Source organism: Macrotis lagotis, chromosome X (assembly GCF_037893015.1).
Source record: "Macrotis lagotis isolate mMagLag1 chromosome X, bilby.v1.9.chrom.fasta, whole genome shotgun sequence".
NCBI lineage: Eukaryota > Metazoa > Chordata > Mammalia > Peramelemorphia > Peramelidae > Macrotis > Macrotis lagotis.
In genome coordinates this window covers 80986645-81058733 of record NC_133666.1, presented here as the reverse complement: position 1 = coordinate 81058733, position 72089 = coordinate 80986645, and the positions used below count along the sequence as shown (strand labels likewise).

At 40.5% G+C, this 72089-nt stretch overlaps 2 protein-coding genes across 3 annotated transcripts; both read left to right on the top strand.

Moving 5' to 3' along the window:
- Positions 1 to 21154: 21154 nt before the first annotated feature.
- On the top strand, positions 21155 to 45582 carry HAUS7 (HAUS augmin like complex subunit 7). 2 transcript variants are annotated; one of them, XM_074199878.1, is made up of 10 exons: positions 21156 to 21370; positions 22459 to 22574; positions 28838 to 28905; positions 31268 to 31329; positions 38272 to 38366; positions 39161 to 39319; positions 41301 to 41388; positions 42162 to 42365; positions 43218 to 43332; positions 44783 to 45582. In XM_074199878.1, exons 1-10 carry the CDS (start codon positions 21218 to 21220, stop codon positions 44866 to 44868), a joined length of 1146 nt encoding a protein of 381 aa, XP_074055979.1. In that variant the 5' UTR covers positions 21156 to 21217; the 3' UTR covers positions 44869 to 45582. The 2 variants fall into 2 exon arrangements, with proteins under 2 accessions (XP_074055980.1, XP_074055979.1); XM_074199879.1 differs by lacking the exon at positions 43218 to 43332 and having other exon boundaries at positions 21155 to 21370; positions 44783 to 44876.
- Positions 45583 to 52023: 6441 nt separating this feature from the next.
- Positions 52024 to 59497, top strand: TREX2 (three prime repair exonuclease 2). Its single transcript, XM_074199880.1, is given in 3 exon segments — positions 52024 to 52776; positions 55863 to 56571; positions 56573 to 59497. Coding segments are annotated over 2 exon segments (1014 nt in total). The 5' UTR covers positions 52024 to 52776; positions 55863 to 55881; the 3' UTR covers positions 56897 to 59497.
- Positions 59498 to 72089: the final 12592 nt, after the last annotated feature.

Below are 72089 nucleotides of genomic sequence, written 5' to 3'. Positions count from 1 at the left end.
AATCAGGCTAAGCTATATAATCTTGCTGGACTGTCACCTCAGGGCAGTTCCTTGATCTTCACTACCTTTGTGAGACTTGGGGGTACCCTTTTCTTGAGGAAAGCCAAAATAAACTTTCCTTTTTGCTCAGAGGAGTCTCTACAATTATTTTTAGGTTTTTGCAAGGCAAATGGGGTTAAGTGGCTTGCCCAAGGCCACACTGCTAGGTAATTATTAAGTGTCTGAGGCCGGATTTGAACCCAGGTACTCCTGACTCCAGGGCCGGTTGCTCTATCCACTATGCCACCTAGCCACCCCTACAATTTTTTTAAGTGGATTTTTATCCCACACAGAAAGAATTATTTCATCCTAGATGACAATAATGAAGCAACATAGCAAAGCCTATAGGATACATGACTGACAGGGAATATCTTACATCTTTAAATGCTTATATGAATAAATTAGAGAAAGAAGAAATCAATGAACTAAATTTGCAACTAAAAAATTATAAAAAGAACAAGGGGTGGCTAGGTGGCTCAGTGGATAGAGCACCGACCCTGGAGTCAGGAGTACCTGGGTTCAATTCCGGCCTCAGACACTTAATAATTACCTAGCTGTGTGGCGTTGGGCAAGCCACTTAACCCCATTTGCCTTGCAAAAACCTTAAAAAAAAGAACAAATTAAAAATCCCCAGTTAAATGCCAAATTAGAAATTCTAAAAATTAAAGGAGAAATTAATAAAATTAAAAGTAAGAATACTATTGAACTAATAAATAAAACCAAGAGCTGTTTTTTTTTTTTAAGGCAATGGGTTTAAGTGGCTTGCCCAAGGCCACATAGCTAGGTAATTATTAAATGTCTGAGGTCGGATTTAAACTCAGGTACTCCTGACTCCAGGGCCGGTGCTCTATCCACTGCACCACCTAGCCGCCCCCAAGAGTTGGTTTTATGAAAAAACCAATAAAATTGATAAACCTCTGGTCAATTTAATTTAAAAAAAAGAAAGAAAAAAACCAAATTGCTAGTATCCTAAATGAAAAAGGTGAACTTACCACTAATGAAGAGGAAATTGAAGTAATAATTCGGAATTATTTTGTGCAACTCTATGCCAATTAAATTTGACAATCTAAGTGAAATAGATGAATATTTTTTTAGGTTTTTGCAAGGCAAATGGTGTTAATTAGCTTGCCCAAGGCCACACAGCTAGGTAGTTATTAAGTATCTGGGACCAGATTTGAACCCAGGTACTCTTGATTCCAAGGCTGGTGCTTTATCCACTATGCCACCTAGCCACCCTTAAATAGATGAATATTTACAAAAATATAAGTTGCCCAGGTTAAATAAAGAGGAAATCAAATACCTAAACAACCCTATCTCTGAAAAAGAAATTCAACAAGCCATCATTGAACTCCCTAAGAAAAAATCTCCAGGGCCTGATGGATTCACACATGAATTCTAACAAACATTTAAGGAACAATTGGTTCCAATTCTATATAAACTCTTTGGAAAAATAGGGCAAGATGGAACTCTGCCTAACTCTTTCTATGAAACCAATATGGTGCTGATACCTAAACCAGGAAGAGTTAAAACAGAGAAAGAAAATTATAGACCTATCTCCCTGATGATTATAGATGCAAAAATGTTAAATAAAATCTTAGCAAAACGATTACAAGTTATCACTGGGATAATACATTATGATCAAGTAGGATTTATCCAAGGAATGAAGGGTTGGTTCAATATTAGGAAAACTGTTAGTATAATTAATTATATCAATAACAAACCTATCAGAAATCATATGATCATATCAATAGATGCTGAAAAAGCTTTTGACAAAATACAGCCCCCATTCCTAATAATACACTAGAGAGTGTAGGAATAAATGGTTTGTTTCTTAGAATAAAAAACAGTATCTATCTGAAAACATCAAGAAGAATTATATGCAATGGGGATAGACTTGAGTCATTCCCAATAAAATCAGGGGTGAAACAAGGAGGCCCATTATCACCACTACTATTCAATATCGTATTAGAAATGTTAGCTTCGGCAATAAGAAGAAAAAGAAATTGAAGAAATAGGAATTGGGAAGGAAGAGACAAAACTCTCACTCTTTGCAGATGACATGATGGTCTACCTAGAGAATCCCAAGAAATCCTCCAAAAAACTACCAGAAACAATTAGCAACTTTAGCAAAGTTGCAGGATATAAAAATAAATGCTTACAAATCCTCAAATTTTCTAAACATGACTAGCAAGATACAGCAGGAATAGCTAGAAAGAGAAATCCCATTCAAAATAAGCTCAGACAATATAAAATACCTGGGAGTCTATTTGCCAAGGCAGACTCAGAAACTTTTTCAAAACAATTATAAAACACTTTTCACACAAATAAACTCAGACTTAAATAACTGGGCAAACACCAGCTGCTCATGGATAGACCAAACTAACATAATAAAAATGACAGTTCTACCCAAACTAAATTACTTGTTTAGTAATCAAAATTCAAAAAAATTACTTTGTTAGAAAAAATTGTAAGTAAATTCATATGGAGAAATAAAAAGTCAAGAATTTCCAGTGATTCAATGAAAAAAAGTGCAAAAGAAGGTGACTTAGCCTCACCTGATCTAAAATTATATTATAAAGCATCAGTCATCAAAACTGTCTGGTATTGGCTAAGAAATAGAGTGGTGGACCAGTGGAATAGACTAGGTGGAATAGCAGGAAACAATTATAGTAATCTGCTGTTTGATAAACCCAAAGAGTCCAGCTACTGGGACAAGAACTCTCTCTTCAATAAAAACTGTTGGGAAAATTGGAATTTAGTATGGAAGAAACCTTTTAATAGAAGTCCTATGGACAAAACCCAGAAAGAGAAGCTAGGAAAACAATACTTACTTCAAGGTCTGTCTTCAGGATTGGGGGTATGGTGAGTGAAGAATGTGAACAACAACTGGATAAAGGCAAGAGAGCAGGACTAATAATCTAAGATCAGTCTGGGGCGGGGGGGGGGGGGGGCTTTTGCTGTGGGAATCATCTCATTGTGGGAACCACATAGCTGTGGGAACTACTTCGCTCTGAGAAACAACCAAAGTGTGAAGGTGTGGCCATGGGTGTGACAGTCTGGGACTTACAGAAAGGGCTGGAGGGTAGGTTACAGCCTCTATCACCCCCTGTTGGTGGGGAGGAGATATATCCAGGGAGAAAAGCCTCCACCCCCCGACTGGCCAGAAGGAGATACTACACTCAGTGAGTAAAGCCTCTAGGGATCTCAATACCAAACTTCTGTGAACCAGCCCCTCCCCAACACAAGATCTTAGGAAAATGAAGAAAGGCCATTGGAATGGGGGGGGCACAGAAAAATTCCTAGAAGGAAAAGACCCTAATTCAGAGAGATGCAGAACCCCTGAGGAGAATGTGATTTGGTCTCCAACACAGAAAGACTTCCTTGAAGAAATCAAGAAGGAGTTTAAAAATCAACTGGAAAATTTCAGAAAAGAAACCTAAGAGAAAAGTAACACCTTCCAACAAGAAAACAAATCCTTGGAAAATACAAACGCAAAACTGCAAAAAAGAAAATAATTCTCTCAGAACCTCAAATGAACAAAGGGAAAACTCTTACAAAAATAGAATTGATCAATTGGAAAAGGAGTTGCAAAAGGTAAATGAAGAAAATTCTTCCCTAAAAAAAGAATGGAGTCTATGGAAACCAATGACTTCATGAGACAACAAGAATTGGTTAAGCAAAACCAAAAAACTGAAAAAAATAGAAGAAAATGTTAAATACCTCATCAGCAAAACTACTGACCTCGAGAATAGTTTGAGGAAAGATAACCTAAAAATTATTGGTCTTCCTGTGAAAACATTGAAGAGAAAAAAACCTGGACTTAATATTACAGGATTTAGTGATGAAAAACTGCCCAGAGAATGAAAATTATAGACCTATCTCCCTGATGAATATAGATGCAAAAATCATAAATAAAATCTTAGCAAAATGACAACAACAAGTTATCACTAGGTTAACACATTATGACCAAATGGGATTTATCACAGGAATGCAGGGTTGGTTCAATATCAGGAAAACTGTTAGTATAATTAATTATATCAATAACAAGCCTATCAGAAATCATATGATTATATCAAAAATAGATGCTGAAAAAGCTTTTGATAAAATACAGCACCCATTCCTATTAAAAACACTAGAGAGTGTAGGAATAAATGGACTGTTCCTTAGGATATTAAGCAATATCTATCTGAAACCATCAATTAGCACTATATTCAATGGGGAGAGGCTAGAGTCATTCCTAGTAAGATCAGGAGTGAAACATGGATGCCCACTATCACCACTACTATTCAATATCATAGTAGAAATGTTACCTTCTGCAAGAAGAGAAGAAAAAGAAATCAAAGGAATTAGAATAGGGAAGGAGGAGACAAAACTTTCACTCTTTGCAGATGACATGATGGTATACCTAGAGAATCCCAAAAAGTCATGTAAAAAACTACTAGCAACTTTAGAAAAGACACAGGATATAAAATAAACTCCCATAAATCCTCAACATTTCTATATATGACCAGCAAGATGCAGTAGAAAGAGATAGAAAAAAATCCTATTCACAGTAACCTTAGACAATATAAAATACCTGGGAGTCTACCTGTCAAAGCAGACTCAAAAACTTTTGGAAAACAATTACAAAATACTTTTCACACAAATAAAATCAGACTTAAATACCTGGGAAAATATCATCTGCTCATGGATAGACCAAGCTAATATAATAAAAATGACAATTCTTCCAAAATTAAACTATTTGTTTAGTGCCCTACCAATCAAAATTCCAAAAAATTATTTTAATGAGTTAGAAAAGGTGGTAAGCAAATTCATATGGAGAAATAAAAAGTCAAGAATCTCCAGGGATGTAATGAAAAAAATACAAAAGAAGGTGGCTTAGCTTACAAGATCTAAAATTATATTATAAAGCATAAGTCATCGAAACTGTCTGGTATTGGCTAAGAAATAGAGTGGTGGATCAGTGGAAAAGACTAGGAGCAATAGCAAGAAATTATTATAGTAATCTGCTGTTTGATAAACCCAAAGAGTCCAGCTACTGGGATAAAAACTCTCTCTTTGATAAAAACTGCTGGGAAAATTGTAAGTTATTATGGAAGAAGGTTAGATTAGACCAACACCCCATACCCTATACCAAAATAAGGTCAAAATGGATACAGGATCTAGACATAAAATACAATTTTATAAGCCAACTGGAAGATCAAGGAATAGTTTACCTGTCAGATGTATGGAAAGGGAAGCAATTTATGACCAAGGAAGACATGGAGAACATCACCAAAAATAAACTAGATGATTTTGATTACATTAAATTAAAAAGCTTTTTTTTAGTTTTTTTTTGCAAGGCAAACAGGGTTAAGTGGCTTGCCCAAGGCCACACAGCTAGGCAATTATTATTAAGTGTCTGAGGCTGGGTTTGCACTCAGGTACTCCTGACTACAGCCCAGTGCTCTATCCACTGTGCAACCTATCCTCCCCTAATTAAAAAGCTTTTGCTCAGACAAAACCACTGTAACCAAGGTCAAAAATGTAGAAAATGGGGGAACAATTTTTATGACTAGTGTTTCTGACAAAGGACTCATCTCTTAAATATATGAAGAACTGAGTCAAATTTAAAAAAAAGACAAGCCATTCCCCAATTGACAAATGGTCAAAGGATATGCAAAGGCAATTTACAGATGAGGAAATCAAAGCAATCCATAGTCATATGAAAAATTGCTCTAAATCACTAATATTATTAGAGAAATGCAAATTAAAACATCTCTGAAGTACCACCTCACACCTCCCAGACTGGCCAATATGACCAGAAAGGATAATGATCATTGTTGGAAGGGTTGTGAGAAATCTGGGACACTAATACATTGTTGGTGGAGCTGTGAATTCATCCAACCTTTCTGGAGAGCAGTTTGGAACTAGGCCCAAAGAGCAACAAAAATGTGCATACCCTTTGATCCAGCAATAATACTACTGGGCCTACACCCTGAAGAGATGATGAAAAAGCGTAAAAACATCACTTGTACAAAAATATTCATAGAAGACCTGTTTGTGGTGGCAAAGAATTGGAAATCAATAAATGTCCTTCAATTGGGGAATGGCTTAGCAAACTATGGTATATGTATATCATGGAATACTATTTTTCTTTTAGAAACCCCAGGAGGGATGGGAATTCAGGGAAGCCTGGAAGGATTTGCATGAACTGATGCTGAGCAAGATGAGCAGAACCAGAAAAACATTGTACACCCTCACAGCAACATGGGAGTGATGATCAACCTTAATGGACTTGCTCATACCAACATGGCAACAATCAGGTAGAATTTGGGGATGTTGGTGATTGAGAGTGCCATCTATATCCTGAGAAATAATTGTGGAGTTTGAACAAAGACAAAAGACTTTCTATGTACCTTTAATTTAATTTTTTAAAAATTGTGTTATTATGTAATTTTGCTATATCTCATGTTTCTTCCTTAAGGATGTGATTTCTCTCTCATCACATTCAACTTAGATCAATGCATACTATGGGAATTATATAAAGACTAACAAACTGCCTTTTATGGGGGGGTGGGGGGAGGGAAGCAAGATTGGGATAAAAATTATAAAATTGAAAATTAATAAAACCTTTCTAAAATTTAAAAAATAAAAATAAAAATAGATAGCAAATGCCATAATGAAAGAGAAGATAATGAGGAGTTGACAATCAATCCCTAGGTTAGGACCCTAGGGAACTAGGTGGTAGTTTAGACACATTTGAAAGGGGAGGAAAAGTTTTAGGGAAAAGATAATGAATTCAGTTTTAAAGTCCATGGAGATCCCCTCTCGTCCATCCTCTTCTTGCTCTTCTCTCTGTATTTGGGAATAACTGGGAATAGAGACTAAACATCAGATAAGATGGGTAAGAAAGGAACAGTGAATTTTGCACTCACCCAGAGTAAGGGGGTGACCTGAAGCTTATATGTCCAAGCCTGACTGCCCATAATTCCTTCTCTCCCCAGAGTTTTATCATCAGATATTGCTGATATATTTTCCTACAAAGAGGTAGGAGAATGGATGAAATGACCTGACAGGGGGAGATGGAGAATGTGTGAAATGACCTCCAGAGGTGCCCTTCACCCCGCAAGGACCCAAATGATTCCTTAATCTCATCCCAAAGGTTGTTTAAGGTATGTGAAGGGGAGGGGAAGGAGGAGGCACTGGTTCAGGGTTGAGGGAATATTCCTCTGGCTCTATTGGACTGGGTGGAGTGGGGTGATTTTCTTCCAGAGCACACAAGGTCTAGTTTCTTCCTGGAAAGGCAATCTCAGGAGCAGAGGTTTAGGGGTGGGAGAGGCAGGAGAGGAGGGAGGTGTGAGGCTGTCATGTCTTGGTGGCTTCTCTCACCAAATTCTCCAACCCTTGGAAAGGTCCACAGAGAAACCCACAAGAACTTGGAAACCTCAGAAGGCTTGTGCTTGAAATAAAAAATTTTTTAAATAAAAACAGCGACCCAAAGCCCTTGGCAGCCTTCAGTTTCCATTAGGAACTGAGCCAGAGGCACATTGTCCAACCCCCAGTGGAAGGAAGTTTTTAGGAAAGAAATCATTACTAGTTTTAAAGCTAGCAAGACTAGAGGAGGATCTAAGGGGGCCAAAACATGTCTAAAATAATCCTGGATCTATGGGTCTGGAGTTGGGGTTGAGGAGAGAGAGGGTAGGGCATATTGAAACTTTGAGGTGTACCCCCACACCAATTTCACAAAAGCATTGCCCTAGGAATGACCAAAGTCCTGGGATCCAGGTCTCCCTCTAACACTAACTTGCTCTGTGACCTTGGACTAGTCAATGAACCTCCCTAGGCTTCAATTGTTTTATGTTTTAAATGAAGCTAGTTGGACCTTGCCAATTCCAGGGCTAGGGGCTGAGAACGCAATGCCTAGTTCTTTCCAAGTACTCAAAGGTAATGCCTAAATGCTTGTGGAAATGTTTGTGTAATTGGTTTGGGGGCCTGCACAGGTAAGCAATTCCAGGCCAAATGAGGGGTCAGTCCTAGAGGAGCTCCCCCTCCCACCTTCATCTTCTCTACACTGGGACCCAGAGGACAGGAATTGAATGGGAAGAGGCTGCTATCACCTTGTCTGGCACTGCCAGAGCAGGCTCTGGGGACACCCCTCAGGGGTCTAGAATGACTTCTCTAATCCCAGGAAGCTTACTCTTCTCAAGGGGATTTCTGGGAGAAGAGCCCTGGACATAGCAGCTCTAGGTGGAAAAAGTGAAGAGCTTGACCTTTGACTTCAGAGACTCCTTCCTCACAGCCCTGAGAGGTTCAGGGACTTCTGATCTGGGTGGGGTGAGAGGGGGGCAAGGCCAGGACCCTGCCTCCTTTAGACCTTGCTTGTCTGGCCTATCTCAACAGGTCTTCCTCAAAGGATAGCTGTCTAGGTAGTCGGGAGACCTGTGGTCACAAGGTGACTCTACTACTATTACAACATGTGACCTTGGTCAAGTTCCTTTTCCTTTCTGGTCCTCAGTCTCATGGGCAGCTCAGACACCTGATCTTTGAGGGGCCTCCCAGCTCCAAGAATAGATGGAAAAAGTTAAGACCATTTTGAGGAGGAAAGAGGATGGGGTTCCTAACAAAAATTGGAGGAGAGTGGGAACAAGAGGGAGAGGCTGCTGATATGAGATTTCATAGACCATGGAACAATGAGTGTCATAGCAAATAATTTTCCTTTGAGTGGAAACAAGAGGGAGAGGCTGCTGATATGAGATTTCATAGACCAGGGAAGAATGAGTGTCATAGCAAATAATTTTCCTTTGAACAAGCTCATAACACTTTTTTTCTGGGGGGGGGGGTGCAAAGTAATCTGGGACCTGAGGTGGCAAGGAGGGGGTGCCCTTCTCCCAAAGGCTCTCAGCTCAGGAGTCAGGTAGCAAGGGTGCTTGTGGATCAAGAGATCTGGGGGATGAATAATGTGTCCCCTCCTTGCTTGTTCCTAGTGGTCTGGTGGTGGTATGAAGTTGTTCCAAGAAAGTCAGAGCTAGAGAGCTAGGAAGGAAGGCAGGAGATGTGTTCCAGAGGGAGAGAAGGAGTCAGAGAGCTAGAAGAAGCAGAGGGACACCAAGGGTCCCCTGAATTTGTCAAATGCTCCAATCTCACCCAGGACACTCTCTTAACTTTTCATCTGGGGAGTGCTGAGGTGAAGGGTCAGATCAAGCAACCAAGGTCTTGAGGCACCTGTTCTCAGTGGGGGGAACACCAGGAGGTCCAGATCCTAGATTTTCAGCCAGCAGCCTCTCCCCATCCCCTCCCCTCCCCTTCCCCCATGATTGCCTTGGTTGATACTGAGAAGGATGCTGGAATGAGGAGGAAGAGAAAAAGGAGGAGGAGGAAGAGAGAGCAGAAGGAGAACAAGCACATGGATAAGGAGGGGAAAGAGGGGGACCAGGACCCCATCAAACAAGATTCAGCTTTAATCAACCTACAAGTTCTTATAAAGGGCCTACTGTGTGACCAGCAGTGAGCTGGCCCTAAGAGTCCTAGATAGTTTTCTAGTCAATATGGCTAGTTATCCATGGCTTTGAAGTCCTGTACTTTTAGAATTGTTTTTGGGAACATAAGCAGGAGACATCAGTGATGGAAGAAAATCCTGTTTCCCCTGGAATATGAAGGATCCAAAGCTTCCCCTCTGCTCCCAACATGCCTCTCCCAAGATGTTTGCATTGAAGCACTGGCTAATTACTTTAGCCTTTAATTCCTTCTTATTGAGTCATTCTCTCTTGAATCATCTTCCAGCTCCTTCCTCTTTGGCCAGCTCTACCAGTCTAGGAGGAGTACTGAGTTTGGAAACAGGAAGAAGATTTTAGTTCAAACCCAGCTTCAGATACATTGCACATGTGACCCTGGGCAAGTCATTTAAACTCTGCCACATTTTCCTCAATTGTAAAATGGGGATAATAACTAAAGGATCTAATGAGTTCATATTTGTAAAGGGCTTAGCATAGTATGCTTAATAAATATTTTCTTCCTTCCTCTGACTTTGACTTTCATGCCCTTCCCTGCCCTCACTTAGCTGAGACCTGTCCTTGGGTAGGGCTCTTCAAGGCTCAGTTCAGGTTTCACCTGCTTCCTTGCCTATCTTTACCTCTGAGTAAAGGCTTCCTGGTCTGTGCTGATGACTGGGTCCTTAGTATACAGGGCCTGGCAGTACCTGATGTCTTTCCCTATGGAATGTCATATATCTGTAAACAACATTCCATCTCCAACCCACATGCCTTTCCTTCAAGCTTAGCATGTTCTCCCTGCTCAACTCCACCTCTTGGAAATCCTAGCTCTCTTCAGGCCACCATCTACAACAGGTCTTTCTTGAATCTCTAAATTGCTAGCCCATCCCCCAATTATTTTGCATTTATTGTACTTACTTTGTATAAAACCTGTCTACACACACACACACACACACACACACACAAACACACACACACACACACACACACACACACACACACACCATTGAATGTAAGCTCTGTGATGACTTGAGGTTGCTTTACTTCTTTCTTTCTTCATATTTCATGCAGATGCATTTCAAATAGAATTGAAGTGTAGTTTCCCCAGTCACTCTAGAGAGACCCAAAGTAGGGAAAGAAAGAGAGAAAAAGCAAGGAAGAAAGGGAGAGAGAGAGATAGAGAGAGAGAGAGAGAGAGAGAGAGAGAGAGAGAGAGAGAGAGAGAAAGCCTTATTTATGTATCCATACCCTGTAGGTACTCAATGAAGAGAAGCAGGTGATGTCCCAAGGTCATCTCAAACTCTCCCATTCCCAAGTAGAACTTATTCTCTTTCTCCTCAAAACTAGCCCTCTTCTTCACTCCCCTGCGTCACCTGCTTCCAGTCATCACTGACTCTGCACTGTCTTAGCCCACAAGGCCACCTACTCAAATGCCAAGTCTTGTCTTTTTTCCCCTCTGTGCCATCCCTGGCTTCTATCCCCTCACCTCTCCTGACAGTCAGCCTCCAGCTAGGTTCATGTTCCCATTCCCTCTGGTCTCCTCCTGGTCTCCTCTCCCCTCTTCAGTTCATCATCCACATAGCTGTCAAGGTGATATGCCCAAAAAGCAGAGTTGTCTCTGCTTTCCTGCTCAGAGAGTTTCAGGGTATCCTTATTGTCCCTAGAATCAATAGCAATCTCCCCCTTGCTTGGCACTTAAAGACCTTACCCACCCTTTTCCAGTCTTATTTCTTATTACTCTCCTCCAACCACATTGGTTTTCTCACTGTTCATTCCACACAGAACTCCATCTCCCATCTTGTTCCTTGGCTCTGCTGTCCTCTGGGCCAGGAATAATCTCCTTCCTCATTTCTATCTCCCAGAATCTTTAGTTCAAACACTACCTTTGGCATGCGCCCTTTCCTGATGTCCCCAGCTGCTAGTGCCTCCTCGGTCAAGCCTCCTCCCCACCTTACTGTCTACTTGGTGTAGACACAGTGTATGACTAAACTATAAACTACTTGAAGGCAGGATCTCTTTGCCCTTTTGGCTCTGAAGCTGTAGGACCATTATGTCCCTATGAGCCAACATGATGACTGGTGTCCGTGTTAGCTGCCCAAAGAGGTAAGATGATATTAGGTGGTGTGGCGATAGGTTTGGAAGGAGGCAGGTCCTGCTCTGGCCCCACAGATCAAGTTCTGGGCACCAGGATAAGCAGAACAGCATTAATCCATTGGAGGAAGTCCAGGAGAGAGCAATCAAGATGATGAAGGAATGAGAGACTATGCCACATAGGGCTGGCTTAAAAGGAACATGGAGGCTATTAAGCCTGGAGAGGAGGAGACTAATTAACAGAATCAAGATAATTGTCTCTGAGTTTTCGAAAGCTGCCTTGTGGAAGGATTTGACTTGTTTTGTTTGGTCCCAGGGGCCAGAATCATGAGGAATTCTCCTACTGGCTGTGGATGTGGCAGGAAGGCCAATTTGGGTTCAGTTTCAAGACAGATTCCTAAACAGAAGGACTTCCTTCAGGTGCAAGGGCAGCCTCTGGGGTTGGTGGTTTCCCTCCTCTGAAGGCCTTCAGGCAGACACAGACTATGTGAACTGATGAAGGCACAGGCTATGAGTCTGAAACTGGATTTTCCTCTGTATCTGCTTCTGTACTATCATCTGGCCTAAAAAGACTCCCTGTTTAGAGCAAAGGAGTCCAAAGGAATGTGCTTGAACCACTTCTGAGGACCTCAGAGTTCTGCTTTATTCTTTGGTTGCCAAGTGATCTCTTGTCCATAGTACAGTTTGTGGGAAAAGCCCAAGTGTTTGAGTCAAGAAGGCCCAAGGTAAAATTCTACCTCTGTAACCCTGGGCAAGTTCCTTCCCCTCCTTGGGCCTTGGTTTCCTCCTTCGTAACACTAATTGGTCTTTGAGAGCCCTCTATATCTAGGAACTGATGAACCAATCAGCAATCTCTAATTATGTGTTTTTAGTCCCAAAAAATAGAAAGTATAAATCTAGTACAATCTACTCCCCACTATTGGCTCCATGTTTCTTTGATGTGTCTATGAGCCATATTTTAGAAGAAAGTATCATGAAACCTTCCCCCAAAGTCTGCAAAGAATAGTACAGGAAGAAGGAACCCCTAAGAATGAGATAGAGCAACTGCATCATTTGTTAAGGTAAGTTTTCAGTGGTCTGGGAGTTAGGAGTTCCAGGTTCTTTTCTGGCTAGATCAAGGATTTCCTAACAAAATTAGAGGTGTAAGCAGAAAGTCAGGAAGAGAAATTCTCAGAGATGAGAGGTTGGGAGTTTAAATGTCACTTAGAAGAGAAATAAATAAAGAAAAAAAAGACACAACCTGAAAAGAGGTAAGAGGTATTTGAATCTCCCCTAGAACATGAGTCTAGACCCTTTGAGGAAGAAGCAATTGGCACAGTTCTCCACAGAAGGAGGATGAAGTTTCATGAGCTTCATGAAGTTTGAGGAATCACACCAGTGACCTCAAAATGAAGAGATACAATCTTCTGAGCACATGAAATGGATGGATGGAGATGACCTGGGGAAGGCCTGACCCAACCAAAATTAACTTTCTTAGTCTTCTTGCTTAGCTGTGAGTGATGGATTTCCTCCTGATGGGGAGGCTGAGACTGAGGCTGAGAATCTTGAATATAAGGAAATTCTGACCTATAGTAGGGCTAAAGTCTTTTGAATGTCTGTGTCAGTATTTGGAGCCCTTGTGAGTGGAGGACCACCAGGCTACCTAAGGAGGGATGAACCAGGCCAGAGTGTAAATGGGAGTAAATTAAAGGTCCCATGCAGTTTAGTATTGAGATTGAGTGTGTGAGTGGTAATTGTACTTGAAGCCTGGATGAGATAGGGAGAAGAGGAGAAGAGGGGAGGGGAGCAAAGGACAAGGGAGGAAAAAGGGAAGAGCTGAGGGGAGGAGGGAAATGGAGGGGGGAAAAGCGAAACAAAAGAGGGGATAGAGAATGAGATGAAAGTAAAGGAAATTCATCCAGGATGTGACAGAGAACCTGGTGAAACTTATCAAACTCACAATGTGCCACCCATTTTTAAAAATAATATTTTATTGATTTTTTTCTAACATTTTACTTTTCATATAAAGCCCTCCTTTCATCTGTTCTAGGGAGCCAGCTCTTGTACCATAGAATACAAAAGAAAAACAAATCTAACCATCCTATCCTCCAAGTCATAGTTCTGCTCATTGCTCCACATAGAGAATTCCTTTCTTCCACAAAGAAGAGAAGGTTTCAGTTGTAAGTAAGATGGAGAGGTCCTCTGGTCCTTAAGAGACTATTGTTGCTCATACTTCACATTGGCAAAGTTGATGGTGATGTCTTTTGTTTAATGTCATTTCCACTGATAAAAACATATCAGTTCTTGATGTGGAATCACCTGAAATTGCCAAGAACTCTGATATCAAGAACTTTCTTTTATGAGTATTCAATAAATATGTCTGATGTCCTTGCAGGTTCATTTGCATGGCTGCATCTCCACAGGAATTGCTTCTTGGAATGATAGATGAAGGCACTGGCCTGGAAGCATTATCATTTCAAAGGCTCTTGAGTTTGTGGTCCTGGGCTTTTTTATCAAAGTCCCAGGGGACATAGTCAAAGTGGTGTTCTGACTTGGCTGGCACATACTGCTTCCTGTCCCTTCCTCAGGGGTTGCCATTGCTTCAACAAGGTTGACTTGCCTGTCCTGCTGGTGACAGTTGTTGGGGATAGTTGGCCTCTTTCCACAAAAGTCGCTTTCTTGGATGATGGTTATGAGGTCTAAACTGAAAAAAAAGGAATAGTGGTCTGGGATGAGGGTGGGAGGTTGGTTTTCCCAGAACTCTTTGCTCAATAGTACTACTCATAAAGAAGGTCTCCCCTTCTATAACAATGATGATGAAACACACTTCCTTCATTCTTTAATTTGTCTTTTTGAGAACCTGGAACTTCTTTAAGTCCTTTAAGTTTATTTGTGATGAGAGAATCAGCTTACACATTATTCAGCTTTTCTGGTAGCACATCAACTTGTTGGTCATTAGACAAAGATTGTCCATTAAGAAGTTCTGGCTTGCCATGGCCAAAGAATTCATCAACAAGTGATAGGCCTACTTTATTTTTGAATTTGTGTATATATATATATATATTTTTTTTTCCATTAATACTCTTTTATGTCATCTTCCATCAGCCCTGCCAATAAAAACAAAACAAAAATCCTTGCAACAAATATTTGTAGTCAAGCAAAACAAATTCCCAAATTGGTCACATTCAAATATGAATGTCTCATTCTTTATCTTGAGTCCTTCAGCTCTCTGTCAGGAAATGGTTAGTATGCTTTGCTACTGGTCCTCTCAAATCATAGTTTATCATTTTATTGATGAGTTCTTAAGTATTTAATAGTTATTTGTCTTCATGATATTAGTATAAGTGAATATAAATTATTCTCCTCATTCTATTCACTCTGCATCAGTTCATATAAATCTTCCCAGCTTTCTCTGAAATTATTTCATAATTTCTTTTTTTCGGGTTTTTTACAAGGCAATGGGATTAAGTGACTTCCCCAAGGTCACACAGAGCTAGGTAATTATTAAGTACCTGAAACTGAATTTGAACTCAGGTCCTCCTGATTCCAGGATCAGTGCTCTGTCCACTGTGCCACCTAGATGCCCCTGATTTCATAATTTCTTAAGGGACAATAACATTCCATTACTTTCATATGCCATAATTTGTTCAACTATTCCCCAATTTGTGGGCACTATATTTTCATTTCTTGGTCACTACACAAAGAGCTGCTATAAATACTTTTGTACATATGGGTCTTTTCCCTTTTTCTTTGATCTCTTTGGGTTATAGTAAGTTTATCATTAGGTCAAAGAGTATGCACAGTTTATTGACATTTTAGACATGGTTCCAAATTACTGTCCAGAATGGTTGAAGCAGCTCCCATTAATGTACCTGTTTTTCCAGAGTCCCTCTAACATTTCATTTTCCTTTTTGTTATGTTTCCCATTCTATGTATGAGATGGAAAAACAGAGTTATATCAATTTGCACTGATTTAATTAATAATGATTTGGGGAATTAATCAAAATTGTCCATTTTTTCTTTTGTAATCCTCTCTGTCCTTTGTATTTGTCATAAACTGTCACCCTTCCATAGAACTCAAAGGAATTTTTCCTTACTCTTCTAACTTCTTTGTAATTGTTTATATCCTGCAGAGACAATTTATAGATGAGGAAATCAAAGTGATCTATAGTCATATGAAAAATTGCTCTAAATCATTAATTATTAGAGAAATGCAAATTAAAGCATCTCTGAGGCACCACTCACACCCCTCGGACTGGCCAATATAACCAGAAAAGACAATGATCAATGTTGGAAGGGATGTGGGAAATCTGGGACACTAATGCATTGTTGGTGGAGTTGTGAACTCATTCAACCTTTCTGGAGAGCGATTTGGAATTATACCCAAAGGGCAATAAAAAGGTCATAACCTTTGATCCAGCAATACCCCTACTGGGTCTATACCCTGAAGAGATCATGAAAAAGGGTAAAATCATCACTTAGCAGCCCTGTTGGTGGTGGCAAAGAATTGGAAAATGAGTGAATGCCCGTCAATTGGGGAATGGTTGAACAAATAGTGGTATATGTATGTGATGGAACACTATTGTTCTATAAGAAACCAGGAGGGATGGAATTCAGAGAAGCCTGGAAGATTTGCATGAACTCATACTGAGCAAGATGAGCAGAATCAGAACATTGTACACCATAACAGCAACAAGGGGATGATGATGAAACTTAATAGACTTGCTCATTTAATCAGTGCAACAATCAAGGACAATTTTAGGGAATCTGCAATGGAGAATACCATCTGTATCCAAAGAAAGAATAGTGGAGTTTAAACAAAGACCAAAGACTATTACCTTTAATTTTTTAAAAAAGGTATCATATTATGTAATTTTGATATCTCTTATATTTTATTTTTTCCTTAAGGATATGATTTCTCTCCAAAAACATTCAATTTTGATCAATGAATTTTACAATTTTTCCCCTAAAATTACTTCCCTCCCCCCACCCCCCACAGAAGGCAATTTGCCAGTCTTTACATTGTTTCCATGGTATACATTGATCCAAACTGAATGTGATGAGAGAGAAATCATATCCTTAAGGAAGAAACAAGTAAAAGAGATAGCAAGATCAAACAATAAGATATCAGGTTTTTTTCCCCCTAAATTAAAGGTAATAGTCCTTGGTGTTTGTTCAAACTCCACAGTTCTTTTTCTGGATACAGATGTTATTCTCCATTGCAGACAGCCCCAAATTGTCCCTGATTGATGCACTGATGGATTGAGCAAGTCCATCAAGGTTTATCATCACCTCCATGTTGCTGTTAGGGTATACAGTGTTTTTCTGGTTCTGCTCATCTCACTCAGCATCAGTTCATGAAAATCCCTCCAGGCTTCCCTGAATTCCCATCCCTCCTGGTTTCTAATAGAACAATAGTGTTGCATGACATACATATACCACAGTTTGCTAAGCCATTCCCCAATTGAAGAACATTTACTTGATTTCCTGTTCTTTGCCACCACAAACAGAACTGCCATGACTATTTTTGTACAAGTAATGTTTTTACCATTTTTCATCAGGGTATAGGACCAGTAGTGGTATTGCTGGATCAAAGGGTATGCACATTTTTGTTGCCCTTTGGGCATAGTTCCAGACTGCTCTCCAGAAAGGTTGGATGAGTTCACAGCTCCACCAACAATGTATTAGTGTCCCAGATTTCCCACAACCCTTCCAACAATGATCATTGTCTTTTCTGGTTATATTGGCCAGGCTGAGAGGTGTGAGGTAGTACCTCAGAGATGATTTAATTTGCATTTCTCTAATAAGTAATGATTTAGAGAAATTTCTCATATGACTGTGGATTGCTTTGATCTCTTCTTCTGTAAATTGCCTTTGCACATCCTTTGACCATTTGTCAATTGGAGAATGGCTTTTTTTTGATAGTTTGACTCAGTTCTCTGCATATTTTAGAAATGAGTCCTTTGTCCGAAATACTAGTTGTAAAGATTGTTTCCCAGTTTACTACATTTTTTTTCGATCTTGGCCACATTGGCTTTGTCTGTGTAAAAACTTTTTAATTTAACATAATCAAAAATCATGTACTTTGTTTTTAGTGATGTTCTCCATCTCTTCCTTAGTCATAAACTGCTTCCCTTTCCATAGATCTAACAGGTAGACTACTCCTTGATCTTCTAGTTTGTTTATGACATTGTTTTTTATGTCTAAATCCTGTATCCATTTGGATCTTATCTTGGTAGAGGGTGTGAGGTGTTGGTCTTATCTAAGTTTCTTCCATACTACCTTCCAATTTTCCCAACAGTTTTTATCAAAAAGAGAGTTTTTATCCCAATAGCTGGATTCTTTGGGTTTATCAAAAAGCAGATTATTATAATTGTTACCTGCTATTGTACCTAGCCTATTCCACTGATTTCTTAGCCAATACAAGACAGTTTTGATGACTTATGCTTTATAATATAATTTTAGATCTGGTAGGGCTAAGCCACCTTCTTTTGCATTTTTTTCATTGAATCCCTGGAAATTCTTGATGTTTTATTTCTCCATATGAATTTACTTGCCACCTTTTCTAACTCTTTAAAGTAATTTTTTGGAATTTTGGTCGGTAGGGCACTAAACAGGTAGTTTAGTATTGGTAGAATTGTAATTTTTATTATATTAGCTGGACTTATTCATGAGCAGTTGATGTTTGTTCACTTATTTAAATCTGATTTTATTTGTGTGAGAAGTGTTTTATAATTGTTTTCAAAAAGTTTTTGAGTCTGTCTTAGCAAATAGACTCCCAGGTATTTTATATTGTGTGAGGTTACTTTGAATGGGATTTTTCTTTCTTGCTCTTCCTGCTGTATCTTGCTAGTCAAATATAGAAATGTTGAGGTTTTATGAAGGTTTATTTTATATCCTGCAACTTTGCTAAAATTGCTAATTGTTTCCAGTAGTTTTTTGGATGATTTCTTGGGATTCTCTAGGTAGACCATCATGTCATCTGCAAAGAGTGAGACTTTTGTCTCTTCCTTCCCAATTCTAATTCCTTCAATTTCTTTTTCTTCTCTAATTGCTGAAGCTAACATTTCTAATATGATATTGAATAGAAGTGCCAATAGTGGGCATCGTTGTTTCACCCCTTGTTGTCTCTCCCCATTGAATATATCCTGTGTTGATGGTTTCAGATAGATACTGTGTATTATTGTAAGGAATAGTCCATTCATTCCTAACTACACTCTCTAGTGGCACCTTAAGTTTTGCAAAGCACTTGACAAAGATGATCTTATTTGACCGTTACAACAACCTACTTGGGTTACCTCCATTTTCCAGATGAGAATACTGAGGATTAGAGAGTAAAACTGACTTGCTCTTGGTGTTGTAAATAGCAAGACTAAGATCCTGAGTGTCAGTCCAGGTCTCCCTGATGCCAGTAGAGCACAGTTTCCACTTGACCAGGCTGCCTCTAGAGAAACTTTAAAGTCCTGAATAGGAAACTGAAAGATCTGGGGGGCACTTGTAGTACTTGCATCTTTTCCTGTAGTTGAAGATAATAGCTTTAGAAGAGAAAGTTTTTGGACCATGGCTTAAGATATGAGAAAAACAGGTTCTTGGAAAGAGCCTGGCAAGTTACATTTCATGAGGACTAAATGGAACATGTTTGGCGGGAGGCTTACTGACCTCATTAGGAGAGCCTGAGACTGAAATTTGAGGAGCAAGAAGGCAGATGCCCAGATAGGACTGGAAAATCAAATGTTAGGGAGACCTAGAAAAAAGTAACATGGTGGAGAAGATGCCAAGTAATGCTGAGGAGGAAATAACATGCTAGTTCTACAGTAGTACACAGAGTCTGGGCAACAGACACAAATAGATCTTAGTATTTTGAACAGGAAGATCTTTAATTTCATAGGTATCAATGAGAGGGGAGTCTAATCAGGGACTAGAAAGGTAGTCCCTACTAAACAAATAATTCTGATGGAAATGCAGGAAAAGAAGAACTGGGTGCCTAGAAACGACACACAAGAGTGGGAATCCATATGGGAGGGGGAACAAATGGAGAAAATGGATTGTGCTTTATGAATGTAGATGACAAAGCTAGTACTGCAGCAAGACATAGGAGTGATGGGTAGCTTTGATGAGTCAGGTCTAGTGCCATTCCACAGATGTTTAGTTCTCTCAGGAGGCAGAGGGATTCAGGTGACCAGTTACTCTGAACCTAATTGTGACCAACAATGAGGAGCCAGTTGGTGTTGGGGAAATGAGTGGAAATTTGATGATGCCAGGGGGAATAGAACTAGAAGTAGCCAAGGAAGACTTTTGGACATGGTGAGACATATAGCCTAAACTCTGGGAAAGCAGATTTCAAACAGATATTCTCATCGGTCCAGTGAAACTAAATCCTGGCCATAGGGAATTCTGATGAGTAAGCCATGGGGGAAACATCCCTTGTCTAAATCCCAGCTCTGCTTCTCACTCTGGGGAGAAGAGAGTGATATTGAGGTTCTCTTTTTCTCCTGGAGTGGGTGGAACTAGAGGGCTGCTAAGTTCCCTTCCAGCTCTGACTGAATTCTAAGTTGTAGCTTTTCCTGGACTACTGATGTGACCTCGAACAAGTCCCTTCCCCAAATGTAGGGATTGAACCAAAGACTCTCTTGAGGGTCCCAACAATTTAAATCCTGTCTAAATCCTTCACCAATGGGGCCTTGGTTTCTGTCTGTAAAATGCAGGGTGGGGGTAGGAGAAGCTCATTTCTATGGACCTTTTTTCAGAGCAGCCCAAAATTCTATGAGGGTGCTCCAATGAACAGTAGGAGAGGACTGAGGAGGAGATCGGCCCCAAATGGAGCCCTCTTAATTTCGGGACTGCAACTAGGATCTCTAGCCTGAAAAGCATGGCTTTAACAAAGGGTGCTTCCTCTTCCTCCTGGTGCTACTGCAAAACTTCAGTGGGGCTGCTCGGCTGTAGGTGGCGAAAGGAGAGACAGGCAGGGTAGGAGGCAGCAAGGGGGTCTCGCCCTAGACATGGCAATGGAGGGAGGGCCCTAGGGTGGCAACCTCCAACACATATATCATTATTTAGGGGCATTATTTAGAGACTCTCCCTTTCTCTGGGCCTCTCGGGGTTCCCAAAGTGAGGGGTGGGCTGCACGTGGTGACCCCAAAGTCCCTGCCCTCCCTTCTTGCCCTTAGCTGGGAGACCTTAGCCAAGTCCCTTCACCTCTCTGGGGTCCAGTCTCCCTCACGCTAAAACGATTTGTGCGAATATGCGTGGGGGGTGGGGGAAGTAGTCCTTGAGGGCTCTTCCCTCCTAAAGAGCGCTCGCTCGGGACCCCCGTGGCCCCTCGGCCAAGGGGAGGATGCGCTTCTATAGAGCCATCAAGCATTTTCCAACCTCTCCCTCCTCCAGCACCCCAAGAAGAAAAAAGAGGAAGTGGGCGGAGCCCGCTTCCGGAGCCCCAGCCAATAGAAAGGCGAGAGTGACGGTGAAGGTGGAGATGGGATTAGGGTCAGGGAGGGCGGGGACTGATGTCACGGGTTCAACGAGTGAGGCCGGGCGCGAGCCCTCATGACGTCACTGGCTCTGACCAATGACGAGGCGCAGTGTTCGAGCGCGCGGATATCAGGCCCTGTTGGTTCTAACTCTCCGTAGCGAGAAGGGCCATGGCCGAGCTTTGGACTGGCCCCGGTGACAGTGACAGCGATCAGGAAGCGGCGCAAGCCAGGAAGCGACAGGGGAAGGAGGAGCAGGGGGAAGAGGACGAGGTGGACGCTCGGCTCTCCCAGGAGGCTCTGAGGGTGCTGGCCAGACTAAAGGTGCGGGCGGAAGGCGCGGGACCCAGCCAGGATTAGGGGTCACGCGGAGAATGGAGAAGGATCCAGCTCCTTCAGGGTCTCCTTGGGAGAGGGTCGAGAGGAGCCCGGTGGATGGCGCGCGAGCTGACTTTGAATCGCGTGGCCTCACGGATCTCCGACTCTGGGCCTGCTCCCCCCCCCCCCCCCCCCCCGCGCCCATTTCTCTTTCCTTCTCCTGCAGGGTCTGGCCGCCAGTCCTTTGGCCAAAGCCACTGTCACGGCCTTTGGGGCTGGCCCCAGGATTGCCCCCCCCCCCAGTATGGGGGGACTCATCCAGTCCATTTTTCCTCCACGCCGAGGATAGGGCTCTCTGTACCTTATTTCTTCCATATACCTTCAGCAAGTCATCACACTTCTCAGTAAGCTCCAGGAGCTCCCTAGTGCCTCAAGGATCAAATAGAGAGTAACTTTGAAGCCAGCCTTCAAGACACTGCAGACTGACTGATCACAAAAACACCTCTCCAATCTCATCTCCCCTAGTCCCTTCACATACTCTGTACTCCATGCACTTGGCTACCTCCTTTCCTTTGCTCACACTGTTCTCATCCTCCCTCCCCCAATACCAATTCCCACTTTTATGTGACTGTGGTTTATGAAACTTAGGAACTACCTAAGCATCTAAAGCCTCTGCTCAAGGAAATCGAAAATGGGCTCTCATTCCCCTAAACCTTTTTTAATTTATATAATGCTTATCCTTTTGTTAGAGTCATACATTTTCATACTTCGATTTGTGGTCACAGACTGTTTCTAATTTTATCTTTTTATCCCCTGCCATGCCTAGTGTAATACCTCTCAAGTAATAGTAAATAAATGTTAAATGAAGTAAATTTCAATTAAACATAAGCTTTTTAAACAGCTACTATCAGTGCACCACTGTACATCATTAGATAGTCATCACTGAAAAACTTCATCTTGTAGAACCTGTATGGTTGAATTTTAGAGATGCTATAGATGGATTTATACAGGGATGGAGAAACTGGCCGATATGACCTATTAAGATCTCCTCCAGTCTGTAATATTCTATATCTATCTGATTTTTCCCTCCTTAGGACATAGACTGCCCGTACCTTGAAGGTCTGCATATTACTGGACCAAGGACAATAAAACAGTTCCTGTGTAGCCCCTCAATTTACCGTTTGGATATGCTGGAATGGTTGTTTACAAGGTAATGTCCCTACCTCCTTATCTTCTGTTTTGAGCAGCCTTGTTCCTCCTCCTACACAGAAGGTGCTAATCACATATTAAAGCAGCTGTCATCAATGAGGGCTCTATCCTTTGGGCTCCAAATCATCCAAAAAGCGATCAATTCAAAAAACAATTGGTTAGGGGTGGCTAGGTGGCATAGTGGATAGTAAGGATTCCTTTGTGGTTTGTTTGGATTAACTAGCCTTTCATTTCTCTGCCAACTCTCAACTTCTGGGATACAAGGTGAGAACTGCCCAGCGTGAGGTGGCCTAGTGGCAGGTTTGCCTTGGAGTCAGGAGTACCTGGGTTCAAATCTGGTCTCAGACACTTAATAATTACCTAGCTGTGTGGCCTTGGGCAAGCCACTTAACCCCATTTGCCTTGAAAAAACCTAAAACAAACAAACAAACAAAAAACAATTGGTTCACAGCCAGGCATAAGAGGAATCATTAAATCAACAATTATTTAAGTGCCAAGCATTCTGTTAAGCACTGGAGCTAGAAAGACAAAACTAAACTGGCCCTGTTCACAAGAGGCTAAAATTCCATTAGAGGAGAAAACATCTGTATATATATATATATATATATATATATATATATATATATATATATATATATTTGTATATACATACAAACATACACATCGCTACATATATATATGTACGTATGAATATGCATATACCTAGTTGGGTAGGGAAGCACTAAGAATTGTAGGTCTCAGAAAATGAAAGACTTCATGTAAAATGTGCTTTGAGTTGAGCTTTGAGTTAAATAAAGGGAGATGGAAGTACATTCCAGGCATGAGATATGGAGTGTGAAGGTGTGTAGAGATGGGGATTGCACATGTGGAACCGTAAGAAGACCAGTTAGACTAGACCAGAGAGTATGGGAAGAAGACTGATAAATTTGTCATGAGCCTAGAAAGCTAGGTTGGGTCCAGGGTGCAAAGCCAAACTGAAGTGTTTCAATTTTTTTCTTTGAAACAGTACAGAGGTACTGCAGTTTGAGGAGGGGTATGACCATGACAAGTTTGGAAGCTGTAGGGAGGGTGGATTGGAGAGAGGAGAGACTTGAGAGAAACCAATGTGGAAGCCATTGAGCCAGAACCTCTTTAAGGAATGAGAAAGGGATACAAGTGACAATAACAAATTATATAGACTAATTTCAGGTTTACAATATGGTTTTCTTACAGGCACTTTGCAGAGTAGGTAGTAGAAGTATCATCCCCATTTTACAAATGAGGAACCAAAGGCTCTAAGAAGGGTAATTGACTTATCCATGGTTACTCAGCCAGGTATTTGAGGCAGGATCAAACCTGGGTCTCTTGAAACTGATTACATCTCTTTCTGCCATACCATGCTTTCTTTGAATAAACCCCACACTACCCAAGAAGCATCAAATAGATTTTTTACAGCCTTCTGTTCAGTGATGTCCAGGCTCACACAGAGACACCACTGGAACCTAGCTCTCCAGACTCCCAGTACAGTGTAATTTGGGTAGTCTAGGCAGACCAAGCCCCAAAGGACTTTTCATCCAAGCCATTACTCCTTGAAACAAGATCTAGAGTTGGTATTGCCAGACTCAGTGGCACCATCTTTTAAAAATGGAGCAGCTATTCTGCAGGATAGAAAGAAGGGTAGGAGACTTTCCAGAAGCAAAACCAAACTTGATGGGCTGAAGTGTTTGTCCAGATAGCCTTCCCAAAGAAACCCGGAAGCCTTTCAAATGCAGCAAGCCCCCTGTTAATCTATCCCTTAGCAGTAACTTGCATAGATGTTCTTTTTCCTTGGTTTTTGAATCCTAGAAATAAGTGGTTTAGACACTTAAGGCTTGCAAGGTTCATGTGACCACATTCAGCATAGAGCCAGACTTCCCAGTAAGGATTAGCAGCATTCTAAGGCTCATTAGCTCACTTCTATAGGAGGCACAGAGCTAACAAAGCCAAGGTCCAGGACTTTGCCTTTGTGAGACAATTAACATCCTTGCTTGTACCTCTCCTTGCCTGACTGTCTCATAAATTCCTGCTGTTATTTCCACATGTGTCTGGGCAGGATGTAAGGAGAACAATAGAGAACCCTCCCTACTCACTGTCAACAACACAAAGTAAGCAACACCCCCTTCTCCCATGATGCCTATGTCTGTGTGTCACTGCCTTGTCTGTCCAAAATCTGGAGGACACTCAGTCCCTCACCACTGAAGGAGTTCCTCATAACAACAGGCCTGGTAGATTTGTCAACATGATTGAAATGATAGGGTAAATATTGGTAATTATCTATCAGCATAAAGAACTGACATGAAAACAGCCCCAACCTACTGGATCTCTGAGGAAGTAAAGGTGGAGACTCATTAGGCAGGTGGGAAGGTGGATGTGTTGGGGTTGTAATAAGCTCAAGGGAGAAGAATGCCTTACAGGAAGGAGAGATTAGGGTGGAGACTTGGGGTTTGGTTTGGTTTTTTAGGAAGAGGAACTTCCAGAGAAGAGGACTGGTAGATTTGCCTTGCCCAGGTTGAAAATAGTGTACATAGCAGGAAAAGATGTCTGCTGACCAGAAATCTGAAGCTTTGGCAAAAATTTTAAAACCCCAAACACCTCTTTCCAACCCTGATTTAAAAAGACCACCAACTTTTCCTGTTGTAGGTTATGCTGGTCTCTATTAAGGAAGGACTTTGCTCTATTGGGTGCTCTTTGGAAAGATGCCTGATGGATGACCACTTTTTGGGGTGTTCTAGTAAGGATTCCTTTGTGGTTTGTTTGGATTAACTAGCCTTTCATTTCTCTGCCAACTCTCAACTTCTGGGATACAAGGTGAGAACTGCCCAGCGTGAGGTGGCCTAGTGGCAGGTTTGCCCACAGTGGAGATGGTGTGCCTCTGTCAGAGATTTGAACCAGGCTTTCACCAGCTCCAAATGTAGAAAATGGGATAGAGTCCAGAAACATCTAAGGAAATTTGTTAATACATTTGTTCTGCACAAAACAATACAAAATAAAGTACTATGTGTTGATTAAACTTTACAAAATCTCAGGGTTTTAAAAAACCATTCTCCCTTCCACTTCAGAATTCCCTTGAGATTTTTATTGCCTGCCTATTCCAAATTGCCCAGTGACCTGGGGTCTGCGCAGAATGGGAAGATTTCCTTAATTACACAGGTGCTTGAGTGGGGGAGAGGGGGGTAACCTTCTGGAAGGGCAGTAGGCCTTGTCACAGGGAGCAGAAGCTCCTGGCCAGGAATCCTTGTTTTGACAAGCAAGGGTCTTATGGATTCCTTTCTCTCCTTGAGAGCCTTGCTCCCATTTGGAAGACCTTGGCTATTGTCAATTGATTCTTTTCTTGATTCCTTGCCTACCCAGGAAAGTCAGCTTTGATTAACTAGTTCTCCAAATAAGGTCATTTGGCTTTTGATTTGGGGGTGTTGGAATGATTTGTTTGTTTTTAAAGAACTTTAAAGATAGCAAGTCTATGTGTTTTCTCCATTATGTTTATGCCTTCTAATTGGGAATGTTTCCTTAGCAACCAAGACTAGGCATAAGTGTGCCCAGCTGTTGAACAAAGCAGTGTTCATAATATTGGAAATGACACAAGCTTCCTCCTCCCCCACCCCTCAATTTGTGGATAATGATTGGATTAATAAGAAATACGTTGTACATCTGAGGTGTGGAAAATATACATTTAATTACTAGCCCCAGCCCTCAGGCCCCTTGTGTTCAGGGCCCGGCTTTTTCTGTCTGAGACCCAAAGCAGCTTTAGCACATGTGACTTCAGCTATGAAATCTGGTCACTTTGGCCTTTCCAAGCCTACCTGGCAGTCCTGGGGAAGCACTGGGCTTTCGTTTGGCTTCTGAAGGGATTTGGTTAATTCCCTTTACCTCTCTGAGCCTTAGTTTCCATCTGTTTCAAAAAGAGAGTAGAACACCAGGGAAATTTGGTATTATTCATGCAAAAGGGTTTAAGTGCTGAATAATTACATTTAATCTCTTGTTCTGCCACCTCCATCCCCTTCACTAAAAGACTAAAGCTCTGACTGTGCCGGTGTTCATGTCCAGAAACACAGCTGTGCACAATTGATTGAATCTTGGCATTCTGAGCATTAAGGAGAGCCAAGAAATCAAAGCCTTAAACTGGCTCCTTGGTAATGCTGATGCCTCGTTTTAGGGCTGCCCAGCAATACGATGTCAGTTACACTCAGGGGGGAGTCCATCGATTGCAAATGGAGCACCAAGCCATTGGCCTGGAGGGTGGGTGCCTGATGTGCCCCTTTCTCAAATTGTATAGGCTCGAGCTTGCAAATCTAGATGATCCCCACCTTGAAGATGCTATAGTACAAGAGGGGAAGTGCAGACTGATTATGCACTAACTAGTTTGGTGAGAGATGTTCAGGGCCATTGGCAGGACTATAGCAGGAGTAAATAAATAAGCGGAGATGTGACATAGGCAGGTGATTATCAAACAATATGAAACTAACTGAAAAAAGTAGGGACTGCTTGTGCTTAGGTAATTGATTGTTCCTTTCTGGGTCCTTGGCTCCACTTAGGGTGAACTATCACCAAATAACTCTTCGTGCCTCAATTATATGACCTTAAAATGCACAAAACCAAGCAGATTCTCCAACAGCAGGGGCTGAGAGATGAGGATTAACAGTTTTTTCCCCAGTCATATTCTCATAAATATATAAAACTTTTGATAACTAACATTTATATACACTTCAAGTATTTCTTTCAAGTATACACTTTAAATTCCTTCTCATGTGATCCTCACAGCTACCCCAAGAGACTGAAAGTACTATTGGGTGTGTTCTCATTTGTAAACAAATATAAATAAATATATATAAATAAATGAGGTCTCAGCCAGGGAGGCAGTATTCAAGGTGAGATTGGAACTCCTACTCTCTCCTCACTGTCTTTCGTTCTTACCATCATGTGCCAAAGCATCAAGTTATTATTTACTGTTACAAATAGCATCTTATATAATAATAGATTCTTGAAAGTAATAGCTATTTTGGGGTGGCTAGGTGGCGTAATGGATAAAGCACCGGCCTTGGAGTCAGGAGTATCTGGGTTCAAATCCGGTCTCAGACACTTAATGATTACCTAGCTGTGTGGCCTTGGGCAAGCCACTTAACCCCATTTGCCTTGCAGAAATCTAAAAAAAAGAGAAAGTAATAGCTATTTGGAACAAGATTTCAGTGATGATACCTAAGTCCAGTGAATAAAAATAATTTTATTGTGCATAGCACTTTACAATTTAGAAAACATTTTTATATTTGTTATTCAATTTGTCATTCAATTCTCCCAACAATCCTATGACATAAGTGAGGAAAGGACTGTCTCATTCGAAAGATGAGAAAACTGAATTTCAGAGAGGTTAAAGGGTGATACTAGTAATAAGTGAGAGAGCTTGATCACCAGTTTGCATCCCATGATTTTTAATCTACGATTATTTTCATCATGTCAAAATTTCTTTTGCCAATATTGCAATAATGCCTCTGTGCACAGTAAAGACAGCCTGGCCTCTAGTAGTAGTCTTGTAGTGAGGATTTTGGATTGAAATCTGATCCAGTATCTGAGAGACAGTGGGCTAGGCAGTTTATCTCTTTGAGTCTCAAGCAACCCTCTAGGGTTTATCTCTTATATCATAGATTAGTAGATTGTCATCCTTTAGGGTTAAACCTAACTGGAAAGCTTGGTGGCTCTGCAGTGGACAGAGCACTGAGCTTGGAGTCGGGAAGACTTATCTTCCTGAGTTCCAGTCTGGCCTGAGGCATTTCCTATCTGTATGACCTTGGGCAAGTCATTTCACCCTATTTGCCTCAGTTTTCTCATCTGTCAAATGAGCTGGAGAAGAAGATATCAAACCACTATAGTATCTCTGCTGAGAAAACCCCAAATGGAATCATGAAGACTCAGACATGACTGAAACTACTGCACAACAGCAACTGGTTAAAAAACCCCATAAAATATGAGAAACAAGGGGTAAAATTTTATCCCGATGCCCCAGCCTTTAATGAGGCAAAGGAATTAAATAAACAAGTAGGGTGATTGGGGACCATGTCCCCTCTTTCAGGCCCTAATCTTGCCTTCTGTGGTTCTTTCTCCTGAACTATATTGCTTCTCTTATATTAAAAAGTCTAGAGATTTTCTATATATCTAAGAGATACAAAATGAAGCCAGACCAGAAAGGGACTGTGAACTCATTATTCCTTCTAGGCTAAGGCATCATGTCACTTACAGTTTGTTCTTTCCCTTTAGACTGTGTCCTTCCTTTGGAGATTCATTTACATCTGTGATGGACCCTGGGACTAAAGAGAAAATAACAGGTATCACTTTATTATGTCAGGGGCTTCATTTGATATTTGAGCCTGGAAAACTGTGAACTTAGCCAAAGTCTGCTTAACAAGCAGATTTATTTAATTGTTCCTCTTGGTAGCTATACTTTATTTCCATCGGAGCAGCTCAAAAGTCTGCATATGTTTATACAGCTTCTTAGAATTAGGCCTTGCATGAGAGACTTGGAAAGGAGGACCTGCCAAAACCGAGAATCCAAGAGGTGGACAAAGCTCACCTTGGCTAGGCTGCAGTTAGAGACTTGGGGGACTTTTTTCTTGGTGTGGGTAGGTGAGAGTCAATCATTTGCCTCTTCCTGAGTGCAGTCTGTGTCGGTATATGGCAAATATGTACACTTGAGTCTGCATGCAGATGTTCCACGTGGTGTTGCTGAGTACCAACACTGGAGTCAAGGTCTCACAGAGATTCCTCTATAGCCTCCTGTTTGCATTCAGTTTTGGGCAGAAATTGTTCTTAACCCAGTTATGAACTTTAGGAAAATTTGAGCAAAGTCTCAGCCCCTTAAGACAGTGAATAACTTTTCCATTTCAAAATGGATTGGAGACTGAAGGCTGCATAAGAAACCAGATGGAGTTTAAGAGGGAAAATTATGTGTTGCCCCAAGTTTGGCCCTGGTCAGCGCCATGGCTAATAAAGCAGATTGGGGCACTGACCCAGGCTCCTCAGGTTAACACTGTTCCCAGCCAGGACTGAGACAAAGTTGATAGTTAAAAAGCAGCATTCCTAGCCGAGGAGACCAAAAAGAGGGGGTCACCCATGGTCGACTGTCTTTGTAAAAGTGCCTGTGTGTGTACACATAATTGACTGTAGTCCAAATGATGATTTAAGAGGGGAGGACATGAATTAGTTGTTCTTTTTCACAAAATTCATCCCAATTTGCCCTTTCATTTGTCAATCAAACCACAGAGTGTTAACCAAAAGGACCCTCAAAAATCATCTGGTCCACCTTTCTCCCCCATTAATTTACAGAAGCAGGGGCTGAAGGTCAGAGAGTGGATTTAGGGCCCTGGTTTGGTATCAACACTCCCATACACCCTATAGGTCAGTGAAGCATCAGGTTCGGTCCTTAGCAATCTCTGATTTCCGCTTTCTTTTCTCAAGTACAAGGAGGCTCTTTCCCCCTTCTTTGTTCTATTCTCCATTTTGAAGAACATGTTCAGACCAGTGGGGCCCTTTTCAATGAGTTTTAGTCTGGGACCATAACAGCTGGTCCATCACCTTGCCATCAGGGTCCCTTGTTTACATTGGATCTCTCCTTGTTGGATTTTCAAGAGCTAGAAAGCACTTAGAAAAGCTGGTGATTGTTATTCTGATTTGTATTAGGTAAGCTCCAGTTCTCTCCTGTTCTCTCCCCTCACCCCCCCACAAACCAGTTGCACAGATAAGTATTCTTTGCCATGGTCCTAAATCCCCCAAGGCTGGGCATGGCCTGACTGGTTATTTGTACTGATTCTCTCCAGGGAATAGGATTCAAATCCTGCTTCATGGTTTTTGTCGATTCACCTTGACATTTATGTTTAGGGGATGCCCGTGGGCCCTGACATCTCCATCCCTCTCCCTCCACCCCCCCCACTACCCCCTGGAGAAGGCGAATCCTTCTCCACAGCTTCATTTCTATCAAGATCTTGAACCTGTAAATCTCCTGGATTCCCTTAGATAGGCATCCTGTCTTTACTGAGCACCATCCAATGCTTGTCCCCAAAAGGGATCTTAGTTTTAGGACAGCTGGGAGAGCTCTCAGAAACAGACTGGTCTCATTTTATGCCTGAGGCTCAAAGTGGAGAAGTGAGGAAGTGACTTGCCCAAGGTCCTACAGGTCGTATCAGAGCTCTTTGGATTCAGAATCCTTTCTATGACATCTCCCCGATCAAATAAAATTCTTTGCTTCCACCTAGGAACTTTGAATGGTGGAACCCATAGAGGACCCACAGAAGTTTGAGAGTTAGCTAGGCATGGGGCTAGCATTGGAACCCAGACCTTCCAAGCATCCTCTTCCACATCCCCTGGTTTTACTTTATTCCTCCCTAGGTTTTCCTCTTTGTGACTCAAGCCTAATTTTCTTTTGTTCATGCTTTTCCCTGGAGCTCCCTGAGCAACAACTTGTCTGTCAACTCTGATTCTGCTTCTGAAGACTCCCTCTCCGCCATCAGGAATGCCTTGAATACCACTGAGATTCTGTAGGAAGGAGCAGGTCATGAGGATGGCATCAGGAAAGGGGCTGGGCATCCACTTACTTGGCAAGATGGGGGAGACGGGATATTGTGGGGATGGCACTGAGCTGGCTTCTCTCCCAAGTTCACGTTTGCAATAACCAAGTCCTTTTCGTTTTGACAGATCTGACTAGACTCGGCCATGAACTGATGTTGTGTGGGCCAGATGATCAGGATCTCATTATGGTAAGAGAACATCCTGAGGCTTAACTCCTCCAGCACAGACACATCAATTCTGCCTCTTTCCAACTTGTCCCCATTGCTACCCTACTTCCCTTTTATGGCCAAATGGAACCAATTGAATCCCTCTTGTGATCCCCGAAGATGACAGTAGTTCTCACATAGGCCCCTCATGTACTCCCTGTCCACCATCAGAGTTTTATGGTGCATGGATGTCAGTGTCCAGTGTAGAGGGCACCTTTATTCTTGCCAGTGGTGCCTCTAAATGCAGACCATCTGGGGCTGCTACTTGGCACAGTGTATTGATCCATCACCCTGGAGTCAGGCGGACCTGAGTTCAAATGCAGCTTCAGACACTTAATAATTTCTTAGCTTTGTGATGTTGGCTAAGTCATTTAATCCTATTGTTTTGCAGAAAACCGAAAAAAAGATTCAGTTAAAATCTTATAAAAAATAAATGCAACAGTCATTGTTCATAGTCTTTTTTTAACACTGTAAGGTTTGCAAGGTGCTTTCCATATGTTATCTTATTTGTTCCTCCTAACAACCCTGGGAGGTAGATACCATTATTATTATTCCTATTGTATGTAGATAGGGAAACTGATGCCCAGAGAAATTAAATGACTTGCCCAAGGACACACAGCCAGTATATGTGTCAGGCAGGATTTGTACTTGATTTTTCCTGATTCCAAGCCCCAGCTGCCTTTTCAACCTAATATTATTTGGTTTCAGCTGATTCTTTCATTCTCTGCCAATCCATATATGTCACATTCTAACCACACTAGACTTTGTTGACAGTCATATTTTTCTTCTCATTCATATTGAGCTAGTGGTTCACTGAAATCCCTATATCTTTTTCAAATTGCTGCCTGCCCATGTTCCCTCTATTTTCTACTTGCAAGCTGAAGTTTTTGAGCTTAAGTCTTGTCCATGCGCACAAGCTTTAGTCACTCCCTATGTCCCCATGCCAGCATTGTGACATCTTCACATTTCTATGAGCACACCATCCTTGCCATCGTTTATCCCTGTCAAGCTCAGATGTTAAGTGACTTGCCTAAATTCATGCAACCAGTAACAGAGCCCAAGTCTTCTCATATCAATCTAGTATTCCTACCAATGTAGTTTGCTTCTTTCTCAATCTTTTTTCATAGAACCCAGAAGTAGAATCTGGCCCTGGGGTTCTCCCCCAGTCCCTGAAAAGTTTTCTCAATTTCTCCCAAAATCAATTGCTAGCCTCTTTCACAAGTCAAAACCATCAAAACCTCCCCAGACTGCCTTTTCCTTTTTTTTTTTTTTTTTTTTTTGCAATACAAGGCGATTAATTGACTTGCTCAAGGTCACACAGCTAAGTAAATGTTAAGTGTCTGAGGCCATATTTGAACTCAGGCCCTGTTGACTCCAGGGCCAGTACTTTATCCATTGCATCACCTAGCTGCCTCCAGACTGCCTACTTTTTAATTTTTTTTCCTAATTTGCCATATTTTTAAAAAAATTTAAATTCACCTTTCCTCTGCTCCTTCTCCCATGGCATCCATAAGCCCCACCCCTTCATTTTATAAATCAGAAAACTTGGATCTCAGGAGAGTAGACATTCTGGAGCCAGGATCTAGCATAGAGGTTTGGGTGATGGGCACAGTTACGAGGTTGAAACTTGCTGTCCAGCCTAAGACTCATGAGAGGCCTCTTGCCCAGGCCCAAGCCCATCTGGATGTTGTGGGTAAGTCAGCCTGTCTGGGGCTCTCATTAACCTGGATGCAGTGGGTTTCATCTCACCCCCCACAGCAGATGACATTTGACAAGAAAAATGCTTCTTTTTTTTTCATTTCTCTTTTAGCAAGGATACTTTTTTTTAGATTTTTGCTAGGCAACAGGGTTAAATGGCTTGCCCAAGGCCACACAGCTAGGTAATTATTAAGTGTCTGAGGTCAGATTTGAACTCAGGTCCTCCTGACTCCAGGGCTGGTGCTCTATCCACTATGCCACCTAGCTGCCCCAAGGATACTTTTTTAGTATCTTCTTGAATGGAGCTGGGTTAGAGTGAGGGCCCTTTAGAAGCCTGGAAGCTCATTCATCTGGCCCTTTCCTGGGCTGTGTGGCCTAAGTTTGCTTGGACTTTGAAGGGGTTGATGCCTATAGGGTTAAATGCAATGCACACAAACTCTCCCAGCCTCCTGAGTCCATAAACAGCACTGGAAACGGCCTGAATATTTTCCTCCAGACTATCAGCCCAGGTTCTGGGAAAAGCTCAATTTAGGCACAGACTTAGTAGGAGAAATTGAATCTGAAGCCTGAGAAATTCTCCTCTGCATCACAATATGATGTCCCACTGGGTAGGCAGGGCTGAGATGTCCCAATTCGAGATTTCATTCACTTGGATTAAGTTTTTGCCCTTCTCAGTCTCTCTTATAATTCTTGGGAAATTCAATTCCAATTTTTTTCTTTTGTGAGAGATAGGAAGGGATTCTGACAACCTTGGTACTGGGGAAAGAGTAACTGAAAGGAGATAAAAGAGCTGGAGAGAGGACCATGTCCAGATCTGTCTTCTTTCTTAGATTGTCTTGAAGAGCAATGACACCACCATTTTTCCCTCCTGTAACATGAAAGAGTCGAACTACGTGGCCTCTTAAATACCTTCTAACTAAATATAAATAGCTCAGGACCAAGCACAAGATCCCTGGGACCTTTCACCGGAGGAATTATTCTGACCTGGAACTGTTAATCATGACACTCTAGTTCTGGCTATTCATCTAACAGTATTGTTGTCTAGCCTAAATCTCTTCATGTTGTCTGCAGGAATAGAATTAGAGACTTTGCAAAATGTTCTCAGGTATTTTTAAAGTTTATATTAATATTTTCTTGGTGATTATGAGTAATTATTGCTGCAGTACTTCAAGAATTTATAATTTCATCAATGTTGGTATCTCAACCAGTGCAGTTTTCTGTAATGGATATTGGTAATTGCTGTGTTTGAAAAATTCATTACCCTGCAGCCAACCTCACTCTTAGCCTTTCCTAATGTAGCTAGGCTAGATCTCAAGCAGTGGATGGCCACTCTGTCATCAGACCTCCTTTCCAAGCCAGAGCCTTTCAGAAGCCACATAAATGTCATGAGACATTTCCAGAAGAACTTCTTGGAGCCCTCATGCTAATCAGTTATTGTGGTTCTTTTTATCTTCTTGTATTGTCCAGATGATCAAACTTGATGTAACATAATGAGCCAGAGCCAGGGAATTAGAATCCCACATCTGTTACTACCTCTATGACTTTTCTTCAACAAGTCATGGCATCTGTTTTCTCATCTGTAAAATGGAAGAGAGGACTTTTGAAAGTCCTGTTCCCCACTCCTGCCCCAACTCTGGATTTGTGATCCTATTTCTGTAGTATTCCTGTGAGCTACTAGTATAGTAACCCAGTCAAAGGTTTGGAGGAGTGGAAAGGAAAACATCATTTATGCTAAAAAAACTTACAAAGCAGAGGTATGGATGGACCTTTTATTTTTTATTATCTACCACAGTAAAAAACATTTCTCTAAAATAAAAAATGCTAACTTTATTGTAATTGAGAACATTAGAAATTTCCCAAATACAGGATTAAAGCAACAATTATCTCTTTCCCCATTCTCATTTGATGGAATTCTAAAAGCCTTAGCGTAAGTAATAAACAATAAAAGAATCAAAAGGAATTAAGATAGGCTAAGAGGAGACAAAAGGCAGCTTGTTTTCAGATGACACAATGGTTTGCTTATAAAATCAGAGGGATCATCAAAGAAATTTATTGAGTCAATTGCTTCAGTAAAGTAGTAGGTTACAAAAGAAACCTCCCAAAATCAAGAACCTTCCTCTATAGCAATATCCAGAAGACCATAATAGAAAGGGGAATCCCATTCAAAATCACTTCAAAAAGCACAAAAAAAAAAAATCAGGGAATCAAGTCTACTAAAGCAAGCTCAAATAGAAATGGATACATGGGGGATGTATATTGACCTAGAAAACCATGAATAGATATTATCTATTCTTTATTGTATTATTTTGTTAAACACTTCCCAGTGACATTTGAATCTGGTTCTGGCTGTACGGCCTCTGCACTCCTGTACAAAGCATATTCAGTATCTGTATAGGTTCAATTACTAATCATTGAAGATAATTCAGTGCTCACTTGTGGTGGAGCTGGGCCAAGCTAATAAAAATGAAAATAATGCCAAAATTAGGTGACAAGATTTAGTGCTATACCAATCAAACTGCCAAGAGAATACTTTACAAAGCTGCAAGAAATGATACTAAAATTCATTTGGAAGAATAAAAGCTTTTATGAATCAAATTATGAAGAGGGACACTTGTCACTGAGCTACAATTCATTTGGAAGAATAAAAACTAGAATATGAAAGGAAATAATGAAAAAAATATGAATGAAGAGGGAAATAGTTCTTCACTCTATTATAAAGCTGGCATCATCCAAACTAATTGATCAAATTAATTTGACAAGTATCACGGGGAAAACTGGAAAGCAGACCTGCAGAAATACTATCTGGACTAACTTATTCTAGATAATACAAAAGCCTCGCTGAATATTAAAAATCATGCCACTCAGTAAATTGGAAATGAACTATATGAGATACCTTTCATAACTGTGACTAGGGAACTAAATTCTTAATCAAACGAAGGTAGATGTGACTATAAAAAGTAAAATAGTTACTTTAAATTACTTCAATTTGAAAACCTTTTTCCTGAACAAAATTAATGCACCTGGGATAAGAAGGGAAATAGTTGGTTGGAGAAACAGTCTTTATCAGATATCTGATAAGAGTGTGATGACTAAGAAAATATATTTGTAAGTCACCCCAGTAGATTAGTGCCCAAAGGTTATGAACAAAGTTCTCAAAAGAAAAGTAGCAAACTATCAAGTATGTAAAAGAATGCTCTAAATCACTCATAAGATAATATGCATACCAATACAACTTTTGAAGTTGCATATCACATCCAGGAAATAAGTAAAGATGACAGAAGATGAGAATAATTAATGTTAGAGATATTGTGGAGACACTTAAACATTATTGGTAGAACTGTGAGTTTGTCTAACTGTTCTAGAAAACAATTTGGAATTATGCAAATAGTGTGACTAAAATATCCAAATCCTCTGAACTGAGGATTTCTCTGCTAGGCATGTTCCCAGAGAGGTCATTGATTTTTTTTGTTTGTTTTTTAAGGTTATGGGGTTAAGTGACTTGCCCAAGATCACACAACTAGTAATTATCAAGTGTCTGAGGTCAGAATTGAACTCAGGTCTTCCTGACTCCAGGGCCTGTACTCTATGCACTTCACCACCTAGCTGCCCCCAAGGTCATTGATAAAAACAAAGGCTCCATTTGCAATGAAATATAGCAGCACTTTTTGTGTTAGTAAAGAATTGGAAACAAAGTAGTTGCCCATCAGTTAAATAATGGCTAACTAAAATGTAGTATGTAAAGGTAATGTCATATTTACTGTGTTCTAAGAAACAGTGAATATAATGAATATAGAAAAGCTTGGGAAAAGACTCACATGAAATGATGCAGAGTGATATAAGCAGAATCAAGGAAACAACATATATATATAATGACTAAAACAATATAAATGGAAAGAACAGTAACCTTTAAACATTGGAAAAAGGAGTGTGCAAAATTACAAAGAATAGACTTGGTCTACAAGAAAAAAATGAAAAGATACCCTCTCCCATTCTTTTGCAGAAGTGGAGGGAAGGTCCAGTGTTTGGAATGTAAACTATAATGTCAGTTTTTTTTTTAATATATCAATTGTGCTTGATTTTTCTCTTTCTTTTTTTTCTCTTAAGTCACATATTCATGACCTTTGATCCAGAGGGCTTACTGCTAGACATATACTCCTAAGAGGGTAATGTTAAAAAGAAGAAACCTGTATGCCTTTCCCCCCAATATTTCCAAGAATATTTTTTTACTCTTCAACCAAAAACTGAAAAGAAAGTAGGCATTTGTTGATTAGAGCATGATTTCCTGGGTTGTGGTCCATAAATATAATGGCAATTACTATATTGTGAGAGAGGATGAACACAGAGAAACAATGGGGAAATGTGGATAAAGTGGAGTAAGGAGAAAAATGAGCACAATGTAAATGAAAGACAGCTATAAAGCAATTCAAATTGAATGCTCTGTGCAATTAGAATGACCAAGCAGAACCCCAAAGAAGAGCTAAGAGTTAGTTTGTTTAGCTGTATGTTTTTTAGCTTCTATTTTTTTGTTATAAAGGATGACCCTTCTAATAGGGAAGGGAGGAGAGAGAGAGGATAATATGGGTGATAGGAAAAGAAGAAATGAGCTCAGTTTGGTGGGACTTTTCCTGATTTTTAGGCTCCTTATTTGCCTTTTTAGAAGGTGTTTGTTGACCTTCCTTCACTTTTAGAATTTATCTTTTAAAATTATTTCAAGAACCACACTCAAACTCTTTTGTCTTGATTATAGACTTTACTCTTGGAAGTGCTACCTCAAGAGGTGACTCTTGGAATGTGCTACCTCAAGAGGTGAAGGATTTTCACTCATTAGTCTTTTTGGCAAATGTTGGATGATTTCTTGGGGAATCTCATAAAAGGGATTTTTTTAGCTGGGTATAGTACCTGAATTTCTATTTGCTTGTTTGTGCTTGTAGACATAAACAATATCTTCATTTAGCATTTTGTGATCTCCCTGAACAGCCCTGTAAGTGAGGTAAGGCAGGTATCATTCTCCCTATTTGATAAATGAGCAAACTGAGACTGAAAGAGCTAATATGCCTAAGGTTACACAGAGTTAATGGCAGAGTCAGGCTTAAACCTCACATCTTCTGACTCCCAGTCCAGAATTCTTTGCAGCACACTACAGAGCATGAGACAGTGAGTTTTGAGCATAAGAAGGTGGTGAAATACAGGCTTTTTGTGGTCTTATACTTGGCTTTCTTTTTCCAGGGCTCAACTAGTATGAAGGAACAGCTTCATTTCTTTAATCAGTTATTGGATCTAGTCACAAGTCTGGGTTCTGAATATACCACCAGTTTCTTCAGGTAAAAAGCCAGGAAATGCTTTCTTGGGGGGGGGGGTCCCTTGGTAGAACTGGCAGAAGGGGTGGAGGTGAAGGAGAGCCTTTCTATAACCTTTATTTAGCTTCTGTTCACTCTGATGTATAGAAGCTCTCAGTTGGAAAGGATTGTAGAGGTCCTTCAATAAAATGTCCCACCCAAGGCAGGAATCCAGGCCTGACTTCAGAGGGCAACTCCTCTTCTGTTTTTACATCAGGTCTCATAGATGATCGCAACTACTTGAATGAACAGATAGACACTGAGCAACAATTCTATGCCTATCCTGTGCTATATATTCTGGGGGAGACAAAGAATTTTTTAAGACATGACTCCTGGTTTCAAAGATTGAACAGTCTCATCGTTAGAGACAAAATATGTTCACAAAAAAATTAAGCAACATTATGGGAGAAGAGAAAAAAGGATAGAGTTGAGGAGAAACTAATGCTGGGCAGTCTGGGCCTAATTTTTCCTTAAGTGACCCAGCCAGTGAAGCTCTTGGGGCTTGGAAGAAGGCTCTGTCTCTGAGCCAGAATGGTCAAGATGTTTTGGGGACCAATGGGAACTGAGTTTGAGGAATGTGGACAGGAAGGGGATCACCCCCCACCCATCCACCACTCCACTCTGCTGAGTTGGATTTTGAAGGAAGGCATTTCCTCCAAGAGGCCAAGGATTGTTCCTGATACTCAGATGAGATTGAATCCTGGAATGGGGAAAAGCGTGACCTATAGTTACCCCACCTCTTACTCTGGGGAACTCCCTGTGATTTATGATGTTTGCAGTGTGGATGAAAACTTCCACAGTTTACTGAAGGACAACGAGATGCTGCTGAAGAAGGTCTTCACTTCCAATATCCACAAGGAGATCCTAAATCCCAAGTTGAGTCCCTTACCTCTGGATATAGAGCCCTGCCGTGGGGCAAAGGAAAAGCTGCATAAAATGTATGTACTATAGGACTAAGAAAGGGAGCTCTATGACCAGAGCCAAAGAGTGACCTGCAGGTTCAGACTGCTCTTGGTTGTAGTGGTTTTCTCCACCTCCTTTTTGGCAAAGCCTCATTCCAGGAGGTAAAGCAGAAAAAATGTTAGACCCTTCCCAGTAGATGACTTTTGTATTCCAACTGCCTGAAAATTAAGTCTATCTAAAATGAATTCCCTTCCCTCCCTCCTTATCCATCCTTAATTTCTTCCTGCCTCAATATCACCCAGTCTCTGCATTGTGAAAAATCTTCCAGAAACAGGCTTGCCGTGGGAGAATATATGCCCCTCTATAGAAGGGCAACTAAAGTGGGAAGTCCATTGGGTCAGTTTGGGGCTTTAGGCCACTGATATATTCAGAATCAAGTCCATGGTGTGTTTTGAATCCCTAGAAGTTCCACAAACTAAGATAGGCTAGGCGAATGGCAAAATTGAGCAGGAGTCAGGAGGCTAGTAGAGGGCAGAGCTTTTCCTTCAAGGCTCTTGATAAAAACCTCCCAGCTCTTGGGTGATTTGAGACACCTGGTACCTGCTCACCTCCATTAGTGTGAGCTCCAACCAAAAAGCTAGTGGTAAGCTAAACCTTTGCCAAGTGACTAGGCTTGATTTGCCTCTGAACTGTCTTTGCCATGTAGAAAAGGAGATTCACCATAATGCTGATGACTGGCATGTTTCAAGTATTAGGATTTACAAAGCACACACTCCTTTGGTACCTTGACTTTGGTAGGATATGTGTGATGATTCACACTTTATATATGAGAAAACTGAGGCAGAACTAGGAGAAGGAACCTGTTCAGGATCACACAGTTAATTAAATGGCAGAGCCAGGACTGAATCCCCAGTTCCTATGATTCCAGATGAAACTCTTTTCACTATGCTCCAGATTCGATCCCAGAAACCATCTTTCTGCAGCCACTGCCTGGTGCCCTTTTCATTTAGCCAGCAATGCCATACTTCCAGCGTTTAACATGTGAGAAGCATTTCACACTCATCCTTGTGAAATGGATGAGTGGGCTCCTTTCACAACCTTTGGGAGGCATCTCCCTGGGCCTTGTGCCTTAAGGTGCCCTGCAGTGTAGACAGCTCAGCAGTGACTTTATTTGTTTTTAGGGTTTTTTTGCAAGGCAATGGGGTAAAGTGGCTTGCCCAAGGCCACACGGCTAGGTAATTCTTAAGTGTCTGAGACCAGATTTGAACCCAGGTACTCCTGACTCCAGGGCCAGTGCTTTATCCATTGTACCACCTAGCTGCCCCCTCAGCAATGACTTTAACAGAGCATACATAGTGATTGGGAGAAGTGACAATGTTCCCCCCCCTTTCTAGTGCTCTAAACCATCCCCAACCCCCTGCCTAAGGTTTTCCTGCACACAGAGCATTTCTCAGCCCCTCCAAGCCTCCCACCTTCAGTAGGCAAAGTTCCTCTCTGTAGACTAACCTGAACTCAAGGCTTCACAATGACCTTTTGGAGACTTAGGAAGGAACAGAGTTCTCTTGCTGCTCTTCCTCCCTCATGCTCCCACCTCCAAGCACCAATGGCTTTGGGATCTCTTTCTGTCCCCGCCTTGAGGTTCATTTTAACCTAATTACATTAAGAGAGCAGCATTGGGGGATAGCTTTACCGTAGAATCTGCTCATACTCCCAGGGACCATATTGCATGCACCCAAATACCCAGAGTACCAATGGGAATTCCTTCACCTAAAGTGGAGAGCCCCTCGGAGAAGCAAATCCTTCCAGCCCACTTGGCTAATCATTCTTCCCCAGGACGTATTCTGCTCCTGGGAAGGAGATCTGCTTCCCTTCCCATCCCAAAGAGGTTTCATTCCCACACCCGTGGTCTTGGTACACACCATCAGCCTTACCTGAGACATCTGCCACATCCTCAGTCCCATCTGTTAGGCTGTGTGAGGAGCATCTTAGAAATCTGATGCTTGTTTCTCCTCAAAGGCCACTGGAGGCAAAGAAGATGAAGGTAGAAGAGCTTTCCGAAAAACTGACTAAGCTCACTGAAATGTTGCAGGCTCACAAGGAAGAGGTGAGACAAGCAGGAGGAGAAGGAGACAGCTGGGGTACTGAGTGCTCTGCCAAGGATTCCCCCCACCCTAGGAATGTGGGATGACAGGGCCGAGTTGGGAGAAGATGAGGGACTATAATAGAACTTACACTGCTGGGTCTTAACTTCTCAAGGTCCTTGATCATCAGGACAGAATTGTTGGAATGTTTTGCTGAATCCCTCCGGGTGCCCCATACAGATGAGAAAACTGAGTCAGGGGGAAGCAAAGGAATGGTCCCATAGAAGCCAGTACAGGGTCAAGTCTAGCTCTGACTCCCAGAAGGAAAGATCCCTTTCAGAGCTTGGGAAAGACTTCCATTTTCTAAACATTTCTGATGCCTGGGTCAAGAATTGGGGTCGTGAAGACAAACACAAAGTCAGATCCTACCTTGGAAATAAATGGGGTTCATCCAGCTATTGACCTCTATCAGGAATTGATTTTGTCTTGACCCCTTAACTTGAGTCTAAGACCCTTGAGGTCCATTATTGTCTGATGGTTCTCTTTGTAGCCCCATGCCTTGCACCCAGGGCCCTACCCCAGCATGTCCTTCTGTAGCCCCCACAGTACCCAGGAAATGTTGGTTCCACTGGAGCTGCATGAAAGAGTTCATGCCCATTCAGTATACAAAGGGGAGCCTGATGTACACAATGCAGCCCATTGTGCCAGCCTGCCCCTGGGCAAATGGGAAGCCCCTAGAAAGGTTCTGGGAAGCTCACAGAATGAAAGCTCTGCTCTCTTGCTTTGGATTTTGCAGTGTTCTTCCTACTGTGGGAAAATCTCCAGCCCAGGTAGTGGCACCTTGGGCTTGACTCTCTCGGATTTCTACCAACTGGTGATTGCTTTTATACAAATTTTTGAAGATGAGCTTCAAGAGCACTGTAACCGCCCAGCCCCTAACATCAACCCATGTGGGCCATTGTTTCAGTCTGCCTATGAGACTCTGATCCTCTGTAGTCAGGTAAGCCCTATGCAACCTCCCTGCTGGCCTAGTTTTGCTGAACATTGATCTGTACAGAGACTTGTCAGTTCTTTTAGACAATTACTTCCATGGGATCAGGATGATGTTCCCAGGATCAGCTGGGAATAGAGGCAGCTCTCCTCTCCTCCCCTCCCCTCCCCTTTGTCCAGAGTATCTTAAAGCAGACTTTTTTCACTGGGGCCTGTAGAAGCTTGGCAGGGACTCCATACCTTTTGACAGAGTTGCGTGTTTGTGGGTAATTTGCAGTGGTGTGCTGGTGAGTGTTTAAATTAACTCTTTGAGAAAAAAAATGTATACACAACACACTTCTGTGTTTAGTCTTCTTTATTAACATTTTCTCTGTCGCTTAAGTCTAGACAATCAAGAAAACAAATCAGCCAGGCCCTGATTTGTAGCATTTGTTGATTTCGGAGATGTGTATAAATGCTCATGCTAAAAATTGAACAATCGGCTCTTGTGAGCTAGTTTGAACTGTCTCCAACCTTACAAAAACACAGTATCCAAAACATCATGGAAGCTTAAGGAGAATATAGGAACCCTTGGGGCAAGAGAGAAGGAGTAGAGAGTGGTGGGGATGTTGTGACACATTGCAGATATTTGGAACTTTAGCAGGAATGTGCAATGGGGGAGGGGATGCCCTCCTTTGGGCATTCTGGAAGTGATGTGTGACAGGTTTAGAGTAGAGGAACAAACTTCTATCTGGTGTTAAGTGACTTATCATGGGCGATGACTTCCAATTTTTCCTAGTGAATGTGATGGCAAGCTATGCAGGGTGTTTTCAGGACTGACATTCCCATTATGAAGGCCCTTGTTTCCGTGCTTCCTCCACAGGAGCTGAAAGCTGTCAATGAAATCACGGATACCTCTTTGAAGGTGGAGAATATAGCAGAGCAGGCTCAGAGAGGGAAAGCCTATTTGGGTGAAGGCAATTCCATAGTGACCTTGGGTATGCAATCTCTGCTCCCTAACCCAGTGATAAACTGTGTTACGTCTATTAGCATCCCCTGTTTGGAAAGTGAATTGGGGACTTTTCCATAATGGACCATGGCTTGACAATCCATCTGGCCTACCACCCCTTTCTTAACTGAAACAATAATAAAAAATGATAGTCACTGTCACTTATGTAACACTAAATTTTGCCAAACTGCCAATTTTAGCTCATTTGAAAGAATGTGCTTTGAAAATCTTCCAGGGCTCTATAAATGGGAGGGGCAGTGGTTATTGCCATGTTGAGGGGCACTGCAGTGTGGCCTGTCTTATTCAACAATCATGTGGTGGGTCTTGTGCTAGCAAGCATTTTAAAGGATGCAGATGACCATCAAGGAGATTTTATTTTACTCCAGTGGCTTGGCGGTGGAGGGGTGCTCAACGTGTTCTCAGATACTTGATGTTTTAGGGAGGCAGTCTGACATTAGACTGAAGGGAGAGAAGAATCCTTGCAGCTTTGGGTGGGGTTGCAGTGGCAGATAGAGGGATGGCTGGGAGGGAATGAGGAAAGACTAGACCTAAGATTTGGAACCTGATTTAGATCTTTTTTTTTTTAATTTAAGGCAGTGGAGTTAAGTGACTTGCCCAAGGTCATACAGCTAGGCAATCATTAAGTGTCTGAGGCTGTATTTGAATTCAGGTGCTCCTGACTCCAGGGCCAGTGCTCTATCAACTGTGCCACCTAACTGCCCCCCCCCATTAGATCTTAAAGGGAGAATAAAGAATTTAGAGACAGAGTTAGAGGAGAGATTAGAGGGAAGGAGAAACCCGGTTATGCAGGTTTCAGAGTCACCTGTATAGAGATTAGTGAACCTACAGGAGTGAATGAGCTCACCAAGGGAAAGAATAGAGAGGAAGAAGAGAAGGCCTAGCCCATCCCCAGTTTTAGGGAACACCCCCATTAGAGAGCATGATGAGGACAATGAGTCAATGAAAGCAACTGAGAGTGACCGGGCAGGTAGAACTTGTAGGTGTAAAGTTGTGGAAACCTCAGAAGGGAGAGATTGAGGTGGGGTCAACTCAGTGGCAGATGTTACAGCAGTTGGCAGGAGGAGAAAGACTTGAGAAATACCCTTAAATTTGAAAAAGGAAGAGACCCTCAATGACCTTTAAAAATAGTGGGTTCAGTAGAAAGGTGGCTCTAGAAGCAGTCAATGGGAAATTTTCTCAAATTTAGCAGATTGTAGCTTATTTGGATATCAGGGTCTATGATAAAGCTAGTTTGCTTTATTTGGGGCTTGGTTTCTCAAGGTGGCAAGCTCTGATCATGTTTTTAGGCATATTTTTAGCCTGTCTTGGGGTAATTGGGGGACAGTGATCAATAGTACTTTCTGATGGGAACAGGAGTTTCCTAAGAATCACATACTCATTCAACTTCTTGATTTTCTTCTTTCTTCTCCCCCTCCCAGTTGAAAAAATGAAGGATTTAAAACGGAAATATGAGTTCTTCCAAAACAGGCTTCAGTCACCTGATGAAAGTATGGAAGAAAGCTAAACATCCATTCTCTAGTTCTCAGCTCCTTGGGACTTGGCTGCTGCTAGTGTTTGGGAAATGAGGGGGAAGACTTTGGTTGTGGGGCAAGTTTCTGTTTGTTTTTTTAAAAAATATATTTATTTTTTGTTAATATGAACTTGACAAGCACCAACAGGGAGAAACAGAAAGAAGTTGTACTCTTTGCTTTTTAAGCATATAATAAAATCATTACTTTAGTTTCAAAGTGATCTTGCCTATCTTTGTCTCATTCTGAACTACCTTCTGTCCATGTGCATATTTTTTAAAAGTTGATTCAGTTACCCTTTTTTCTTCTTTTCTACCAGGCAGAGCCCTCTCCCTATTCCCTCCAGTTTAAAAAAAAGGGAAAAAAAAAAACAAACAACCCAAAGTAACACAACAAATCTACACATTGGTTGGTTATGTCCACAAGTTTCAGTCTTGTACTGCACCTGATGATTTCATCACCTTTCTATCAGGAAATGTGTAGCATGTTTTATCACCATCATCTAGAGTTATGGTTGCTCATTGCATTAGTTGGATTTCTTAAATTTTTCTAAGTTGCTTTGCTTTACAGTCTTAATTATAGTATGAATAGTTCTCCTTGTTCTGCTCACTTCACTCTCCATTGGTTCATATTTCTCTTCCTAAGTTTTTCTGAATCTATCACTAATAATTTCGTTTGGTAAAATAACATTCTATTACATTCATATCCCATGATTTGGTCAGCCATTCCTCAATTGATGGGTACCACCATTGTTTCAAGTTCTTTGCTACAATGTAAAGAGCTGCTATAAATATATATTTTATGTATAGGTCTTTCCCCCTCTTTCTTTAATCTCCTTTGGGTACAGGCTTTGTTGTCATATCACTGGATTAAAGGATAGGCATAGTTAATGACTTTTTGGACATAGTTCTAAAATGTTTTCTAAAGTTGCCTGAAAGTCCACTCTTGCATTAATATGGTATTAGTTTGCCCATCCTTTTGCAGATCTTTGAACAATTGTAATTTTCCTTTCCTGTCATCTTTGCCAGTCTGATGGATGAGATATATGCTTATCAATTCACTGTTCCTGGAAGCTCTGGCCTTCTGAATGCAGAATAAAATTGCATTAGCTTTTTTGGTTTCTATGTTGTACTGCTCATGTACGTTATAGTCCTCTAAGCCCCTGACCCTTTCAGAACAATTACTTCCTACCAATGCTTCTCCCATCTTTCTCTTTGTGGTCCTCATTTTTGGTACCCAAGTGTAACATTTAGCTCCATTTTCTTTTATCTTATTAGATTCTGCCTAATGATGTAGCCCTTCCAGATTCCTTTGGATCCTGGTTGTCATCCAGGTTAGCTATTCCTTCCAACTTTGATGTCACTTACAAATTTGGGGCAACTAAGCAGTCCAGTTGAGAGAACTCTGGGCTTGGAGTTAGGAAGATATACAAATGTTAAGCAGTACATGACCAGAGATCCCAGGATATTCCACTAGAAGACTTGCTGCCATATTCACACTGACCCCATTACCAATCTCTCTGAGTTCAGACATTCAACTTGATCTGAAGTGCTCTGATTGTCTTATTGTCTGGTTCACATCTCTCCCTTTTCCACAAGACTAAAATGAGACACTATCAGAAGCTTTACTAAAAAATTTAGGCAAACTATATTCACAGCATTCCTATCATCTCCTAATTTATGAATCCTGTCAAAAAAGGAAATGAAGTTATTCTAGTGTGACTTGTTCTGGATAAGACTATATTGACTCTTCATAGTCACCACTTCTCTTTTTAAAATAAGTTTTTATTGATATTTTGTTTCTTACATCATTGTATTTCAAATATCCTTTCCTTTCCCCCTCCCAGAGTGCCATCCTGTATAAGTAGTGTTTTTATAGAGACCCCACAGATTTTTGTATTTCATCTGAGCTAAGTGATTTGAATTCATCAATAAAGAATCAGAGTGCTTTTTTACTTATGTGGGCTATCAGCTCTCAATTAGGAACAGTTATGGTAATAGCAATATCCTAACCCCTCCCCTCATGCAAGTTAGGCTAATTTTTCCTTAAAAAGCATTAAGCCCACTTTTGTTTTCTCAAAGGAATAAAGGCTCAGACTGTTGATATAATATCCTTGTACAAAGCACATAAGTACCCAGGAGGAACTCTAGGAGCTCTCTGATACTTGGTTGGGGGATCATAATGTACTACTCAAACACTGAAGCTTAGCTCAGCTCAGCTGAATCAAGGTCAGGTGTCCTTTTCACCTGGCTTTAATGAACATCCTGCAATAGGGAAATTTCTTTCTATTAACTGTTGAATGGCCTACGAGTGCTTCATTTTGTTCCATTGTCAAACTTAAACTATCCTAGGGGGTCAGTCACTTTTGTTCTGTCTTAAGTAATTTTACATTTCTTTATCTTGTATTATTCCTCAACTAAATTTTTTGAACCTTCTAAGAAAACAGTGTCTTCTCCTCCTCCTCCTCTTCCACTTTCACTAAATCTACTACTTAATACATAATAGGTTTTCATAATTTAAATGAATTTAGGGTTAGGGTCTTGCCTCCTCTCACCGCCACCCCCCAGCCCTCACCTGCTCAGGGTAGGTTAGTGTAACAGGATGGGGAAACTCTTAACTTTCCACATACTAGGGTACTGTTTGGGGACTGAGTAGATACATTTCTATGAAGATAAAATTGGCAGATGCTGACCACTTCGAGGAGTGAAAGCAAGGAATAACAGGCAATTAGAGTTATGTGAATAGTAGCCAATTAATATGAACCTAAGTCTTCCCAGAGAGTTCTGCCTCTAACTCATCTGACCATTGCCAGCAAGATGGCCTTGGGCTGTTCTCTGAAGTCAGGATCAAAGGTTCTCCTGTGGAAATGATTGTAGTTTCTCCCCTTTGGGATTCTTCTATATAGGAGTGCTGATTCAGATTCTATAGAGAATGGGGAATAAACTTCTGGTACACAAAGATGGTGATGTGAGGGTTATGGACTCAATTATGACTATTACTATGTATGAATGTATATTCTCTAGGAAGTTAGATTAATTCTTTTGTTGCATCCTTCAGAGGGAGGGAGGAGGGCACTTGCAGTTACAAAACTTAAGCAAATTTGCAATGTCTTTGTTTAAAATTAATTTTTATTAAAGATATTGAGTTTTACAATTTACAATCTTACTTCTCTCCCCCCACCCCCCCCCACGGAAAGCAATCTGTCAATCTTTACTTTGTTTCCATGTTGTACCTTGTTCCAAATTGGGTGTGATGAGAGAGAAATCATATCCTTAGAGAAGAAGTAACAAGATCAGACAATAAGATATCTGTTTTTTGCTAAATTAAAGGGCATAGTACTTGAACTTTGTTCAAACTCCACAGCTCCTTATCTGGATACAGATGGCACTCTCCTTTGTAGACAGCCCCAAATTGCTCCCAATTGTTGCACTGATGGAATGAGCGAGTCCTTCAGGTTTGATCATCACTCCCATGTTGCTGTTAGGGTGTACAGTGTTTTTCTGGTTCTGCTCATCTCACTCAGCATCAGTTCATGCAAATCCCTCCAGGCTTCCCTGAAATCCCGTCCCTCCTGGTTTCTAATAGAACAATAGTGTTCCATGACATATACCACAGTTTGCTAAGCCATTCCCCAACTGAGGGACATTGACTTGATTTCCAATTCTTTGCCACCACAAACAGGGCTGCTATAAATATTTTTGTACAAGTAATGTTTTTACCCTTTTTACCCTTTTTCATCATCTCTTCAGGATATAGATCCAGTAGTGGTATTGCTGGGTCAAAGGGTATGCACATTTTTGTTGCCCTTTGGGTGTAGTTCCAAATAGCTCTCCAGAAGGGTTGGATGAGTTCACAGCTCCACCAACAGTGTAATAGTGTCCCAGATTTCCCACAACCCTTCCAACAATGATCATTATCCTTTCTGGTCATATTGGCCAGTCTGAGAGGTGTGAGGTGGTACCTCAGAGAAGCTTTAATTTGCATTTCTCTAATAATTAATGATTTAGAGCATTTTTTCATATGGCTATGAATTGCTTTGATCTCATCTGTAAATTGCCTTTGTATATCCTTTGACCATTTGTCAATTGGGGAAATTTGCAATATCTTGAACACATTCTGAGAAAGGTCATGGCAACCACTGGCACTATGAGATGAATAGCAGTAGCCAGAGTTTGAGTAACCCTTCCCCTTAATCATTCTAGTTACTTGTATCCAGTAGTCTCTCAAATACTTGATTGATGAATCAATGTTACAGTTCCTGAATGAATCATTTGGAAAGTTAGGAATAGTGCTGAGAGAGTACACTTGTTTGTACTGGCAAAGTAGAAGACAAACTATTTTTACCGGCAGTCCTGCCTCATTGATTCCTACTGCTTCTTTCTGCCAGATATCACACAAAGTTGATTTGACCTAATTTCAAAGCCTATCTATGACATTTAACCCAGTGTGTGAGGTTGGGCAAGTGCTGAAACTTAGGTAAGTCAAGACTTAAGCCTAAAGTGTAGATGGGTTGTGACATGCATAGATAGGAGGAGTTCTCATAACATTAAAATTACAGGTGCATCATATTCAGTATCTTGATATCTTGAATCTCCATGGATACTCCCTTTATCAAATCGACGTGTCAGCTTTCTGTGCCTAAGTAGATGATTTCATGAATTAGTGTAGGCAAAAATATTCACCTGATGATGAGGTTTTCAAAAATTCTTGGCTGATGATGGTCTGTTGCTGGGCCTGTCCTTGAAGCCTTGAAGAACCCAAGGCTGAACTATGGCTTTGCAAGAAGAGATAAAAGAATCCTTTCCCCTTTCTGCGTGAGAAATTGGGTCTAGTCAACACAATTTGTTACATTCATTGTCAAAATGATTATTTTGGATTGTTCTTGTTTTTCTTTTTCAAATGTCATTTTTTTCTGGTTTTTTTTTTTTTTAGATTTTTCAAGGCAATGGGGGTTAAGTGGCTTGCCCAAGGCCACACAGCTAGGTGATTATTAAGTGTCTGAGGTCAGATTTGAACTCAGGTACTCCTGACTCCAGGGCCAGTGCTCTATCCATTGCACCACCTAGTCATCCCTCAAATGTCATTTCTTATAGATCTTGCTGGGCAGCTAGGTGGCCCAGTGGACAGAGCACCGGCCTTTGATTCAGGAGGACAGGAGCTCGAATCCAGCCTCAGACCTTGCCACTTACTAGCTGTGTGACCTTGGACAAGTCACATAATCCTGATTGCCTCCCATCCAGGGCCATCTCTAGTCATCCTGATTCCTATCTGGGTCACTAGACCTAGATGACTCCGGAGGAGCAAGTGAGACTGGTGCCATAGCATGACTCCCCCTCACCCAAATCCAATTCATGTGCTTGTCATGGCATCACTTCCCTGATGTCATGGTCGTCTTTGAAAATGAAGGACAAATATTATAGATCTTGTTCTGTACTACTTCTCTCAAACCAGTTCTAAGTCCTTGTTCTACATTAATACTAATTGACAAGAATTTCAGTAATTGGCTAGAGTCTTGAAACCAGAAGTCCAACCTCTGACACACTGTGTGACCCTGGGCAGGTCACTTAACCTCTAACTGCTCAAGGCCAATGATGTCAAACTCAAATAGAAACAGTAATAAGGATCCCTACTGGCTGCATTTTGACTTCTGTTATCTAGATTTACTTGTAATTTTGTTTATTTTCTTAAATGCTTCTCAATTTGATTTTAGTCTGGTCCAGGCATACTCAGGAGTGTTGTTGGGTGCTTGACATCTCAGCTTCAGGCTCCACTTTCTAAGACTCTTAAATTGCAGAGAAGCTGTCAATCTAATTTAGCAGAGAGAGTTCCCTCCTTGAGAAGTCCCAATCCCAATAAAATCAGTCTTAATCCCTCATATGGATTAGGAACATCTTTCTTCCTAAAAGGCTTTCCTTGGTCCTCAGGTTGCTAATCTCCCCGCCCCCCCCTTAAGGTTACCTTGTTGTTTTAGGTATAGTTTTATAGGTGGATAGAGATAAAGGAACTGTAGATCTCATCTCTTCCCTCTGGCTCCAAGAAGCTGTAGCAAGTTTAGTGGACACACCCCCAATAAAACCTCTTGGCAGACAGGCTAAACGAGATTGAGAGTAAAGGATAGGCCTCAAATCCATTGGTGAGTTAGGGGCATGTCTACCCCAAGCATAAGAAGACTTTTCCCAGCAAAATGGGTGGATGAGAACAATTTGTTCCAAGGCCCATGAAGGCAGCTGAAGCAGACACTATGGAATGCTTATAGAAATTACAAAGACACCAAGGTCATCCACTGTATCCCAGACCATAGCTAGTCATCGTGACTTTTGTCCAGCCTCTGAACTTCAGTGTCTCTGGAAGAGTGAGACTGAGGACTTGTGTGCCTCTGCCTCACTTCAATTCAATTCATACACAAATCAAGGTATCATCCCATGATGTCATCAATCCTCTTCAAAGGTGAAGAATTAACACCAATCTGTATCTGTATCTCTATCTGTATGTTGTTTTCCTTCCCTTAAAATGTAAGCTACTTGAAGACAGAGGCTCCAGGGCTTAATACAATGCTTGACCCATAGTGGATGCATAATAAATCCTTGGTTGATTGATTGATTGAGTGACCAATGGGAAATCAAGTCTAAGAAATAATTGACTTTAGATCCATCCAAGGAAAGAAGAAAAATAGCTTAGGTTTGCCTAAATATCTCAGGATAGACAATGTGCTTGGAATAGTCTAATGATTCCTTTTTTACAGATAAGCAAACAAGTTTGTCCAAGGCCAAACAAGTTCTGCTAAGTGACAGAGCTTTGAGCCTCAAACCAGGGTTTTGGGGCTCTAAATCCTATTTCCTTCCCAAGGAACCATTCTGCTCTTTTGACTGAGGTATGACCCCAGTCACATAACTAGGCCCCCTACAGAAAACTGCTTCTTCTCCACCCCCAATCTCTTCTGTCCTTTGATTTCAAAGAAGCATAGTTGATTGAATTGCTTTGGTGATAAACTTCTTGAGTCATATATAACATAGCCTTTTGTTTTTTCCAATCTGACAGGGATCCTTAACTCATTTCAAATGAACATACTGGTGATCATGCCCTCTGAGGACTGTGTGAAGGAACTGGGGATGTTTAGCATGGAGAAGAGAAGACTCAGCGGGCCATGAGAGGAGCCACTAAACATTGTGGAAGAGCTGTTGGAATTTGACTTAGGGTAGTTTGGCTTGGTTCCAAAAGGCAGTGAGCAGTGAGTAGAAGTTATAAGCAGGTAGATTTATGTAGACCCACAGGAAGAACAAATATTCTAACAAGGAGAAATGGACAACTTTAAAGGGGAGTGATTTGCTCATTACTGGAGTTCTATTGAAGACTGGAGAGCCATTGCCTCCTAGAGGAGACTTTAATCCTGATGTGTTGAACTTCATGACCTCAGAAGTCCTTTCTAACTCTGATATTCACTGGTTCCTCCAATCCTTTCATTTGGTAGTTGATCAAACTCAGGCCCAGAGAGCAAAAAAAGGCTTATATATGGTCACACAACCAATCAGTGTCACAGTTAGGCCTCCTTGATAAAAGCTTTAATATTTTATCATTTTTGATATGTAGGGTCACACTTGATTTTTCATCTGAAAACATGACGCATTCCTTTCCAATCCATATTAGCATTGCCAGCATATCCTATTTGGGAGTCAGAGAGATCTTATTTAAATCAAAACAAGGGGGTGGCAGAGCTGTCATTCCTGAAGCACTGGTATTCATAATGTCTTTTAAAGACTATATTTCCCAAGAGATTCTGCTGGTGATGACACAGGAGGTGTGGCCAAGCAGCCAATTGTTATAAAACTTCCCTGAACTTGTCCCTATAAACCAATTCAAAGAATTGCTTTAGAAGGACAGAAAGTCAGCAGAATATTCTTCCACTGGTAAGTCCTCTCTTGTCAAACATGTGGGTGGCTAATTCATCTCTGTCTTAGTTGTTAATGAGCTCCCAGGATTTTTAAATCTCTCTTTCCTCAAGGGAAGCTTTTTAGAGGACTAGGTAGGAGCAGCTTTCAGTGAGAAATAGGTGTTTTCTTCTTAATATTCCTTTAAAACTGAGATGTCATCAGATCATGACTTAGAAGGATGCTCAAGAGACCACCTAGTTCAACCTCTTACATTTTATAGGGGAGGAAACAGTCTCAGAGGGGGAGTTCACATAGGTAGAAAATTACAAATCTGACTTTTGAATCTAGGACTTCTGACTAGAGCTGGAAGGGTAGTAGAGTAGAAAGAACAGAGGATTTGGTGTCAGGAGACCCAGGTTCAAATCCTAGCTCTTTCTCCCTGTGTGATCTTGGCCAAATCATTTTCTGTAGCTGAGCCTTGATTTCCTTAAGTGTGAAATGAAGAAGTAGGACTCAGTGAGATGAAGTTGCTTCTATTCCCAAATTCTGTGATCTTTGATTTCAGATCCAGAGGTTTATCAACCACAGGTTGGGTGGTACTTCTGTAGGTAAGTGTTATATTTGAGGTGAATGTGTGGAGATGTTTTAATGCAAAAAAAATTATTTCCACTTCCCTTAAACCTATCCTCCTGGGATAGTGAAGAGTGTGAATATTCCCTTTTCCACCTGGCTTTCAGTTCATTGATATTTGGGAAGGATTTAATTTATTGTTAGCATGAATCTACATGAAACATTTATGTATTTAATTAAAGTATTTCTTAGACATTTGAGAGCTTTTATTTTGAGCGCCTGGGTAAGTCAATTCCTTTTTCTGTGCCTCAACTTCCTTTCCTGTAAAATGAGGTATTTGGTAGATATGGCTGCTAAAGTCCCTGTCAGGTCTGTGATATTGTGAGGCACTGTCATTCAGATCTTCCAGTAATATTGAGAGATTGGACTAGACTTTTAAGATCCCTTCCAAATCTGTACCTCTGCCAGATTCTTGAACTCTTGTACTAAAAGTAGCTTAAATTAGCAAAACTGGTCTGGGTATTCCAAATGATTATTTTTTGTGGCTTGTCCTGGGCCTCTTACCATCATCCTCTTTCCTCCTGCCTTTCTATCATGTACATTTTCAGAAAGTCAAATTTATCTGTATTCTCAGCTGTTCTAGTTCAGCTAACCAATGGAAGCATTTGAGTTCAGAGGTTCCAATTTTTCTAACAAGCACTCACACAAGCTCTCCTTGATGGTGAGCCCTTGACCAGCTTAGGGACCCTTTTTCCCATGTACCTTTCATCTCTGGAGCCATACCCTCTGTGAGTGAAACTTGGCTGTGTTCCCAGGTGGGCAAACCATTTTATTGCCTAGGGCAGCGCATTGAGTCATCAGTAGAATCTGAAGTTGACTCTTGAGACAGCCCTTTGACATATTAGGCCCTGCTTTCAAGCTTGACTTCTGGGAATACCTGTTCCACCTTCATTGAGGGGAGTAGGATTGATGTACTGCAGTGTATTGTAGTCTTTCATCCTGAGGGAGATGATGGTTGAATGTGCTTGACCAAATAGGAGAATCATCAGGTTGCCATACTTTCATTGGCTCTTTGTTGGTGAATCATATACTCTGTGGTTGCTTTTTTTTTCTTTTTAAGCCTTTGTGGTCTACAAGGAAGTAAGGGGCGGAGGAAGGGAAGCCAAGAAGTAGAGAATTGAAACCCAATTCCACCTGTCCCAGGTGGAATGTCCCACATTTAACACCCACTCAGGAGACAGAGTAAACTCAAGAGCCAACTCAGATCTGGTGGAGCAAGTTTTAAAGACATTCAGTCTGTTTCTCAAGGTCCAAGCCTCAAGTGATAAAGGGTTGAATAGTAGATCTCAGTATGATCCAGGGACCACTGATGGTGTGTGAGTTTCTTCTGCATGGTTTATGTAGTATTAATATGCATGATGCAAAAGTGCCTCTGGCATTAGTTGCTGACTTGGGAACATTTTACTGAGGAAGGCCCACCCTGCTGGGTGCTGTTGGTAACTCCCAGAAACATGTGCAACAGATACTTCTACAGCAGTCTCAGACAAGTTGAGGAAATCAGGACCCCTGGAAAGAGAAGATGAGCTCTTCCCATGACCAATGTAGGCTCTGCCACTTCTTAGGTGTGGGACTTTGAGCAAGTTATCTCCTCTCTGGGGCCCATTTTTTGCGTTGATAGCTATCTTCACAATCAGAGTTATTCTTCTTCTCCACTGTTCCTTTGCATTTATTTGTTTTGTCTACATGCTGTATTTATCTGAAGAACTATTTCATTTCCAAGCTCCAGTAGAAGTGCTGCTGCTTGAGGGCAAGGACTATTTCCCTTGTACATGGATTTCAGCATACATAATAGGTGCTTAATAAATCCTTTTTGCTTCCTTGATCACTGAATTGACTATTATTTTTGAATTCTTAAATGTATACTATGTCTAGTCCATAGGTGTGCCATATGGCTATTGCAAAATTCAAAGAAGCAAACAATAAGCCCTCAGTGTACCCAGCACTGTCCAAAGTTCTGGCCACATCAAGACCAAAATAAACTAGTTCTTGCCCTCAATGAGCTTCTAATTGGACTAGAGAGACCCAACTGTGCTACTTGAAGTAATTTGAGAATTAACTAATAATATACTCTAAGTGCCCTCCCTAGGAGGGCAGAAGAGGTAGCCATGCTTAAAGACTGCAGTAGCTGCTAAAGACCTCCAGGTGAGGGTGTGAGGGTGGAACTGGAGCTGAGTCTTGAGAATAAATAGAATTCTGAGGATTTTGAAAATAAGAGGGGAGAATAAGTACATTCAATGGGGGAATACTGGGGGCAAAAAGACAAAGGCAAAACAGGATTTTTATTTTTTGCAGCTAACCCAACCTCATTTTACTAAGGTGACTCTTGAGACCTAGACAATGGAAGAGACTTACCCAATGTCACACAATAAGCTCAGGTATCAGAATCAGGATTAGAACCCAGGTCTCTTAATTCTTTTATTTAAAAAAAACCTTTTTCTTTTAACAAGGTTGACTGTGATTTTAAAAAAAAAATTTATTTTTACATGCTCTAGCTGTGCTGAATTCCTGCCAATGGCTGAATCATCAAGGTGTGAGACCTTTGTCTTCCTGGACTTGGAGGCCACCGGCCTTCCTAATGCCAATCCTGAAATTGCAGAGATCTCTCTGTTTGCCATCCATCGCTTTTCTCTGGAGCACCCAGAGAGGGATGAGTCAGGCACCCTACAGCTGCCTCGGGTCTTAGATAAGTTGACCCTGTGCATGTGCCCTGAGCGGGACTTCACGCCAAAGGCTTCGGAGATCACAGGCCTGAGTAATCAAAACCTGACCAACAACCACAAACCAGGTTTTGATAGAACTGTGATCAAAACCCTTCAGGAGTTCCTGAAACGGCAGGAATCTCCAATCTGCCTAGTTGCCCATAATGGTTTTGACTATGACTTTCCCCTCCTTCGAACTGAACTGCAACGTTTAGGTGCAGACATGCCAGAGGGTACCATCTGCCTTGACACTCTCCCTACCCTGAGGGGCCTGGATAAAGCCCACCACCACAGCACCAGGGCAAGCCATGGCAAGAAGAGCTACAGCCTCAGCAACCTATACCGCCGGTATTTTAATGATGAACCCAAAGCTGCCCATTCTGCTGAGGGAGATGTTTATACACTAGTCATGGTCTTTCTTCATAGGGCTCCGGAACTCCTTCAGTGTTTTGATGCTGAAGCTCAGAGCTGGGATGAGATAGAACCCATGTATACCCCTACTACCAGGAGATTCAGTGGTAGAGGCCACAATGCCTGAGATGCACTATCCCCACCCCCTTCCTCTGAGGTTTTATAGTCAAGGCTGTGGTTTAGATGCCAAGGTGAGAAGAGGACCAGAATTATTCTGGATACTCAGTAGAGTTGACAGCTCTGAAAGAGAGAGGAAGGAGGAGCTTTCAAAATCTGAGTTGGAAGAGACTTCCGAGGTCACTGAGGCCAACAAAAATCCATATATGACCAAGAATCTCTTCTACAATATCTTTAATAGGTGGCCATCCAACCTTTGCTTGAAGACATATAGAGAGGGGAAACCTACTACTTCATGAAGGAGCCCAATGCATTTTTGTTAGAAATTGAGCTGAAACCTGCCTCCCAGCGACTTCTTCCCCATCAATCCTGGTTCTGCTCTCTGAGGTCAAGTGGAATAATTGAAGCCCTCTTTCCTGTGATTGCCCTTCAGAAAAAAATTGATAGCTCTTATGTGCTTCCTAAGGCTTGTCTAGGCTAATCAGCCCCAATTTTTTCAATTGATTTTGGTATATAGCATGATCTTGAAACTCTTTATCATCTCAATTGTGCTCTTCTGAATACTCTAATACCTGAAAAATGAGGCTACAGATGTCTGACTAGGGTTCAGTGGGGCTATCGCTGCCCACACTGTGGACATTATGTCTCTCAATGGAGTCCTTCAAAATTAACTTTTGGGATTACCATGCCACCCTATTGACTCATATTGAGTTTGTAATGCACTGAGACTCCAGCTCTTTCTCAGATGTATTGCTGGCTACCCATCAATGCTTCTTCCAACTTGTACACATGATGTTGACTTTAACTTAAATAAATATAGCAATTAAATTGTTCCAACATTATAATGTGGTGAGATCTATTCCCTTCTAGTTTTGTATCAACTGCACATATGACAAATACATCATCTACTCCCATTTTCAAGTCACTGATGAAAACTGTTAAGTGGCATAGAGAAGATGAGCACAAATCTGGTTAGACCACTTAACTATATAGTCTAGTACAGGGTATAAATTCTTAGTTACAAGAGGGACTCAACCACAGGTATTTGAAAATACAAATAGTAAATATAGAGGCCACTCACCTAATTTAGTTTACTTAAGTGGTGTGGATTATTGTCTCTAGGCAAATAATTCTTCCCCATGCTCAGTGCTCATCTCTTTCTTGAGCTATACACCTTCATCAGCAAACATCTTTTCCCTCTTTTTATTTATTTAAAAATTATTTAACATTTTATTTTTACCCACTTACATGTAAAAAAAAATTTAATGTTCATTTTTTAAAACTTTTGAGTCCCAAATTCTCTCCTTTGTCCCCACTCCCCACTTCTATTGAGAAAGCAAGCAATTTGGTATAGGTTACAACTGGGTAGTCATGTAAAACATTTCCATAATAGTCATGTTGTGAAGGAAAACATAGCCCTCCCCCTCCCCCCAAAAAGACACCTTAAGAAATATAAAGAAAGTTAAGTATGCTTCAATCTGTATTCTGAAAACCATCAGCTCTTTCTCTGGGGATGAATAGCATTCATAAGTCCTTCAGAGTTGACTTGGGTTACAGTACTGCTAAGAAAAGCTAAGCCATTTACAGCTGATCATCCACCAATATTACTGTTACTGTGTATCCAGTATACTTCACTTTGCAATGGCTCATGAAGTCTCCCCAGGTATTTCTGAGAGCATCCTGTTCATTTCTTATAATAGAAGAGCATTCAAGCCTAATCACACACCACAATTTGTTCAGGCATCCCCCAAGTGATGGTCATCTTCTCAATGTCCAGTTCTTTACCACCACAAAAGAGCTGCCATAAATATCCTTGTACATAGAAGTCCTTTTAATTTTTATTTTTCATTTCTTTTGGAAAACAGATCTAGTAGTGGCATTGCTAGGTCAAAGGGTATGCATGGTTTTAAAGCCCTTTGGGCATAGCTCCAAATTGCTGTACAGAATGGTTGAAACATTTCACAGTGCATTAATGTCTAATTTTCCCTATATTGCCTCCAACATTTGTCATTTTCCTCTTCTGCCCCATTAGCCAATCCAATAGCTATAAAGTAGTATCTCAGAATTGTTCTAATTTTAATTTCTCCAATCAATAGTGATTTAGACCATTTTTTTCATATGGCTATAGATAGCATTAATAACTTCATCTGAAAACTGTTCATATCTATTGGTCATTTATCAATTCATCACCAGTCTGGATATCCTTCTGGAAGCCATCTCTAAAAGAGAACTATTTATCTTTTCCACAAAAGGGACCATTTTTCTGAACTTCTATTATTATCAAGGACATAACCATCCTCCCAGTCATCCGTGTTTGTAACTTCTATTCCACCCTCATTGGGAGCTAACATTTATAAGGTGCTTACATAGTGCCAGAGACTGCCAAGTGCCAGAGACTGTGCCAAGTGCTTTACAAACATTATTTCATTTGATCCTCAAAACAGGTATGGGAGGTAGGTGTTATAATAATCCCCATTTTAAAGATAGGGCAACTGAGGAAAGCAAAAGTGAGGTGACTTGTTCAGCTAGTTAAGTATCTAAAGTGGGTTTTGACCTCAGGTCTTCCTCACTCCAGGCCTAGTTCTCTATCCACTGTACCATTTGGCTGCTCAATTCATTGCTAAGTTGTGTTGCTTCCATCTCTCTAATATTGCTTGGGTATGTCCTCTCCTCTCCACTCATCCATCCACTATTCTAATACAAGCCCTCATCACCTGTTGCCTGGACCATTTTAATAGTATATATTTGTGCTCCCTGCTTCCAACCTCTTCCCACTCCAATCTATTCTTCACCAGGCTGCCAAAGTGATTTTCCTAAAGCAAAGGTCTTACTAACTCACCCTCCTCATCCAATGGTTGCTAATTGCCCTCAATCAAGATCAAGGATAAATTCTTCTGTTTGACATTTAAAGATCCTTATCACCCCTTTCCCTTTTCAGTCTTTTTACATTTTTTATCTCAATTTATTGTCATTTCACCTCACTCTCTGTCCCTTGGCCCCATTATCCTTGTATTATCTACTAGGCCCCTTCTCCATCTTGACCTATTTAGTAAATCAGTTTGAATCTCTTGTTTTCTTATCCTATCAATGATCTTGCCCTGGCAAGCCTCAGCCTTGGATCACTTTCACTATTCACTCATTGTCTTCACTTTTACACATGTACTGCTGAAGGAAACTAGAGAGAATCACAAAACCCCACTAGCTGGGTCCACCTTATGCTACATAAATTTTTGCTCCATAACCTCAGCTGGGTCTTTACCCCTCTCTAATTAATTCACTATCCTATTTGCCACAGTGGCTCTTCCAAATCTTTTCATTCCTTCTTTGAAGTATTAAAATTTTTTTTATTTATGGCAATGGGGTTAATTGACTTGCCCAAGGTCACACAACTAGGCAATTATTAAGTGTCTGAGATGGGATTTGAACTCAGGTCCTCCTGACTCCAGGGTCAGGCTCTAAACATTATGCAACCTAGCTGCCCTTTTCATTCTTTCTTAAACTTCCAGTGGCTGCCACTGTTGCAGGGAAATGATGTAGAGCATTATGAATGTAGCAGAAACAGAATCTCTGATCTTTTCCTTAACAATGCAAACAAAAGTTTTACAAAGTTTGTCTCCAACTAACCTCATCATCCTCGTGGTTATGTTTCTCTGCATCATGACTTTATGCCTTTGAACTGGTTTATCTCTCATGCCTGAGTTGTACCCTTTGGAATCCCTTGTTGTCGTTCAGTCTTTTTTCAGTCCAATTTGAGTTTTCTTGGCAGAAATACTGGAGTGATTTGGCATTTCCTTCTCCAGCTCATTTTACAGATGAGGAAACTGATGCAAATGAGGTGAAGTGACACGTCTGAGGTTGGATATGAACTCAGGAAAATGAGTCTTCATTTCAGACCCCATCCCTGTATTCATATGGCACCCTAATCTGCCCCATCAGAATCCCTAGTTCCCTTGGAAACTCAGATCAAACACTACCTTTTGCACAAAACCTTTCTTGATCCCCTCAGGTGCTCCTGCTCTCAAACTACATTGTATTCATTTTCCATACATTATGTTTATATTTATAAATTCACATTAGATTATAGAGTGCAGAGGTTACTTGGTCTTTGCTTTCTCAGTGAAGTACAGTACTTTGTAAATACTTAATAGTTACATGCTGATTGAGACACATTTAAGGTTTTACATCTGCTGCCCTGTCCAAGGTGTTTGTGGGATACTGAATGAGGAGAAGCAGCGCTCTCTGACCTCAGTCTAATTAAGCAACAACACAAGGTGGCATATAATTAAATAGCAAATGGACACTACACTCAGTGGCATCAGAGGAGAAGGGAGATCAGTGTGGCCTGAGATTGATGCTTCATAGAGGAGGTGGAGCATGGAATTAAGATTTGGATAGAAGAGTAGGGAGGCCATTTCAGGTTGTGACAATGAATTGAACCAAAGACACTGTGAGCAAGTGAGTTTGTCTAGAATGAGTGTTGGGAGAACAAAAAGAAAGAAGAGTAGGGAAGTCAGTCATTCAATAAACAATTATTAATAAACTTTATTAATAAATTGTATTAAATACTTAACTATGTATTAGGGACCGTGCAAAGCACTGGAAATATAAATAAAGGTCAAAGACGGTTTGTGCTCTTGAGGAAGCTGGGTAAGTCTTCTGGTATTCTTAGGAGCTGGGGACCATAACACACCTCCAATGAACCTCTCTCTCTTTTTTAAGGTTTTTGCAAGGTAATGGGGTTAAGTGGCTTGCCCAAGGCCACGTAGCTAGGTAATTAATAAGTGTCTGAGGCAGGATTTGAATTCAGGTACTCCTGACTCCAGGGCTAGCGCTATCCACTGTGCCACCTAGCCAACCTCTCTCTTTTCTTAAAAAAATTTACTGATGCTCTTTTACATTATGTTCCCTTATAACAAAATACAACATCTATTTTATTGGTTCATGTAATAGTCTAAAATCTGATTGATAGGAATCCAGGTAATTCCAAATTTCAGGAGTATAGTTCAGTAGATAAAATCTGGAAAATGGTTAAGTTGACATCTAGAAAAATGTTGATTTCTACCCTTGGATAGAGTGGGAGGAAAGTGATGACTGGATTCTCCTTCATTCTCAACTTCAAGAGGAGTAAAGTGGCTAAAATTATGTCTTTTGATTACATAGATCTTTTAGTTTATAGGTATGATGCTCTTTTGAGAGATTCAGAATAAAACTCACTTTATTTGGTCATTCTGGAGTCTTACTCTAGACCAGAAAGGTAACACCTACTCTTTTCTTTTTCCAGTTTTTCGGGGCAATGGTGCTAAGTGACTTGCCCAAGGTGATAGAGCTAGTAAGTATCAAATGTCTGAGGCAGTATTTGAATTCAGATCCTTCTTACTCAAAGGTCAGTGTTCTATCCACTGTGTCATTTAGTTGTCCCTGGTAATAATACTTACCCTTTTAAAAAATTTATTTTATTTTTAAATTTTCCCCCAGCTACATGTAAAAGCAAGTTTCAACATTTAATTCCAAAACCTTGAATTCCAAATTCTCTGTCTTCCTCCCATCCCACTCCTCCCATTGAGAAAGCAAATTACTTGGTATAGGTTAAAAATGTGTAGCCATAAAAAACTTTACTACAATAGTTATGTTGTTAAATATTACCCACTCCCCACCACCACCACAAAGAGAAACCTCAAGAAAAATGAAATGAGAAAAAAATAAATATTTCAGTCTACATTCAGACACCATCAGGTCTGTCTTTGGGATGGATAGCATTCTTCATCATATGTCCATCAGAGAAATTGCTTCAATATTTTTTCCCCACATTGCTATTTATAGCTGTATTTTCTTCCATCCTATTCCCCTCCAGCCCCATTTATTCTATTCTCTCTCTTTCTCCTTTCATTGTGTCCCTCCTCAAAAGTGTGTTGTATTTGACTACCCTCCTCTCCCATGTTCTTCCCCCTCTTTTATCACTTACACCCCTCCTCCCCCCTCCCCCATCCTCTCTCTCCCATCCCTTTACTCTCCTATTTTCCTCTAGGTTTAAATAAATTTCTAAACCCAATTGCATGTGAATGTTATTTTTTTCTCTGAGGCACTTCCCATGGGATTAAGACTCATTCACTCCCCTCACCTTCCCCTTCTTCCACCCCACTGCAAAAGCTTTTTCTTGCCTCTTTTATATGAAGTAATTTACCCATTCTACCTCTCCTTCCCCTCCCTCCCACCTTAACTCCATCAAATTCAACTCCCTCCTGTGTCTTGCCCATATATGCTCCTTTTAACTGTCCTAATAAATAAGAAGGTTCATATGAGTTATTAGTATTTTCTTTCTGTGCAGGCATACAAGCACTTCAACATCATTAAATCCCTTATAATTAATCCCTCCCATCCACCCCTCTATATGCTTCACCTGAGTCCTGTCTTTGAAGATCAAATTTTCTGTTCAGCTGTGGTAATTTCATCAGGAAAGTTTCAAAGTCCCCTATTTCATTGAAAGTCAATCTTTTCCCCTGAAAAAGGACGTTCAGTTTTGTTGGGCAGTTGATTCTTGATAGTAATCCCAGCTCTTTTACCTTCAGAATATCATATTGCAAGCTCTATAACCCCTTTATGTAGAAGCTGCTAAATCTTGTGCTATCCTGATTGTAGCTCCATATCTGAATTTTTTTTTCTTTCAGGCTGCTTGTAATATTTTTCTCTTGACTTGGGAGTTCTGAAATTTAACTATAATCCTCCTGGCAGTTTTCATTTTGGGATCTCTTTCAGGAAGTGATTGATGGATTCTTTCAATTTCTATTTTACCCTCTGTTTCAAGGATATCAGAACATTTTTCCTGAATTATTTCTTGAAATATGACATCTCTTTGGTTGGTCATGACTTTCAGGTAGTCCAATAATTTTTGAATTATCTCTTCTGGATCTGTTTTCCAGGTCAATTGTTTTTCCAATGAGATATTTCACATTTTATTCTAGTTTTTCATTCTTTTGGTTTTGTTTTATTGTTTCTTGATTTCTCACAAAGTCATCAGCTTCCCTTAGCACCGTGCTACATTTTAAGGAATTATTTTCTTCAGAGAATTTTTGTATCTACTTTTCCATCTGACCAATTCTGCTTTTAAGACATTGTGGACTCAGGTGCCCTGTGGTCTGTTCTTGGATTTCTGGAGTCAGTTTACTCCAGCACAGTCCAAATCTTCAGACTTTTCCAGTGGATCTTCCAAGTTGTCTTAGGCTGGAAAATTGTTTCCCTCAGTCTTTTTGTGGGTTCTGCCACTCTAGAATATGGTTAGAATCATTATTTAAAGGTATTCGGAGTGGTTTGGGGAAGAGTCACTGCCTTTACTCCACTATCTTGATTCTTCCCTCTAGAATATGGTAATACTTACTCTTGGCTAATGTAGCTCCCTTCTACCAAACACTTGTTACACAAAAAAGGTAAGTAATCCTGCAAGCATTTATCAGAGTATACAATGAAATAGAAATCAAAGGTATTATGTAGATTTATTTAAAGTGTAAATGAACTTTCTTCAACTCTAAAGAGTTAAAAACTCAACTCAACCAAGATGAAAGGGAACTCACCAGAGAAGTCTAAGGGTGCTGGCAATCCATGGACATATTGGAGGTGGAAGAAGGGTCAGCTTTCCCTATAGGTTTGCAGCTCTGAGGATTCTTATCTGTCATTCAAAAGTTTGGGTCTTAACCTGGAAAGCATTTTGCTTTTCTAAGGAACAAGAAAGTACGAAAAATGAGAACAAGAAATAATGGCCCAGAGGATAGAATTACAAGAAAAAATTAAGTAACTTAGGATATAAAAATCAAAAGTCTTAGAAGAGCCTAACTAACACTTTTCATAAATGAAGCAATAAAAATCTGTGATCTGATAACTTAAAAAAACTGGGCCTTTCTTCTTTCACTTGTTCTCTTGAAAACTCCATTTCTTCTCTTTTCTCCTTAAAGTCTCTCAGTTATTCAGGATTCTTATATCTTTCCCCAATAGAAATAACTTCTTCCTCCAAGTATTCATATATGACATCAGTGGACTGCCAAATCTACCTTGGGTAAGGTTACAAAATAAAAAACAATTATGTAAAGCACTCAACACAGTGATCACTTTTGTATATAACATTCTACCCCAGTGGTTCCCATTTCTCCTCATAAGTCAATTGAGGGTACTACCAGTTTTCTTTTTTTTTGTTTGTTTGTTTTGTTTTTTTTAGATTTTTCAAGGCAATGGGGTTAAGTGGCTTGCCCAAGGCCACACGGCTAGGTAATTATTAAGTGTCTGAGGTCGGATTTGAACCCAGGTACTCCTGACTCCAAGGCTGGTGCTCTATCCACTGCACCATCTAGCCGCCCCGTACCAGTTTTCTTAAAACAGATCTGGTCAACTTCCCTACTCAAAAATCTCCTGCGGCTTTCTGTCACTTCTAGGATGGCACTAAAATACTTCCACATTCTGGCTCCCACCTATCTTTCCAGTCTTTTCTGCATTTTGTTCCCCTTTTCATGAGTTGTCTTACATGTCTAGAATACTTTCCCCTTAGTAGGTATAACTTCCTTGGAAGCACTTGGTCAAGTGCTGCCTCTTATATGGGAATGTTCTTCTGGTGTCCACTCCTCCCCTGAAATCACTTTGCATATGTTTTAGATTTCCTTCCTCTATAATGTAAGCTCCTTGAGGGGTCAATTGCAGTTTTGATTTTGGATTCCTACCACTTAGCACCATGCCTTCTTTGAAAGAGGCACTTACTAAACATCTGTTGGATTGAATTGAATTATACATATCGAGGTGCCCAGGCCCATGAGAGTTGAAGGCAATCAAGTGAGAAGCCAGGCCTTGTGTCTGTTGGCATTTCAAGAACTGGAATAGAACTTTCATGAATATATCAAAAACATACAAGACCTTTGAAAGATATGATAAATATAATAACCCTTTCTAATGTTCTGATTATTAATATCAAATGAGGCTTAAAACAGGGAAGTATATGCTATCTAGAGGTGTTCACCATCATTCTTGGAGAGAATCGGTTCAATTCAAGTGAAAGAGAGATTCCCTAAAAGGGATAAGAACTTTCAGAGGTGATGCTGCATTGGGCTTGAAATTAGGAAGGGTTATCTTCATGAGTTTAAATCCAGCCTGACACACTTACTAGCTGTGTGACCCTGGGCAAGTCACCTAATCCTACCTGCCTCATTTTCCTCATCTGTCAAATGAGCTGGAGAAGGAAATAGAAAACCAGCCCAGTATCTTTGTCAAGAAAACCCCAACGTGGGGTCACAAAGAATTGGACATGAATGAAATGACTGAACAACTTCCAGAGACTCCTCTTTGCAGGTGATATTGGGCCAATTGCATCAAGCCCCAGAACATCATGGATCTTCCTAAATGGCATCCATAGTTTTTCAAAAGAATTTGGCCTAATTAACCACACAGGAAAAACCAAGTAGATGAAGAATGACTATTGTTTAGACTATGTTATACATTAGGTTGGACAACCTATTAATCTTGCCCATCAATATTTTTTTACTGTTTCTCTGTTTCTCTCTCTCTCTCTGCCATATGTTTGCATGAATATGTAAATATATATATATATATATATATATGTGTGTGTGTGTGTGTGTGTGTGTGTGTGTGTGTGTGTGTGTCCTCCATTAGGTGAACTCCTATGGTGAACTTATGGGAGGATGTGGACCAAAATTTCATAGAATGGGCAGGCAGAGATTAGTTAGAACACTCAGTCACAGATCACAAGCCCATTGTGGTATGTATGAAAACCCAGTAGCTTATAGAATGCAAGAAAAGACATCCCAGAATCTGACAGGGGCACTCAGGCCAGTTTAGGTGAGGCTGACGCCATCTTCATATCTTCATAGTTTAAGGAAGGGCCCCAAATTCCATAACAGTATGGTTCTGTGATCCATGAAGCTATCTAAATCCTCCTGAGTCTGTTCATATCCTTTGTCTGGGGAGAGGGATTTCAGCCCAGGCTGTCCCATTCAGTTATCCACAAGTAGGTCACTCAGAGATCAGTCAAGCAATAAAGTACCTGTTATTAGAGACAGCTTCAAAATCAAGAGAACTTGGGTTCAAGTCCTACCTCTGCTATTTAGTGGTTGTATGACTTTGGACCAGTCACTTAACTTTTAAGTGCTCTAGGCAACTCTTTGAAGCTATAAATTACCAAGGGTCCCAAGAAAGACTGTTCTTACCCAGGAGTTCACTAGATGAAGTTAAATAAAATAGAAAATATGGAAAGAGTTTGTTATATATCAATGTTCTCAAAAGAAAGGGAAGAAAAAAGGAGCACACTAGAGGAAGAAGAATGAGAGACTATCTCACAGAATCAAATTGTACAACTAGAAACTATGCAAATGGTAAAGAAGGGGAGAGGGGCAGGTGCCATTTGAACCTTGATTTAATCTGAACTAATCAAAGGAGGCTGTTCTTGTTCTTGTTGTTCAACCTTTTTGAAGAGAACCAATGACATCATGAGTTGATGTCTTGACCTTTGCATGAATTGGATTTGTGAGGCAGAGTTGTACACTCAGCCTCATTCTCTCTTCCAGAAACATCAAAGTCCAGTGGCAGGATAAAAATCAGGATGACTGGTGATGCCCCCAGGACACATCTTCCATGTCTGATCAAAGCTTTAAGCACTCTACATCTGCTTTAGCCACCTTCATTACCATTGGAACAAATTGTTCTCATGCACCAATTCTGCCAGGGGAGGTCTTCAAATGCTTGGGGTAGACATCCCCCCTAACTCACTGATGGACTTGAGGCCTGTTGTTTAATTCTCAACCTGGAATAGTTCATCTGTCAAGAGGGCTCACCAGGGTGTGGCCACTGTGCATGTTACAGCTTCTTGGAACCACTGGTGAGAGTTGAGTGCCAGCTGGTCACCAAAGGTAAATGAGCATCCCTGAGAAGGATTCAGCCATCCTCATACCACCCATACCAGTCTTCTCTGAACACTCAATACACCTCTCAAAAGAGGAGAAAATGCATCTAAACACAAACACATTGAACTCAACAGGGTAAAAGGAGGAAAAGGGGAGCAGGAGAATTAGTCATAAATAAAACAAACTCTAATATGATGATACAGAGACACAGAGAGAGACAGAAACCGAGACCGAGACAGAAACCAAGACCGAGACAGAGAGAACTTTGTTACTGGGGCCTAGACAAGGAGAAGAGAAGAGGACCAGGGGTGGGGGGTGGGGGTGGGAGCAGTAATGTTGAACACATTCCTTTTTCAATACGCTCTTTTTTGTAAGAGGAAATGGGGAGTAAAGAGAGAAAGAAAAGAATAGGAGGGAAGGAAATGCACAATTCATGATCATAATTCTGGATGAGCTCACCCATAAAATGAAAGAAGATACAGAATTAGAAATCAAAATTCAATTATAGAGAAATAGAATTCAAATAGAAATTCAAATAGAAATTTGAGAAGAATTCTACAATAAAGAGCTGGAGCCAAATCTATTATGTTTGAGCTGAATTCATAATCTCAACTAAATCAATTAGCAAAACTAGACTTGAATCAACATGGTAAACAGGGAAACTATATTATATTAGACAATACCACATACAATGATTAGCAATACTTCCCATATATGCACCAAATGGTATTGCATCTAAATATATAATGATGATGGTGGTTGTTTGTCCTTGGATTTCTGGTGGCTTTTTTTGGTAAGGCAATGGGGTTAAAGTGGCTTGCCCAAGGCCACACAGCTAGGTAATTATTAAGTGTCTGAGGCTAGATTTGAACTTAGGTTCTCCTGACTCCAGGGCCAGTGCTCTTTCCACTGCACCATCTAGCTGCCCCTTTGTTCTTGGATTTCAAAGAAGACCATGACATCAGGGAGGTGATGCCATTACAAGTCTATGACTTGGATTTGAGTGAGGGGGTCTGTACTTAGTCACCAGCCTCACTTTCTCCACCAGAGCCATCTTGGTCAAGTAGTCAGAAATGGATCAGGATGACTGGAGGTGGCTCTGGATGTGAGGCAATCAGGTTAAGTGATTTGACCAAGGTCATTCAGCTAGGAAGTGCCAAGTGTCTTAGGCTGCCCTAACTGACTCCAAGGCCAGTGCTTTATCCATGGTGCCATCTAGTTGCCTCATCTAGATATATCAACATAAGACTAAACAATTTACATGAAGCTAGAGATAACAAAATTGAAATAATTCCAATCCAGGGTCAGCTAGGTGGTGCAGTGGATAGAGCACCAGTCCTGGAGTCAGGAGTACCTGAGTTCAAATGTGGCCTTTTAACAATTGCCTAAATGTGTGACCTTGGGCAAGTCACTGAACCCCATTGCCTTGAAAAAAAAAACAAAAAAATAAAAATAAAAACAAAAGAAACAAAATAATTCCAATCCAATAAATATGTATTAATACTTACAATGCTCCAATGCTGTGCTAAGTGCTAGAGATACAATTAATAAAAATATAATCTCTGTCTTAAAGCCTAATAGAAGGAAGCAGCACACAAAAGGAGTTATGAAAACAGGGGAAGAGGAAGCCAGGGATATCTGGCAGTTGAAACCAGGTAAAGCAGCAGGTGCAGAGCAGGGGACCTCAAACTACCTCTTCTAAAATCTATGCAAATTTAGTAAAAAAGAAAGAAATTAAGGCCCTAAATATAATTTTAGACAGTTAAATATGTTATTTTTTATTAGAAAGTAATATTCATAATTCTCAGCTATTTATGTCACCCTAACAGAAACTGACCATGTATTGGGACATTACAAACCTCAGATACAGATGCACAAAAGCAAAAAATATTAACTACATTCTTTACTGACTACAATGAAATAAAAATTATATTCAATAAAATGTTATTTAAAAAGGAATAACAATTAAAAACCAAGTACCTTAATCTGAGAGAATTGGAAGGTAAAAGAACTAACTATAGATATGATGGATAATTTCTTTTAGTGTTTTACTTTTCCCCAGTTACATATAAAAACAATTTTTAACGTTTGTTTTTAAAACTTTTGAGTTCCAAATTCTCTCCCTTCCTCCTTCCCCAACCCCCTCATTGAGAAAGCAAGCAATTTGATATAGGTTATACATGTGTAGTCAAGCAAAACATTTCCATAATAGTCATGTTGTGAGAGAAAACATAGATAAAAATAAAAACCTCAAAAGAAAGTTTAAGAAAGTGTGCTTCAATCTGTATTTGGACACCATCAGTTCTTTCTCTGGGGATGAACAGCAAATAAAAGATAATTTCTTCAAAGAAAATAACAATAATAAGACAACATGGCAACGTTTTTGAGATGCAATCCTTGGGAAAAATTATTCCTTAAGTCTTTTTAAAATAAAAAATAGAAAGAACTAATCAACAAATTGAGCACGCAGGTAAAAACAACCACAGCAACAACTAGGGAATGAACAAATTTTAAAACTCTAAGTAAACAGTAGAGGAGAATTTCTGAAAATCAAAGTTTAACAATATTAAAATAAAAGAAAACAAATAATTGAATTAATATTCAAAAGTAGGAGATATTTGAGAGGCATGGAGGGGATGTATAATATAACTAATTTGATTAAAGCATAAAGGAAAACCAAATCACATATCAAAAAATGAAAAAGGAGAATTCACAACAATAAAGCAAAATAAAGGAAATTATTAGAAACTGTATGTCCATAAAACTGATAATTGAAATGAAATGGATGAAGATTCATAAAAATATAAAATGGGTAGATGAAAAGAAGAGCTAGAGAATTTAAATAGCTTAATTTCAGAAAAAGAAACTGAACAAGCTGTAAATGACCACCAAGTGAAAACAAAAGACCAGAACAAGATGAATTTACAAGTGAATTTTATAAAAAATTCAAAGAACAATTCATTCCATTATTATGAAAACTCTTTGCTAAATTGGGATGAGAAAGGCTCCTACCACATACCTTCTATGATGCAGTTATGTTCATCAAGAACCTAATGTTCACACTGAAACCAAGAAGAATCAAAACGAGAAATATTATAAACCAATATCCCTAATGAACACTAAAAGAAAAAAATAAGACATTAGCCAAAAGGGTACAGCAACATATCATAAAGATTATACACTATGACCAGATTGGATTTCTGCCAGAATACATCATTCTTTCAATACTAAGGAAAATATAAACATAACAGAACATAGGAATAACAAAATAATAAGAATCTGATAGTTATATTAGCAGATGCAGAAAAAGGTTTTGACAAAATGTAACACTAATTCCTTCTAAAAATAGGAATAAACAGACTTTAATATGGTAAGTAGTATTTATTAGAAACAAAGAGCCAACATTGTATGCGTAACAAATATTCTTGCTTCTTTCTCTCAGTGGGAGGCAGGCTACATCTCAGGAATTTTAGGGATACTTTTGAGATGTTGAAGTGTCTCTTTTCTAATGCTATTAGCTTGAATTCCTATTCTGATGAGCCCCCCCACTATTAACCTCTAATAATTAGCACCATATAACCAAGTACAGTTATCCTTTCCACACCACTAGGGTTAGGGGTGTGGCACCCCCATGATCTGGAAAATCTGTGTAAAATTTTCTGACTCTCCCTCTGTACTAGAAAAAAAATTTTCTTTTATGGGGTGTTTATAGTAAAACAGTTTATTGTAAAATTTTGGTTAAGTATTTGGTCATAGGCTTTATTTTACAATATGATACATATATTTTATGTATTTCTGAGTTTATAAATTTACTGTTGTCTACTGGTTTTTGAGTGTCAGCTGGGGCTTCTGCAAAACTACCCCTCCCAAATTCACATTTAACTTCTTATTTTGACTTATGATGTATCAAAACCATGATGGGGGAAATTGAGTTGTGGAAGAAATTACTGTCATAGCAATTAACTTTTACAAAAAGGAAGGATACCTACTTGGAAGATACAGCAAAAGCAGGAGTTCAGATATGCCCCATCCCTTATCCTTCAGAGGCATACTCTGTCTTATCCCATTTTAGTCCTTGGGGAGAATGAGCTCTGGTTTACTACCTTCTGATCTGTGATATCTCATAGTACTGGTCCCACAAAGTTCATGTTCAAAAACATTGTTGTTGACTGCATGGACTCCCAGATCTGTTGGTGGTTCTCTCCTCTGATCATTTTTTAATTTTATTTTGAATTTTTTACAATTTTTCCCCCTAATCTTGCTTCCCTCCCCCCACCCCCACCCCCACAGAAGGCAGTCTACTAGTCTTTACATTGTTTCCATGGTATACATTGTTGAATGTGATGAGAAAGAAATCATATCCCCAAGGAAGAAAAATAAAGTATTGTGCCTGATTGTTGCACTAATGGAATGGGAAAATCCATCACGGTTGGTCATCACCCCCATGTTTCTGCCAGGGTGCCCAATGTTCCCTTGGTTCTGCTCATCTTGCTCAGCATCAGTCCATGCAAATCTTTCCAGGCTTCCCTGAAATCCCATTCTTCCTGGTTTCTAATAGAACAATAGTGTTCCATGATATACATATACCACATTTTGTTAAGCC

Bases quoted from the DNA above. Each gene is read 5' to 3' on its own strand.
- HAUS7 (XM_074199878.1), top strand. From the start codon at position 21,218: ATGGCCGAGCTTTGGACTGGCCCCGGTGACAGTGACAGCGATCAGGAA. The intron at 21,371-22,458 runs GTGCGGGCGGAA...TTCCCTCCTTAG, and splicing joins GGGTGCTGGCCAGACTAAAG to GACATAGACTGCCCGTACCT. The intron at 42,366-43,217 runs GTAAGCCCTATG...CTTCCTCCACAG, and splicing joins CTCTGATCCTCTGTAGTCAG to GAGCTGAAAGCTGTCAATGA.